We start from the raw sequence: 72,089 nt of genomic DNA on the forward strand, positions 1-72,089 counted from the left end.
GAACAGTTTTAGTTTAAGAAGAAAATTCCAGTTATCTTAAGTGGAAAATAAAAACTTACCACCTGATTTTGTATACCTATTAAACACTCTATCACCTGAATCTCTTTGGGGGAACTTTAGCATTCTGTAAACTGAACCTTGACTCTAGATTTGAGCCATATCTCTAGCCCTTGTTTATATTTTGTTAGACACAAAGTCTTGCTGAGTTGCTCAGGGCCTTGCAAAGTTGCTGAGGTTGGGTTTGAACTCTGAATCCTCCTGCCTTAGCCTCCTGAGTCGCACATGATTACACTCATGTGCCACTGCAGTGGGCTTGACTCCAGGATTTTTGAGCATGCAGTGAATTTTGACTTATACATGTTGCTTTTAGAGCTCTTAAATCCATCATTAATTAATGTTAATATTTAAAGCATAAAATGATGGGCTTTGGAAGGTGTGTTGTAGATAGAATATGGATCTTTATTCTGTCAATTTGCTAATCTACAAGTTCCTTTTTTACTTATACAATTGAATTTAAACAATATGCTGATCTGATTTCATTTAACACTTCAAAGAAGATTATATTGGAAAACAGTTGTTTAGATTTCCAAAGAGCATATTTTTTTTTTCTAATTTAAAACCTCAATGTGGCAAAGATTCCCTGCCACATTCCTAACACTTAGTTATATTACCTGTTGCTAATTCACTCAGTAGAAAGAAGCGATAGTACAGCCAAATAGCCTCAGCAAATTTATAGTTTTGGAAATAAATTTCAGGAATGCTACTGAAGACTACATGGAAGCTGAAGTGTGGTTGTCAAGCCAAATGTGAGTTTACAAGATTGCTAGAAAGGACAGTCTTAAAGATGTAGATTAAACCCAGATCCTCACACATGCTAGTCAAGCACTCTACCTCTGAGCTGCATTACCAGCCTTAGATTATTGTGATTATTTTTGTTCTCTGTCAACAACAAATGTACTTATGGAATCTGTTGTATATATCTTAAAAGAAGTCTACTTGACACTTATTCAAAGGTACAATACTTTCACTTTTTAGACATTTAAGATAGGTTTAAGAATGATCATTTTATGTTTATAAAATATCAAGTAATTTAAATTAAAAAATTTTATTAAAATAATTTTATTGTAAATTTTTTGCAAACTCTTTTTCAACTTTTTATTATGATGAAATGCATATAATATTTACCATTTATTTTTTAAATATACAGTTTTATGATGTTAAATACATTCATAATTATTATACATACATCACCACCACCCATCTCCAGAATTCGTTTCATCTTATAAAATGGAATTCTATATTCAGTAAACAACTCTCCATTCTGTTCCCCTAGTCCCTAGCAATCACCATTCTACTCTCTATCTCTAAGAACCAGTCTAAGTAAAATCACAGTATTTATCTTTCACTTTCTGCCTTAATTTACTTAGCGTGTTGTAGCTTGTGTCAGAATTCCCTTCCTTTATAGAGTTGAATAATATTCCACATTATATACCACATTTTGCTTATCTGTTCATCACTCAATAGACATTGGATTGCTTCTGTTTCAGTTATTATGAATAAGGTGCTGTGAACATTAATAAACGAATGTTTCTGAAGCCCTGTTGAGTCATTCTTACAAGTTAATTGAACCCAAGGAGGGAGTTATAAGAACAATAATTTATAGCAGGTTGCTCAATAGCACAGATTATGATGTGTGCTTGTGATTGACATCTGGAATGAGGGGCAATCATGTGTGACTGAGCCATCAACCTAGGGGATCTGACTCCATCTCAGGTAGATAGTTGCAAATTTGAGTTCAATTATCAGTCACCCTGTTGGTGTCTGCTGCAGAATTGATTGCTTGCTTGATGTGTGGAGAGAAATTTCCACATATCTTGGTGAACAGATGTGAAGTATTCTGTGTTCTATTGAGTTATGAGCAAAAACTACATTTTTTGATCTTATACTGGTATAGTCTCCTTAGCAGTTACATATCTATTCAGATTTTCTTTTTTATCATGGTTTAATCTGCATAGGTTTTATTTCTCTTCCTAGACATAATCCACTAAATCCACTTCCTCTAGGTTATCCAATTTGTTGACATACAGTTATTAATAATACCCCCTTATGATTCTTTTTATTTCTATAAAAACAATACTAATGTTCCAATTTTCATTTCTCACTTAGTAATTTGAGTGTTCTTTTTATTTTATGTTCATCATGTTTGAGTTTTCTCAATTTTGTTGATCTTCAAAGAATCAACTGTGGTTTTCTCTATTATTTTCTCTATTATTTTTCTTTTCTCTATTTGTTGATCTGTATTCTAATCTTTATTATTTCCTTTTATTGTTAGCTTTGAATAGTTTGTTTCAGTTTCTTAATTTGCAAAGCAAGTTGTTGAATTAAGATCTTTCTTGTTTTTTCATGTAAGCATTTATACATATAAATTTCCTTATAAAGGTTTGTTTTCACTGTATCCCAAGAGTTTTATAATGTATTTTCCTTTTCACTTGTCCTTAAGTTTTTCTAATTTCCGTTGTGATTTCTTGGAGTCTTTGATTTTTTAAGAGTATATTTAATTTCCAAGTATTTGTAAATTTTCCCATTTTAATTCTGTTCTTGATTTCTAACTTCATCCTGTTGTTGTTGGAGAAGGTATTTTGTCCTACCTTATCTTTTAAAGTCCATTGACAATTTGTGTCCTAATATATGATTTTACCTAAAGAACTATTCCATGTGCACTTGAAAAGAGAGTGTATTCTGGTGTTGCTGGATGGAGTGTTATGTACCTGCCTTTTAGATCAGTTTGTAATGCTAAGTCTCCATTCCCTTATGCCATGAAGTTGTACTATCTATTATGGAGAGTTGGGGTATTAAAGTCTCCAACTCTTATTGTAGAACTGTTTCTCCCTTCAATTCTGTTATTTTTTGCTCTATTTGCTAATCTTTTTTGGTGTGTAAATGTTTGTCACTGTCATATCTTATTATATTTAACTTTTAATATATAATGTACTTCTTTGTCTTTTAAGCATATTTGGCTAAAGTCCGTCTTGTCTAGTATTAGTAGAGCCACCTTGCTCTCTTTTGGTTTCCATGAAAGACTTTTTTCTCTTTTCATTTTTATTCTTTAGGTATGCACTGTTCAAAGGCAGAGACTCTGAAAAAAAAACATATATTGTTAAGTGATTTATCATTATGCAAATGTTATAGAGTATACTTATATACTTATGTAAATTAAGATTGCTATGGCATCATCGCTCATATCAGCTTATGAGATCACTGTCACACATGTGATTCATCACTCACCAAAATATTGTTATCACATGCTTGACTGCATTTGTGTCTTTGTATCTAAAATGGGTCTCTGGTAGACAACATATAGGTGGATTGTTGTTGTTGTTTTTTTTTAATCCGTTCTGTCAATCTTTGTCTTTAGATTGCAGAGCTTAATTTCATTTAAATTTAAAATAATTAGGAATAGTTTCTGACTGTTTACTATTTGTTTTCTATATTGCCTTATATATTTTTGGGTGGGAGGGTTGTACTGGGAATTGAAGACCAAAGTGGTTTACCACTGAGCTACATCCTTGGTTTTTTAATTTATTTTTTATTCTGAGACAGAGATTGATTACATCACTGAGACTGGCCTCAAACTTGGGTCCTCCTACCTCAGCCTCTCAAATGGCTGACATTACAAGGTATGTGCCACCATTCCCAGCTGCCTCAGAGATCTGTTGTCTTTCACTTTCAGCAGTACTGTCTTTGTGTTTATTTGACTTCTTGTAGTGAAACATTTAAATCCCTATCACATTCCTTTTTGTATATATTCAATCATTAATTTCTTTGTGGCTATAATGAGGATTACATTTACCATTCTAAAATTATAACACTATCATTTATAAGAGCTTAACTTCAATAGCCTATACTTTACAACTTCAAAACTTGGTTCCCACATTATTTTGTTGTTGATGTCACAAAATTACATTTTTATCCATGGTATGACCAAAATATCCAAAAAAAATGTAAAAAAGGAAAAGTCGGAAGGTTGTTTTAAAATTGTTGATATCACAAAATTACACTTTAATACAAGACATGACCAAAATATCTACAAAAAGAAAAAGTTGGAAATTTATTTTAAAATTGATGATGATGGTCTCCTGTCATAATTCCAAATGACTAAATGAAGTTCACTAGTAATTCCTGCTTGAAGAGCCTCGCATGTTGGCGCTTGCTTATAACCCCAGCAACTGGACTGAGGCAAGAGGATGGCAAGTTGGAGGCCAGCCTCAGCAGCTCAGCAAGACCCTGTATCAAAATAAAAATAGAAAGGACTGGGGAGGTAGCTTAGTTATAATGTGACCCTGAGACAATCTCCAGCACCCCCTTCCCCCCAACAAAAAACAGAAGAAGAAAAACAGAATTTCTGCTTGGAAACTAATACATGGATTCTGTCTGTTTTGACTTTAAAAATACAATAGTATTTGAAAATAGCAGAGAATATTTCACTGATATCTCACACATAGATTATATTCAGTTTAGATTTAAAAGTTCCAAAAACTAGATAAATTCATGCATAAATTACAGTGTATTGTACTAATAAATTGCCCAGAATTTCTACAATTCACTGGTTTTGCTGAAAAAAATTCATGGCAGCAAGTGTTAATATTTTAATTCTATAATAACTAAAAGAAAATAATTCTTATATTAAATTACCTTTCAAGTACAGGCTGTAATTATTAGCTATGTGAAGTTCCCCCCTAGTTCCAATGCTTTTTGGGAAATTAATGGCCTCAGTGTGAGGGATCTAGTGGGGGAAAAACAAATATATTAGAATGACTATGCTTGCCAAGTATTTTGAATTTTTGCAAAAATGTATTTGTTTAAAGAAATTACTTAGCTGAGCAAGTGGTATCCAGGAGGTGTTGAAAATGTGTATATGACTTCCTGAAAATTAAGTAGCATGGCAGAAACTATAAATCTCAATAATACCTGTGTATCCCATACATTTCTCAGCCTTCTTTGCAGTTATGTTAGTTATATGACTAGGTTCTCGTGAGGGGAATATGGACAAATGTATGCAATCCTCACTGATTGGTTGAAGAAATTCCCACAGAGGCCCTAAATACTATATCTCTCAGCACTAAATCAGGAAAAATAACCATGCATTTTAGTCCAAGAGAGAGAATTTAATATCAGGACACTAATTACACAGATGTATAATCTTTGAAGCTGAGGAAGCAAAAAGTGAATTTAGTTATTAAATGATAATTGTAGGAAATAGCTATTACTCCTAGGGCCAGGTATAGTAGAGAGTTTACTAAATGGCCTCTAAAACCCTTACCTCCAGGTATTCACGTCCTGTGCAATACCCTACTGTTGAGTATGGACTAGACCTAATGAAGCTTCTAGTGATTAAAACCAAGAAGATATAATTAGATGTCAGTTTCCATATTATGATATTAAAAAACCTGTGGCTTCTCTTGTGGCACGTTCTCTTTCATTCTCTATTGGATTACTCAGCCTGGGGAAAGTTGGTTGTGTTAAGAAGCAGTCTGGTATGAAGAAATGGTCACATCAAAAGGAACTAAAGACTACTAACAAGCATATGAGAAAACTTGGAAGCTAATTTCTCTTTCCTCCTGTCAGGACTTCAGATTACACCACAGTCCCCATCAACAGTTTGTATGCAACCTCACAAAAGACTTAAGTCAGAGGCACTCAGCTGACTGACACTCAGAAACTGAAATAATAAATTTGACTTTAAGGTATCAAGTTTGGGGTCATTTGGTTTGCAGCAATAATAGCAAATGTGCTAGGGAAACAAAAAGGAAAAAATGGGTTACAAAACCAAGGAACTCAAATAATAACCATATATAATTTGATCAGCCTTTTGAGAAAGGGCTATATGTTATAGTTATTCATAAAGGTGCCATGGACTTTCTCTCAATTATAGGTAATATGTACAAACTTACGAACATACCAGAACAACTTGAGAAAAGTGTGTTACTCATGAAGGGACACCTGGGGCAGAAAGAACAGGAGTAAGCAGGCCTTTACTGACTTGAGTGAGGTATAGGGAGTTGACTAGGCCCTCAGAGTGGCTAGGGAGTGGAACTGAGGGACAGTTCCTTAAGCATGGGTTGGGAGTTTGCAAAATTTGAATTTTCTAATGATTTGGAGGGAGGAGGCATACATGCACTTTCTTTTTCTTTTGGGGTGTGTGTGTGTGTGTGTGTGTGTGTGTGTATGCATGCAGGCATGCTAGGAATTGAACCCAGGGGAGTCTTACCACCAAGCTACAAACCCAGTCCTTTTCATTTATTTGTTTTGAGACACGGTCTTGCTAAATTGCTGAATGTCTTGGCTAAATTGCTGAAGCTGGCCTCAAACTTGAGATTTTCCTACGTCAGCCTCCCAAGTCATTAGGATTTCAGGCATGTGCCTTTGCATCCAGTCACACATGGGATATCTTATCAACATAATCAGATGTGTAGCCAAATGGGAAGGAAGAAGCGAAGCTAAAAAGAAGACAGACGTCACATCAAAAACTGAAGCCAAACTCTTCTTCTACTTGTAACTCAGGAGCTCAGAGGAGAAAAACAAAAGACAAATGAATATCTAAATGTTGCTGCTCAAACTGTACTGACAGGAAAACGGAAGTCCTCTGTGTCTTCCAACTGCTGAGATACCTTTAGTGATACCTATTATCAGAAATTAACAAGTTTCTCAGAAATGCTCTCCTGTCCTACAGATGTTCACCTAGCATTACAAAAGACATTATGGAAGGGTAGATTTGAAACAGTCAATGGACATATAACAAGCATATCCCTTGCCTTTGTTATTTAAGCACCTGTACATATATCTATTCATATTATGAACTTCTATAGCAATAGTCTCTTACTTGTGTATTTATTCAAGCAACAACAACAATAAAAAGAAAAAATACTCTCACATTGCTAGTTAGGATCTGGAATGTTTCCCATAGACCTTTATGTTAAAGGCTTAGTCCCCAGCTTGACCTCAGTAGAAAGTGGTGAAACTTTAAGAGGTGGGGCCATCAGGAAATATTTAGGTCACTGGGAGCACATCTTCAAAGAGAATTGTGGGATTCCAGTCTCTGTCTCCATATCTTTTTTTCTTTTACTTTCCCATCATGAGGTCTGGCTCTCTCCCATGTTCTGCCATGATGTGCTGCCATGGGCTCAAAGCAATAGAGTCAACCAATCATAGACTGAAACCTCTTTTTAGTCTCAACTCCCTTATCTAAACCATAACAAGGATAGAAGGGAAACACTATGAGTAAAGTTTCGAAGATCATTGTTTCTATTACTAGTCAAAAGAAAATTTTTAAATTTTTTTTTAGTTGTAGTAGGACACAATACCTTTATTTTATTTATTTTTTTAATGTGGTGCTGAGGATCAAACCCAGCGCCTCACACATGCTAGGCAAGCTCTCTACTGCTGAGCCCCAACCCCACCCCCCAAAAGAAAATTGATTATAATTTCTTCCATTGTCTATTGTATGTTTTTTGATCTCAGTCATTGCTTCTGCTGGTCAGTTATTGAAGATGATTTAAATCTTTATTCCTGAAGGACCTGATGACTCAGTCATTCTATCTTGTTTGGGCTTCTGTAGTTATCCATTAATTTTTAATATTAAATATTTACATGTTAAAGGTAACCCAGAGAATCCACTGATTTCCAAACATAGTCCTCAACATGTTTATAGTATAGCAATAACCTAATTTCTCCCTGATAACCAAGATCTCTTCAACCAATAAACTATCTACTTCCCTGACAGTTAATTTATGAAACATTAACAAAAAGCTCAAAATGGCTGGGTGGCAATCTCAAATTCCAATTCAAAGGGATAGCAATTTTGTCACCTGGTGAGAATTTGCCCTGGTTCCTTGGGAACTGAGATCACTAAATCAGCAGAGTCCAAAGTTTCAGTGATGGACAAGAAACTTTTTAAAATGGACAATTAGATGTAATAGTAACAGAAACCACTCATGTTTCTGTCATTTGATTCTCACAGTCATAAATTCTGGCTTTGGGAAAAATGGCATGCTATGTGTTCAAAACGTACTTTAAGCTATAAAAGAATATCCCAGTCACTGACATATGTTGGAAGACCAGTGAATGCCCTTCTGCCACACTTCTTTTGCTGTTAAAGTGTTGGATGATTTAGCTATTCTGGGTCTCTTATTTTTCCAGATGAATTTCATGATTGCTTTTTCTATCTCTATTGAGGAATGTCATTGGAATTTTTATCAAAATTGCATTGAATCTGTATAGTGCTTTTGGAAGTATGGTCCTTTTGATAATATTAATTCTTCCTATCTAAGAGCAAAGCAGATCTTTCTGTCTTCTAAGGTCTTCTTTGTTTCTTTAGGGTTCTGTAATTTTCATTATATAAATCTTTCACCTCTTTTGTTGATTCCCAAGTGTTTAAGCAGGTAGCATCACTATACCAGACCTTCAACTGTACTACATAGCAATAGTAACAAAAACATCATGGTATTGGCACCAAAACAGACTGGCAAAACAATGGTACACAATAGAGGACACAGAGACTAACCCACAAAACTACAATTATATTAGACAAAGGTGCCAAGAACATACATCGGAGAAAAGATAGCCTCTTCAACAAATGGTGCTGGAAAAACTGGAAATGCATATGCAACAAAATGAAATTAAACCCCTATCTCTCACCATGCACAAAACTCAACTAAAAGTGGATCAAGGACTTAGGACTATAACCAGAGACCCTGCATCTAGTAGAAGAAAAAGTAGGCCCTAATCTCCATCATGTGGGATTAGGCCCCAACTTCCTTGATAAGACACCTGTTGCACAAGAATTAGAATCAATAAATGGAATGGACTCAAACTAAAAAATTTCTTCTCAGCAAAAGAAACAATCTGTGAGGTGAATAGAGAGCTTACATCTTGGGAGCAAATCTTTACCCCTCACACATCAGAGCACTAATCACTAGGGTATATAAAGAACTCAAAAAGCTAGACACCAAAAAAACAAATAACCCAATCAATAAATGGGCCAAGGACCTAAAGAGACACTTCTCAAAAGATGATATACAAACACATGAAAAAATGTTCATCATCACTAGCAATTAGAGAAATGCAAATCAAAACCACTCTAAGATTTCATCTCACTGCAGTCACAATGGCAGTAATTATGCATACAAATAACAATAAGTGTTGGCGAGGATGTGGGGGAAAAGGTACATTCATACACTGCTGGTGGGACTGCAAATTGGTGCAGCCAATATGGAAAGCAGTATGGAGATTTCTTGGAAAATTGAGAATGGAACCACCATTTGACCCAGCTATCGCTCTCTTTGGTCTATACCCAAAAGACTTAAAAACAGCATACTATAGGGACACAGCTACATCAATATTTATAGAAGCATAATTCACAATAGCTAAATTGTAGAACCAACCTAGATGCCCTTCAGTAGATGAATGGATAAAGAAAATGTGGTATATATACATAATGGACTATTATTCTGCAATAAGAAAGAATAAAATCATGGCATTTACAGGTAAATGGATGGAGTTAGAGAAGATAATACTAAGCGAAGTTAGCCAATCCCAAAAAAACAAATGCCAAATGTTTTCTTTGATATAAGGAGGCTGATTCATAGTGGAGTAGGGAGAGGGAGCATGGGAGGACCAGACGAACTCTAGACAGGGCAAAGGGGTGGGAGAGGAAGGGAGGGAGCATGGGATTATAAATGATGGTTGAATGTGATGATCATTACTATCCAAAGTACATGGATGAAGACACAAATTGGTGTGAATATACTATGTATACAACCAGAGGTATGAAAAATTGTGCTCTATATATGTAATAATAATTGTAATGCATTCTGCTGTTATATATAAATTATAAATAAATAGATAGATAGATAGATAGATAGATAGATAAATAAAAAAATAAATAAAGTGTTGAATGAGACTTCAAATGGCAAAGTGAAGTTTTGAATAGGAGCATCAGTGGTGGTGTTGGACAAAACATTGTTGGCAGGTAAAGCAAATCCAAATCTAGAATAAATATGCATTCCTGTGAGATCAAATCTGAGGCTCCTTCATCGACAAGCCTCTAAGTGAAGAAGCTCTCTGTCCATGAGTTCTTAGCAGAGAGGCACTAGGACAGCTGCTGAATCTACAAAATTTGCTTTGGACTCTGTGTTTGGGGAATAAACATTTACTGCAATAAGCCATGGAGATTTGGGGTTGTTTGTGTTAGTAGTTTCTTCAACTATTCTGTTGAATCCAAGCAAGAAATTTTTCTTCAACAAGAAAATTTTAAAGATCTATAAAAAATCTTACTTAACAATCATGCATAACTATTTTCCTTTAACATATCATATTTAAAAATGCATATTTCTATATATGATATACTAATTGAACTATCTTGATTTATTTATCTTTTGTTTTTTATTTTATTCTCTTTTATTTTTTATTTATCTTGATTTATAAATTATTTTCTATGTCTGAAATAATGAGGATGAATTTCAAATTTTCTTACTACCATTATTGCCAGTAACACTTATATATTTAAATTTTTTAACAGTTAAAGTGTTTCTCCTTTTCTGTCTAAAATTCATGTTTTATTTTTTAAATTAGAAAACTATAAGTGAAATCAAGATTTTATTTATTCAAAAAATTAAGACAAGTGTTCTTGCCTCCAATTTCTCCTTTTATGCATAGTATAATTTTCTTCTTTCCATGTCATTTTCTCATCTTCCTAAGTTGTTTATTTACAAAAAGGATGAATGTATGATTGCCAGTTTTCTTATTCATCATGTTATGAAATCTTTAAAATATGATAACATTTCAAAAATGCATTTTTTACAAGAATTACAGATAGATGACTAGATATAAGGTGGAAAAATACTTAAAATTTATTTTCCCTCTGCATTAATATACCAAATCAACCAGAAAAAACATATTAAGTAGTATGTGAAGCCAAGTCCTATTTTGGATGGATGGCTTAACGTGAGTATCCATAAGGAGTTTTTCATACTAAAATGTGTCTCGAATCACAATAGCAAAACATTCCTAATTATGATTTAAATTCCATTGAGACATAGAAATAAGACAGCTGTCTAATGATTAAGAAAAAAGATTACTACTTGTGTTTGCTTGCCATCATTATAACAAAATACCTGAGAAAATCAATTTAGAGAAGAAAAGATTGATCTTGGCTCAAGGTTTCAAAGCTTTCAGACATGGTTAGTTGGTTTCATTGATTCTGGGCACATGGTAAGGCAAAACTTCATGAGATAAAGGAGGAAGAAAAAGAGAGAGAGAGAGAGATAAGAATATACCCTTCAAGGGCATGTGCCAATGACCTACTCCTGACACTGGGCCACACCTCCTAAAGTTTTCATGCCTCTCAGTAGTGCCACAACCTGGGGACTAAATCTTTAAGATATTGGCCCTTTGGAGATATTTCAGATCTTGTCTCTTATATTATTAGGGTATAGAATGGTTTCAATGACAAGAAGTCTAATACAAAGACAAAATAACTCTTATCAGACATTAAATAAATTTTCTTCTTTCTTCATTTAGTATATATATTTGAGGTTTTCTCAACTTGTCACCTTTAGGATTTTCTCTAAGATTTCACCTATTGATATAACTTTCATCTGTTCCATCCTAGCATTACATTCTGTGCAATGGACATCTGTTAACATTTATTTTCCTCTGCCATGCCTTCTCGCCTTTAGGGAAATGGTCTTCCACATTTCATATCAATCTGATCATATTATCACCAGAGGAGTTCCCAGAGAAGTGATCTCCACTCAGGATAGGTGGAGTATGCCATGGTGGAAAAGAAATTCAGCATGTGTCAGTCAGAGACATAGACAAATTTATTTAAGAAAGCAGATAATTAAGATATTTAAGAAAGACAGGTGTCTTTTGGAGTCCAGTAAAAAATATACATTCAAGGGGAAAATTCAGTTTATATCAAGGGAGAGAGATGTCTTTTGGGATAAAATGGGAAATACACATTCAAGGGAGAATGCTAGTTATCTTGAAAGTGAGAAGTTTTTGAGGTAAAACAAGTAATACACAAAGGTGAATGTGGACCACCTCCAGAGGACAGACAGTGACTCCTTGGTGTGGGGTGTTACTATTCATAGAGGGACAGCAGACTAGAGGAGGAGTCAGAGTAGAGTTACACAATTTGACACCAACTTTTCCAAGACCTAGCACATTGCCTTCATGTTACATTTTTCAGGCGAGGGGCAAGGTTGCAGGTCAAGGTCATAGGCTAAGAACATGGGTTGGGTTGTTCACCAATGGTTGCTTTGCCTTTCAAAGGTTCATATACCATGAACATTTCCTGCATTCCAAAGAATCATGGGAGCTTTTCTTTGGAGATTCAGTCTAACTTTTTCTGTATCTCCAATTCCTATCTCAAGACCATCTAAAAAAGGGTTTTACTTCTAGTACCATTCTTAGGGCAGAGAGTTTCAAGTATCTGTAAAGCTGTACAAGTTCTAGACCCAGAAAGCTGACTGCCAGCTTTCTCATTTTATGGAGTGATTTCTGTGGAGAACTGTTGGTCCATCTTTTGTCACTCTGATTAAAATACCTGACAAGAATGACTTAAAGGAGGAAATATTTATTTTGACTCAAGGTTTCAGAGGTTCAGTCCATAATCAGCCAGCTCCATTGCTCTGGGCCCAAGGTAAGGCAGACTACCATTGTGAAAGGGCCTAGTGGAGGGAAGCTAATCAACTCCTGACACCCAGGAGGCAGAGAGAGAGAGAGAGAGAGAGAGAGAGAGAGAGAGAGAGAGAGAGAGAGGCCAGGAAGATTCCCAAGGGCACACCCACAGTGACCCACTTTTCTAGCCATTGCACATCCATCTTCAGTTACCACCCAGTATAGTAGATCCTTCAAATTATCAATTCATCAAATGTATTAATCTACTGATTAGGTTACAGCTCTCATTTTGCCTCTAAACATACCTGCATTGACAAAGGGGTTTTTCAGGGAGACCTCATATCGAAATCATTATAGGAGCTGAGTCATGGCATAGTGTTCTGATGACATCTTATTAGCCCTCATTGGGCCCACTATCTTAACCTCCTACACAGGTGAGTCATATGTGTCCTATTTTTCTTTAGCTAAAAAAAAAATGAGAAATTCAGAAGAATCTCTCTTGCAACCAAGTCTTAAAATTAAAACCTTCAGTTGTCTCTGACTACTTATGTCACCATGTCTTTTAAATTATATCTTAGAATATTTTAAAATAAAATGGAGGCAAACCAAAAATCAATGTAGCAATCAACAAAAGAAAAAGTTTTTCACAGCATTGTCAAAAAAAAAAAAAAAAGAAGGAAAGAAAGAAAAGAAACCTAGATGAAGAAGTACTTTCATTAGTTCCAGAATGTGAAAAGGTGGGGTCAAATCATTGTTAGGTATAAGAGACCAATGTTGAGTATATTCACTACTACTGGGCTCTCATCACTTCTAGGCCTTCATATTGTCCACAGCTCTGATTCTAATTCAGTGCCACATAGTTTAGTCTATAGCCTTTCTCTCTGTCCATCCACTCTAGCATGCCTATCTGGTTTGGGTGCAACATTCCTAGCCTATTTCCTCTTAGCCCTCTACCCTGTTGACTATGGCTCTACCAACCCCTTAGATGAAATTAAAAGGCCAAATAGGACTGGATTGGGGAGGAGTTGTCCTTGTTATGGAGAAAAGTCTGCGAGGGCTTCACAGTGGATTCTCTTTCTTTCTCATTAGCAATTCCATGTGGAATCTTACTCAGATTCGTCCTGCACCATGCTGGTGCTGATGGTGTTACAGAGTCCTAGACCAGAGACCTATTTTGGAGGATACAATAAATCTGGTCTGGCTACTCATCCCAAAAACCAAACAGGAAAGGAACATTCATCAGTTTAACCAGCATAACTACACGGGAAGACAAGGGGACCCATGCCTTTAGCCTTGACATTGAGGGGCTAAAAATGAGGTTTGGTAGAAAGAGGACTAAATAAGGGCAGGGGTGGTGGTGGGGTGGGGTGGAGTCTGCATAATCAGAAGGATTGAACAGCTGTCAAAGCAGGTGGTTTAGGTCAGGGGTGGACTGGTGGATCTTTATCTTAGATTTTGTTGGGTGGGTGCTGGTCAGGATAAGAAAGTTCCTCTTGCCTAGACTATAGTTTTGACTCTTATCACAGGATATTTATCAGGTCTCTTATCACTGGAATTCCATAGATTACAGAGGAAAATGACTCAAAACAAAGTCAGAAAGGCAAGACAGAGTCAAAATGGAGTTAGGTCAATCACTGGGTCCTCCTTCTTAAGTCCTTGTTACAATGGGTTTCCTGAGTAAGAGACCTAAGAATGTGTGCGGCTTCTCCTATAACAGCAACTCTTGGAAGCTCTTCATTCTCATTCCAGTATGCACTAAAGCCTACAACAATTCATCAGAAATATTGTTTAGTTCTGGGGGTGTAGCTTGGTGGTAGAGTACTTCCCTAGTATGTGCAAGGCCTTGAGTTAGAACCTCAAAACCACAAAAGAAGGAAAGAGAGGAAAGAAAGAAGGAAGAAAGAGAGAAAGGAAAGAAAGAAGGAAGAAAGAAAGGGTATACCCCCCTCCCCACACACACACACATTCTGGCTCCTGCTCCAGGGAAAATGATGATAGTTGTATTATCTCTCAGAATATACTTCACTGAATGGATTACAGTGTGGTCATTTGCCCTGTTTCTTCTTCCAGTTTCTCAGATGGGTCTAAACTCCCAAATCACTTTTTTTTTTATTTGCTATTGGTGTTTGTTTCTTCCTAATTAAAAAAAAAATCCTAAAATTAAAGATATGATTATAAAACTAAAGCATTTTTATTGAAGGTATTTTAAAATACATAAACAAAAAGAAAAATCAAAACCAGCTACAAATCTGATATGGGCATAAAACAATAGACACATTTTTATGTCTGCCCTTTCAGAAGTTTTTCAAAATATTAGTTCACTTACCAATGTCATGGGAGAAGGTGTGTCTCTGGAGAAATGTCTGAATAATTCTGGAGAGAAGGGGGAATAGGACTAGCAGGATCCTTGGTTTATGTGACAGAAAAGAATTTCTACATTCAGGCCATTCAGAGGCATAAATGGAGTTTTATTTAGGAAAACAGATACACATTCAAGGAAGAATGAGAACAATTCAAGAGAGATGCCTTTTGGGGAAAAGCAGGGAATACACATTTAAGAGAGAATAGAGGACATCTCCAAAGTGCGAGATGCGATTTGGGGATTTCTGGCTTTTCTTTTAAAAGAAACTTAGTGAGTAGTGGAAATGGGAACTGTGTAGGAATAATATCAATCTGATAATATCAAGATGGTTTATGGCAGTCTGCTCAGCATCAAAATAATTTTCTCATTATATTATATCTCACTTTACCTAAACTATTTATTGGGGGTTAAATCTACAGTGCATAGGTAGATTTAGAGATTTACCAGGAATCAGGAGTAATAGGCATGGGAATGAGACTGGTTTGCAGTGACATACCTGGAAAAACTTACAGAACTTCTGAATTTAAATTTTATTTGCTCATCCTTTCTACCAATTTCTATTTCTTCTATCCTTCCTCATAGAGTATAGAGTGATGCTTCCAGCTTTCCATTGGCCTGGGAAAATGCAAAAAAAGTCTACTTGGAGCAGATGCTTATGACCCCTGCCCATTCAGTTGCACGTATTGGTCCTACAGGCTGAGCCTGAGAGCATTACCCTGAGATCTTGGGCATGGTGCTCTCTGAAACTATGTGTTGGAAACTATGTCAAGAGGGCAACAGCACAGGGCAGATATGCTTCATTATGAGAAGGACAATGTTTGTAGAACCAGTTTAAGTGTAGCAATGGGGACAATGGCAAACATGCTATGGAGTCTCTTAGGTGAATGGTCACACTTTCCATTTCTTTTTCTTTCTGGATCCTTTGGAGAGTACATGAAGGGAGGGAAGCTTTAAAGGAGCTCCTAAACTTTGTGATAATGCATGAGTACTGGAACCCTCAGCAACTAATTAAAATGAAAAGTTTTGCTGTCAGTTGTTCTAAGATTAAATGGGCCACATTTCTGGCTGGATGCTTTTCTGTTTTTGATATTTGTAAAGGCTTCTAAAAAGTAAATCCATGCCTAGATTAATAAAAGAAAACTTTTATAATAAATTATTGAAAAAGCTTAAAAATTATAAATAGTGGAGAAGATCTCATAGCCTAGAATTTCAGTTTTTGTTTCTATATTTAGGGCAAAGAGAAGTGATAAAAGGGGAGGGCACAGACACAAATATGCTTATGAGTTACTTCACTGGTCAACTCCCAAAGGGGACCTTTATGAGATAGTGTACGGCATACCTCATACTTGATGGATGAGGAAGCTGCAGTATTTTTCATCAACACCTGTCTGTGATTGGTTGAAAGCTACTTCTGTGGGAGGTCACTCCCTGGTCCTTCTAGACTACCGTATGCATAGGTTAAGAACATGCCTGTGGAACTTGGGATGAAGCTCAGTGATATAATACTTGCCTAGCATGTCCAAGTCCCTAGGTTCAACCCCTAGCACTGCAAAACATGTCTATAACTAGAGAAAACCAGATATTTCAAGAACTTGATGCAAGAATCATCAAGGTAAAATGAAAAGCTGAATATCTGCAGAGGAGATATAACTGGGGAACCAATAGCATCTGCTGAACATGAGATATACAGTTTTCCAGCCCAAGTTCTACTACACAGGTCTGAATGGGAGGTTGGACATTGGCTTATTTATAAATAAAGTGCTTCCATTTGGTTTTGTTACTTTGTTTATAAGTGTCTTGCTTGGAAAGGCTTATTGCCAGCTCTGTGCCTGGATAAAGACTGTTTTCAAGTACATGGGTAGACAGCAAGATTTCCCCAGATAATTGCCTTAATAAGGAGAACTTCACTCTGAAAGTGAAAGTTTTTAGTTTAATTTGTTCCTGGGCAGCATGTCCTTGTTCCCTCTTTCAATCCTAAACATCTCTGAGTCTGTTGTAGAGGTCTTGAATTACCTCAGGTTGCTGTATGCATTTCTCTTAGGACCCAACATTGTAACTGGTTGTCCATCATTCACAATTTTCCCTTTCAGAGAGCCTATTTTCTGGCTTTATCTTGGAGGCCAAAGTTCAGCTGCTTTAATTAAATTAAATTAACTATGTAGTGTGTCAGGTAATGATCAGTTATATAAAGAAAGTAAAGCAGGGTAAGAAGGAATGTGAGTCTCACTAATTCAGAAACCCAACACACTCATGTATGGCCAACATCAACATTTTCCTCATGGTTCCACTTGTTTCTGAAAGCCAATCTCAACAGGAGCTAAGATTTCTGGTCCTCATTGCCAGGTTCTGTTTCAGAAATGCCTGCCAACAGAAAGAGGAAGATGGGAAAAAGGAAAAAAGGCACCACTTTGGTGTTCTCCCCCGGAACCCTGAATTATTTAGATTGCAAGTCAGGCTACTATAGCAAAAGGCCTAAGAAGCTTCAACAAGATAGAAGTTTATTCCTTACCCATGTAAGTAGGCAGTCTTTGTTATGCAATCACCTCTGTCATGTTCAATTTATGGCTTGGTTGTCTACATATTACTTAGGGAAGATACTGCAATGATGGATTCTTATTTGGAGGAGGCAATAGCCCCTTACTAGCCAGGTTTGCCCCAGTCAGTTCTATTTAGCCCCCTTAGTTCCTCATACACATATGCAGGACAGACAAAGAAGGCACATTGCCAACAGTTACATAAGTGGGCACATGCTCACAAGCAAATAAGCTTTATGAATACATAAGCCAAATTAGGGTGTTCATGACCATGGCTACAGGCTAAAAGTACAGCCCACAGGAAGCCTTGGTAAGGGAGCTGAACTATAGTAATTTGGGCCTGCCCAACCATCCATCCCTTTAAATTCCTTGCCATCCACCCATTTGAAGTCTTCAACAATGATCACTCAGTAAGGAAGGCAGAGCCTTGCATCCACAGCCATAACAACAATATAAGCTGCAACAACATACAACCAAAAGACAAATCCCATCACCTAAGATTACTAAAAACCATTGCCAGTTTCACTCCATATTGAGGTGGGCAATAAAATTCTTTTGTAGCCATGTACAATTATCCAAGGACATAGTCTGGCTTTACTATGATAGTCCTGCAGCAGAACTCACAAGCACTTCAGTACATATCCAGCAGGCAGAGGTGTTTGCTACTCTGGTGTAGGTGTGTGTCCAGTCCCAATGGTATGAGTGAGGACAGACCTATGAACCAAAGAATTGAGAAATTACAGCACTACAATAGGTAAATCACATCTGTTCAGGAGAATACATGCCAGTTTTTAGTCCTAGGAAAGTACAGTGGTCCTGGATGGTGATACCAAATTTGTACAGCTTGGTTTTGTACTTCAACAGGCGTGGTGTGCACCAACACTGGGCTTACTCATTCTTGGTCAAAGGGAAATAACAAATGCTCTGTAAAATCTGTGTCCCATCTGCAGGAGCCCAGCCTTGGACTCACATGTACTCAGGGGGCCATTCATTAATCACCCATGTGTCACAAGGAAATCAATTCTAAACATATTCCCCCATGGGGATAATGGAGCTACTCAAAATTCAGGGGCCTTTACTGTTTAGGGCCATATCCAATCCATAATTTGCCCCCAATTCAGTGCAGTAGAAGCAGGTAAAAGGACATCCCCTTACCTCCCAAACCCAGATTTAAGTATAACATTCTCTGTCGTCACCTGAACCTGTACTGGTGCTGTTGTATGTTACAATAAAGCCTCCACAGGAGCTGGTCCCCCTTGTCAAGGACACTCATTCAGAGCCCTGGAAAATGCCCAACCTTCCATAGAAGGTGAGTTGACTGCAGTCCCAAGTCCTTGCTTAAGCAGGCCATTATTTATCTGTACCATGACTGCAGCCTGTGGGTGGTATGGGATGTGCAGCTTCCATTAAATCTGTAACTGAGCTGCCTATTGCTGCATGTCTTGACTGTGAAATGGGTACCTTGATCACTTTAAATTGCAATGGGCTGGCTATACCAGGCCATCAACTCCATTAGGACATGAATCATAGTACACCAATTCCCTTGACAACCTGGCTAGGCAAACAATAAGCCTTTAGCCATATTCACTGCCATCAAAGCAAACATGGTCCCTTCTGACCTTGGTAAAGGGCCAATGTAGTCAACCTGCCATCCTGTCAAGGGGAAGCACCCATGAATCCATTACCTGGCCATCTGTGGCTCCAAGGTGTCAGGGGTACGGATACTTCTGAGTGCAAACCACACGTGCCTGGCAGGGCTCTACCAGGGCATGCTACATTAATGAGAGACTTCATTTTTTGGCTACGTTTCACATAGTTTTTTCATCTGTATGTCATAGAGAGCAGTGCAGTTAAGCCACCAGGTCAGTGGGAGGCATCTGCTCTAACCACAGCACCTTCGCCAAAGCATCTGGTTCTTCATTTCTGAGGATAGTCAGGGGGCATGGCCAGTAACATGTCCCAAAATCACCTGTTCCTGGTGGCTTAGCTCCCAGAGCTCTTGTCACAGAATTTCCCCCCAATACACTGGACAACTCTTGTACATATCACTATGGAGAATACTTTATTTGCTATCACTATTTAGCTTAGCTTACTGGCTATTTTGTCTTATATTGGTATCAAACCAGACAGTGCCTATCTCGGATGCCATACCCACCACCATCAACACAGGCTGGAGTCACTAGTGTAATGAGCACTGTACAGTAAAGGTGCCTTACCTCCAAAGTTTTGGCTTGTTTCTTGTTCATCTATATAGGTAACAGGCCCTAGCACCTCCTGAAGTCTCTTGGCCCTGCTGGCACGCAGTGCACTTGGGCTCTCTTGGCCCCTGTTGGCTCCTAGTACATTTGGGCTCTTTCTTGGTACCTGAAGACTCTTACCACACTTGATCTCTCTTGGCCCCTGCTAACTGTTAGCACATCTAAGTCATAGATTTTCAGGATAAATAACATGTCGTACATGGGATGTTTTGTCTCTGTTGGTTCTCGACACCCCTAAATACCACAGGCATAGCAACAAAGTGGTCAGGGACTCTCTTGGTCTCTGTCCAAATTATTTTCCCAAGTCCACCAACTCTACTTGACAAGTGGAATGTGGTGAGCTTGGTTACCTGGTCCAGCCCTGCCAGGGCTGTCCACCAAAGCCATCAGTTGCTGCTATTTCATTTTGTGCATTATGACTAGGCAGGTTTGCTGGTGTTAATCTTTCTCCTCTTCTTTGAACTCCATCAGCATGATGGGGGAGGCTGAGGAGTGTTTTCAAGGTATAGAGATCCAGTGACTGTACCCTGAATTTCAAGTCCTCTTACTTATCTTGCAACTCTCTCATCTTGGTAGCTTCTCATACATCTGCATCCGTTTCTGCTCTCAGAACTATAAGGAGCACCCTTTCCATGGCCCCAGCAGCTGAGTGTGCAATTCCTCAGATCCTTTCTCCATCTGGTTTGCACCACCACGGCAATCTTTGTCCTTGGCCACAGGCTGGCACCTGGGATCTGCCACTGTGTTCCCAGTCCACCCCAGCAGGTCTATTCTGTTCATAGTCTTCTCTATGCTCATGAGAATGCATCCATTTTATCCCAACTCTCCACAGGAGTCCATGCTAATAGGACTATTGAAACAAATGCACTACATGCTGCTTGGTGGTCACAGGTCTCCCCTGTCAGCTGGGGTTGAGGCACCTCTCACCCACTTGAGATCCTGTTGACTATGCCAATTGTCAGAATAGAGGCTCAGACCCTAGAAAACAGATTCAGGATCCTGGCAGGTGAATGAAGATGCGAGGTGAAATTGGGATAGTATATATTCTTTATTCGGAGGTGGCAATAGCCCCTAGCCAGCCCCAGTTTATTTATGACTTTGAGTACATACCCTGAATCAGGGTGTTCATGACCTTGGCTATATACAAAAAATGTAGCTTGCAAGAAGCCTCAGTGAGAGAGCCTAACTACAGTCATTTGGGGCCTGCCCAACAAGAACTTATGCCCCACTTTAAATTTTAAACTCAATGCTCATAATAGTTCATGGTCCTTGTGGGGTTTTGTTTGTTTGTTTGTTTTTTTATTTAACCCAGGAACACCTTACCACTGAGCTATATCCCCACCCCTTTTTGTTTTGAGACAGGATCTTGCTAAGTTGCTGAGGGCCTTGCTATGCGGCCAAGACTGGCCTTGAACTTGGAATCCCCCTGTCTCAGCCTCCTAAATTGTTGGGATTATGGGTGTACAGAACTATGCCTGGATAGTTTTTTGTTTTGTTTTGTTTTTTTTACATTAGCCAAAGTCTTGTGATGTGGCTACCCTTAATTATAATTCAGAGACTGTAATTTTTATTACTGGAATACATGTGGCTACTTTTCACTATATTACATTTAAAAATAAAATGGATAGAAACAGACAACTAGAAATCAGTTATAGATGTCAACAGAGCCAGAGGCTTTACCACTGAATTATTTGAAATAATTGTTTAAGACTTGGAGTGTAAAGTACAGGAATGTGTAAAATATGTACAATGGCAGGTAGGCCACTATGTTCCTTATGTTATCTCTTTATATCTGTGGTGGACATTAGGAGAAATAATACATAAAAATATCTTGATGATTTCAAAAGTGGCAATCTTCCATATTGTAGCTCTTTGAAATTTAGGAAATTTCTACTAACAATCATACATGTCCACATATTTGCAGGAGGCTTTGCATATAATCATGGATACCAAAAAGAATAATTTCTTTTTGCTTTCTTTCTGTCTTTCAAATCTTGAGCAAGTTTGCCTTGTTAGAATATAATCACTTCAGAAAGTGATTAAAAGGGAATTTGGGAAATATTGTTTGTGGTGTTTCTAGCTCTAGCAATGGGAGAAAGAGAATAGAGAAGAGGTGCAAATGTTTGTTGACTAAGAAATAAAAAAAAAGAAAGCAAATAAAAAACGATAACTAGCACATTGCCAATGAACAAAGGGATTTAGGAAAAGGAAGAAAAGTGCCTACAACATCAAATAATATAGAGGTAAAATATGAACTAGAAGGTGGTCACTAAAATTATGAACTAGAGGGGTTACTGGAAATAATATTTCCCCAAATTATTATATTTAAAAATTACATATGGACTCTTATTTCAATGTTAACATGAAAATGAGAAATGCAAAAGCAGAGGTCACTCTTTCAAGATAAGGATAGAAATAAGTATAAAAAGAGAAAGAAAAGGAGTGGGAAGAAAAAGGAAGACATGATGAAGGATCAAGATAAGAAATTTTAAGACGATAGAGACTCATTCATGTTTCAGGCATAGAGGAAATATAAGTAGGAATAGAAAACCTGATGTTATCAGTGAAAGGACACAATTAGTGTAGCAAATTGTAGGAGAAAATGCATATATGTAATAATCAGCTTACAAGCAGCAGGATAACCTGGAAGAGTAGGAATGTCAAATCCTTAGAAAATTAGAAGCTTGGAGGAAAGAGATGAACATGAGAGAAATTGTAGATAACCTTGTAGCTCTGGAAAGGAAATAGTATTTAAGGAATTTACATACAAATGTATGTTTTACTCAATGAAAATAAGACCAAATTATCTGCTTATCAAATTATCACAGAACAAAATGAATGATTCTTAGCACTGGTAAGCGTATTTTATTTTTATTATTTTTATTTTTTTTAATAATTTTTTATTGTTGGTTGTTCAAAACATTACAAATTTCTTGATATATCATATTTCACACTTTGATTCAAGTGGGTTATGAACTCCCATTTTTACCCCATATACAGATTGCAGAATCACATCAGTTACACATCCATTGATTTACATATTGCCATACTAGTGTCTATTGTGTTCTGCTGCCTTTCCTATCCTCTACTATCCCCCCTCCCCTCCCCTCCCCTCCCCTCTTCTCTCTCTACCCCCTCTACTGTCATTCATTTCTCCCCCTTGTATTATTTTTCCCTTTCCCCTCACTTCCTCTTGTATGTACTTTTGTATAACCCTGAGGGTCTCCTTCCATTTCCATGCAATTTCCCTTCTCTCTCCCTTTCCCTCCCACCTCTCATCCCTGTTTAATGTTAATCTTCTTCTCATGCTCTTCGTCCCTACTCTGTTCTTAGTTACTCTCCTTATATCAAAGAAGACATTTGGCATTTGTTTTTTAGGGATTGGCTAGCTTCACTTAGCATAATCTGCTCTAATGCCATCCATTTCCCTGTAAATTCTATGATTTTGTCATTTTTTAATGCAGAGTAATACTCCATTGTGTATAAATGCCACATTTTTTTTATCCATTCGTCTATTGAAGGGCATCTAGGTTGGTTCCACAGTCTTGCTATTGTGAATTGTGCTGCTATGAACATCGATGTAGCAGTGTCCCTGTAGCATGCTCTTTTTAGGTCTTTAGGGAATAGACCAAGAAGGGGAATAGCTGGGTCAAATGGTGGCTCCATTCCCAGCTTTCCAAGAAATCTCCATACTGCTTTCCAAATTGGCTGCACCAATTTGCAGTCCCACCAGCAATGTACAAGTGTACCCTTTTCCCCACATCCTCGCCAGCACTTGTTGTTGTTTGACTTCATAATGGCTGTCAGTCTTACTGGAGTGAGATGGTATCTTAGGGTGGTTTTGATTTGCATTTCTCTGACTGCTAGAGATGGTGAGCATTTTTTTCATGTACTTGTTGATTGACTGTATGTCCTCCTCTGAGAAGTGTGTGTTCAGGTCCTTGGCCCATTTGTTGATTGGGTTGTTTGTTCTCTTATTGTCTAATTTTTTGAGTTCTTTGTATACTCTGGATATTAGGGCTCTATCTGAGGTGTGAGGAGTAAAGATTTGTTCCCAGGATGTAGGCTCCCTATTTACCTCTCTCATTGTTTCTTTTGCTGAGAAAAAACTTTTTAGTTTGAGTAAGTCCCATTTGTTGATTCTAGTTATTAACTTTTGTGCTATGGGTGTCCTATTGAGGAATTTGGAGCCCGACCCCACCGTATGTAGATCGTAACCAACTTTTTCTTCTATCAGACGGCGTGTCTCTGATTTGATATCAAGCTCCTTGATCCATTTTGAATTAACTTTTGTGCATGGTGAGAGAAAGGGATTCAGTTTCATTTTGTTGCATATGGATTTCCAGTTTTCCCAGCACCATTTGTTGAAGATGCTATCCTTCCTCCACTGCATGCTTTTAGCCCGGTAAGGGTATTTTAAAAACTGGAATCTTAACATACTATTGTTGGGAATATACATTATTTATTTATTTTTTCTGATAATAATACAGCAATTTGGATCAAGAATCTTATGTAACTTCTCTACAACTGGGCCTCTCTCAGTCTCTACTCTTGCTCTGAACCTACACTGAAGGTATTTGTAGCATAATCTTGCTAAGCCCAAACCCAAGGAATCTAATTACAAAAGCATTGGATGAATCCATAAGTAACAAAGTAAGTACTAATGAGGATTTGAGAATCACAGTTTAAAAACTTCCTAAAAATTTTCTGGTTTGGAGAAGGCATGAGGAGATCCTATACGAATCTTTTAATGCTCTTTGGTTTTGTTACATATCTTATGAATATATAAATATGAATGAAAGGAAAGTCTGAGTGGTCATATACTGTTTATTTATACTTCCTCATAAAATTCTTGAAGACTTTAGCACTACCAACTTCAAAATATAATCATCAGCCTAGGTCACAGTCTTCTGTCTAGGTTAGCAGGCAGGTTTTCCAGACCATTATGATTTCTGGAAATACCTGGATGACATACATTGTAGATACAGGAACTGATCTGAGAATTTCTCCATGACTACCAGACCATCTATAGCTCCACTCATAGGACAAATGTGGGTAAGGGAGACTTAAAACAACAACAACAAACATCATTAATAACATTGAATGTTTTGTGCTCATTAAGAACTATTCTAACACTTTACATGTGTTAGTTCTCTTATTTTTAAAAATAGCCCCATATTTATTAATATCATCTGTACTTTACAGATGACAAAAACTGATCCACAGAGAAATTAATTAACTTGCCCAAAGCTATGCTCTTAGGAAACACTGGAGAATGCTTTAAAAGAAAAGGGAAATTTTATTATGGAAATTAAAACACACAAAAGAAAGTGTATATTGAAGCCCTACATATCATTTACTCTACTTCAAAGACTGTCAAATTCCCACTGCTTTGTTTTATGCATGTCCTTCTACCATTAGCTTTTTCCTTTCTTTCCTTCACTTCTTTACCCTTTCTTTTCCTTTTTCCTTTTTTTTAATCTTTTTCCTTTATGCTTTCCCTCCCTCCCTTCTTTTTCCTTGTCTAGGTATTTCAAAGACAATCTCAAGAATTACATTCTTTCCCAGTTGGAATTCAGCACAGATCATTTGTCACTGGTGCATTCACCTTTTATGAGCTGTGAGCATTGGCTAACTTAGTTCCATCCTCCTTTAAAGAATTGCCATTGGCAAAATGGGAGTTGCCTCCTTTAGGAGTCTGTGTCTTTCATTAACATCCACCTACCCACCAATATGGGAGAAAGTCCTTGAAAGACCTAATGACTGCCTGGCAAATAAATTAAAAACTTTCTCCAGAACTTCCTTGGGCATCAGATGGAAGCTAGTTCTCATCCAGGAGCACATTTTTACTTCGCCATTTCCCAGTGGTTTATCTTGCTCTCTTCCAAGTACTTACTCAATAAAGATTTGGACGCAGATCTTTGCTCCAGGCTCTGCTTCTAACATGAGCTATGACAATTAGTGAAAACAGTTGTCCTGAGAAGCAGATGCTGTGTCTGATTTTCTGCAACTGGAGTGCTCACAGCTGAATAGCAAAGGGAACCCCATCGGGGATGGGAGATTAAGTATTTTTATAGTAATGTTATTGTTAATACTTTCACCTGTGATAAACTGGGATGATAGAATGAGATGTACCAGCTGGTATACTATCTCAGGAATTTTAGAAGTATGGGATAAATAACTTGCCTGGACACTAGAATTGGATGGCTATTATGGAGTGCCATTTATGTATTGAAGAGAGAGAACGTGACAGACTGAAATCTATTAATCAACAACTGAAAACTAATTACAGGAGTCTCAGTGTTTTCTTGGTGGCTTTTAAAGAAACCACTCATAGGCAGCCAGAGGATGGACAAAACTGAAAATTAAACCTAAGGCTTAATTTTAAGAACTTCAGAGAAGGCTGATTCATGTCTTATGTGGATTTCCTACATCAAATTCAGGATTTTGACAAAGAAGTAGGACCCTGATAGTTGTCATCTAGATAGATGCAGTAGAAATATTTGAATGACCCAAATTTCCTTGAGCTCTCTTGGTTGCCTAAGTGCTTAGTGCTTATTGCATGATAGAGATTTTGGTATGCTTAAAGGTTGTACAGAGGCGTAAAATGAGACCTAATTGCGTCTACTGTGCCAGCTGTGGTATCATCCTACAGAAGATTAAAAGAGTTCCTAACTTACATAATTTCCAATCCCATAAGGAGAGGAGGATCAGGTACAACAGGCATTCATTGAATGGACAACAATCTATATTGGTGGTCAGTGTTATGGTGATTCTCCTCTCTGTCTTGTGTTTCTCCTGTTCTCAATACAAATTTGGATAATGTGGACATATCACAATACAATAAATTGGTTCATTCGATTTATTGCATAATGTAATTTGTACTTGATAAGGAAGAAATGGTAAGTACTTCAGATGCCTTGCTAAGACATGCACTCTCAACAGATGAGAGATAAGCCCTATAATGTTTCAGGGACCAGATACTTCATTGAAGTTTTTAGCATAGTATGGGGTGGGCTAGGGAATCTGTTCCAAAATAAAGAATAAGCTATCATATGGCTTACCAATAAGAAAGAAATGCAAAGCTTTATCAATTCATTTGAGCTTTAGAAGTTAACATATTCTTTACCTATACTATTTCACCCACATGGTTAGTTGGATGCTGGGAAGGCTATTAACTTTGAGTGTAAACTCAGAGAAAGAAAGAGCTTATAGCATGTCTTAGCTATGGTATAAGAATAGATCTACTTGGACCAGCATACCCAAAAGTATTAGAGAAAGACATTCTTTGTAAACTGTGTCAGACATAAAAAGAAGGGTCAAAGTGTAGACTTCTGGAGCTGGCAGTTTATTTGCTCTTAGTTCAAGATTCGTGTATTTGCCTGCCCTGCAGTAATGGATCTGAGCCCTTTAAATATCATCTTTTGGAAGTCAGCACTGAAGTGCTATCAGTTGAAAGCATTGGTGAGACACTGCAAAGACCAAATGTGCTCCTGTTTCCATGCCTGTTGGGTTTCCATGCACTCCTGTAGTGCACCTAGCTTCCCCTGTGCTACTGTAGTATGTGAGGCTTTCTCTAGCTCCAAGTTCTTGTAGCACGTTGCTTCGTCAGTACCCAGCTTCTTCTGGGAACATTGGTTATCATCACTCAGTGGCCAACAGCTTCCCTAGTTCCCTTGTTTAGAGGGTTTGTAATGAATTACCTCCAAAAAAGACACCTTTCCATTCTGTGTATTTAGTAACTAAGTCCTCTGACTTTGACTCCTGTGTCTCATGTTGGCTGCCAGCATTTAAAAATCTTTTTTGGGCTAACTTGTTAACTTGTAAAGAAGAAAAAAATGTCACAACCTCATTACTTCCTGGCATAAGGCATAGATCTCATCTCTGGGTGGAAAGTGAGAGTTCCCTGGGTGCTTGATCTCAACCCTAGTGATAATTAAGGATGCTTCTTCTATATATTTGTCATTCTTAAAGTATTATAACAAATTACTTATTAATAGCCAATCTCTTGTTACTCTAATCCCCTATGTTGTTAATTCTTTATATTAAACATTTTTTATTCAAATTATTCTATTATTTTTCTTTTGATAGATACAAATTAGCAAATAAAAGTAGTACACCATTCAAAAAATAGCTCCTAGCATATTAATTGTAATCAGCTTTTCATCACTGTGACCAGAAGACCTGACAAGAACAATTTTAGAGAAAGAAAATTTTATTTGGGACTCATGGTTTCAGAGACCTCTGCTTCTAGACAGTTGACTCTATTGCTCTAACCTAAGGTGTGGTAGAACATCATGGTGGAAGAGTGTGATAAAAGAAAGCAGCTCAGAACGTGGCAGCAGAAAGCAGAAAGCTCTGCTTAACAAGGACAAAATGTATAGCTGAAAGGCAGGCCCCCAGGGACCCACCTCCTCTAGTCACTTAAGGTTACCATCTAGTTAATCCCTATCAGGAAACTAATGCACTGATTAGGTTAAGACTCATATAACCCAATCATTTCATCTCTAAACTTTCTTGCTTTATCCTGCACATGAGTTTTGAGGGACACCAAGTATCTATCTAAACCATAAAATTACTGAACTCAGAAACTGAACTTCTGACCTGAGAATACCAATGGCCATGTAGTAAAAATTGTCTATCCTAAGCTGTGTCAGATCCATCAAGTCATAAAATTGGACATGTCCAGTAGTGTTCAAATATGTCCAGAGAGCATAACTAAATTATAAGAAAGATGGATTAGTCCTTCATCTCAATGCAACTGTTACATTGACAATTCTCCTCTGGCTTCTTGGGAAGGGATTCTTCATTACCAGTTGAAGGAAGAAGAAAATTTGAACTTGATCCAAGCTTGGATTGGCTTGATATACAGTTTAAAGGGAAAATGAACTGCTGTTTTTACTACATTCCCTGTTTAGCCATTGCCCTCATGGACACTGGTGAGAAAAATCCTCCCAGTGAGCAAAGCATTAGAAAGTTCATCTGGTCATATGCTTTGTGTAGAGAAAATAAATGGGTCTACGTTAAGCCTCCTTATGGACTCTCATGCGGTGGTGAGTGGTCCAGCTATTAGGTCAGAAATCTAGAAGAGGTTAAGATTGGAAAGTTGGGACCCAGTAGGTCTCGGAGAGATGCATGTGTTTAAACCTAAGGGAGGGAGCACTCAGTGTACGAATATTTGTATTGCACACTAGCAGGTGCATTTATATGCCATTTCTCATTAAAGCCCACCAGATCATTGATACTGTAGAATCTCTAACATTTTTGAATGCACTGATTTTGTAAGCATGTTATTAATAAATAAACTCCTCTACACCAACATTTTTGCAAAAACTATGTATGACATTTGCAATAATCTGGCAGTAAATGCAGGCTTCATTAGATTCAGCTTTGTTTTTTCTCTTTTTTGTAGAAATAATGAACCAAAGGAAGTATATGATATGTGCCTTCTATTGCACTCAACAGGAAGAAAATAGTATGATTGTCACATTTTATTTAGGTTAAGACTGATTGAGTATTATCATCCACCCATTAAATATTTTTTCATCAATCTTTCATGTAATAGTTTTAGCATTTATCATTTCATTATGTGTTATAAAGTGATAATGTTCCAGTTTTAATATTCTTCCTGAATTTTCTATTCATCATGTCTATAAAGAAGAAATGTCATCATTTCTTTGAGTATTCTGACATATAGTGTGAACAAGAAAAGCAAAACAAATATTTGCTTTTTTATTATTGTAGTAATGAGTTCCTATCTTAGCAACTATCAAAGCTGACCATTTTTTAAAATCATATATATAAGTGTATATATATATATATATATACATATCTTGATCTATGACAGTTGTTATTTATTATTTATTAATTTATTTATTACTTTGTTCCATGTTTGGAAAATGTACTGTTAGAAACAAGCAAATCATAAATTTGTGAATTATTTTACTAAATTATTTAAATCTATTGCTTTGAAAAAATTTGTTTTCTAATGATATAATTATTTATTTGCTTTATTCAGTTATAGGTATGTACATATATAACATGTGAGAGTTTTAAAATAACAATATGAATATACCAAATACCTACACAATGATAGTAACGCCAGTACTAACAACAGTACCACTGAATTTCAGCCTTTTGTTTTTTTTGAATTTGTTTCCCTTAGGATCCAAGTACATAGAGTTAAAATATTGTGTTTTAAAATTATTTGAAATAACTGTTGTACTGGCAGTTATAACAACTGAATATATACTGAAATTAATTTATTTCAACTCATTTTAATTTTTGTCATGATTTGTTCTGATATCTTATTGTTGAAAACTATGTATGGCATTTACATGATTCCGAAATTAAAAACAGCTTCCACCCCTGGGCTATCTTGGTGGTTCTCTCCTTTGTTATAAAGAAAAATTTGTATTTTTTTCCTCATTCTGGATCTTCCATTCTTTTGGATTTAAACCCAGATAGTTGAATCTATGATCTTAACAAAATGTTACACTGAAACCTTCCTTAAGAATTACCAAACCTTTTTTTTTAATTGAGGAAGGGTGTAGTTGAAAATTACATGTATTTATAGTTATATCTTTAAGATATAAACTTAGAACATATTTCAAGGCTCTCCACAAGTCCCACCCCACCTCCATCCCTGCACCCTCCAAATTCAAAGCCACCAGGCAACAGCTAAAAGCCTCTTTTAGGGATTTTTTGTGTTCCAAAAGCTTATAGCCTTAACTGAGATGCCTGCTTTATAGTTTCATAGCACTCAAGCTTTGCAGAAATTCTTTTGAAGTTTGCATTTATAAGCTTTGTGTACTAGCCTCTGTAAATTTCCATGTGACCTGCCTGAACTTCTTGGAGACAGAGTATGAACAAACATTACAAGCTTTTTGTGAAAAAGAATGTAGGTTCCATATAAAAGGTTTCCCCTAAATCCTATTATATCCCTCTAACCATTCCTGTTCATCCTCACCATGTTTCACTACCCCTGGTTCTATCCTCTTTCTCCCCTTTCCCACTTTTTTTTCCTACTTCTCCCAGGGTCTCTAACTCTAGGTTTCTCTAAAAGTCGCCTAAATTCACATGGCCTACTCTGCATAATAAAAGCCTGAGAACTGGTGGGATAGCTTTAGATAACAAAAGCACCACAGCCAGGGTTTTTAGCCACAGTCTGACCAACTTTTGTTATTTATAAATGCTGGTGGGGAGTCCTTAGTTTATTGGTTACACTTCAAGTTTTTCATGACCTTTGACCTAAAAACTCCTCTCTGGGGAATCCAGCCTAATGGAATAATTCAAACTGATAGGATGAATTATGCTAAAAACCATACATTGGAATAATAATCATAAAAGTTTATTATTACCCAAGGGTCTAACAATAGGAAGCTGGTTAAATGATGATACATATTTATATTACACCATTAGGAATTAGTTACATTATGCCATAAAGATGGCATAGCATCTGAAATATTTTAAGATATGCTGTTAAGTGATTAAGTATTTAAAAAAACTGAAAATAACAAAGGCATTAATAGTGTTAACAATGGCAATCTATGTATTTTTCTACTTTTTACAAATAAGAATATATTACTTTTAACAATACACAGGCACACATACACTAACCAAAGGAATGTGACATTGAGCTAGATGCTCAAGGTCTCTGTGACTGTAAAGAGATTGAATGGAAGGACATAATCTACAGCAGAAAAAAAATGAGGCTTGTGGAGTGTTACGGTTTGAAGATGTAAGCTTCAGAGAATAAAAGGCAGACAAACTCAAGATCTGGACCCGATAATGAGAGAATTCAGCTTACACCTTGACACCTCCTGGCCCTGTGGTAGCTGGAACATAAAAGAAAACAGAGCACAAACTGGAGAAAGTGGCAGTGAAATTAGAGTTTTCGATGGAAAATCAAATTTACATTAATGTTGCTCTAAAATTTTATTCATCCAAGAATTTTGCCATTTCTACTTTCTGCATATATTATTGTTTCCTGTTTTTTTTTAATTAGGCTTTACCATCTTCTTCTCTTTGTTTTCTTCAAAACACTTCTTTCAAGTTTAACCTATATGACAATATGTGTGCAAACATGACTGTGATGCTTAAAATATTACTATAAAAATTTAATACTTATCAATAAATACCCTGAAATCATCTTTGAGAAACATTATTTTAAACAAGAACAAAGAGAAATTTTCTATGAAGGGATTGAATATGCAGGGGGGAAAAATCTATTTCACAGTGGAATAAGGCCCCAGAGAGAAAAGAAGAAAGGGTTTAGAGGATGGTCAACATCAAGAAGATGGAAGATAGCTTGGAATAGATGAAGTAAACTGTCAAATGAGAGAAAATGCCAGAAGAGTCTGCACTTCAGGTAGATAAGAAGCACAAATTCAATTAGATCATCTCTAAGCATTCAACTTTGCTTATCTTGAACACTCATAGGTCTGATATAGGGATCTGGGACCCTGCAGAAATTAAGTCCTTAGAGCACATTGGGAAATGACTTTGTGGCCCAATTGTATGTTGAGTCCAGGAGGTAACTGAGCCCTAAGTGAGGTAAAATTCCACCCTGGTTCAGAAGGCACAGACTCCTTCAAATTTTCTCCTTAGATATCAGCAAAACTCTCCATTATTTCATAACATAGCTAGTGTCAATTTTTACTTGTCTTCAAAAAACATGCAGCTAATTTTGAAAGGGAGAGAAGAAGAAGGTCACAACTACCTCCATGATTCACCAAAGGTGGTGAAGGTTTTTGGATTTCTCTATCCTGAGGTGCTATTTTACACAGGTACATGAAAGATAGGAGGAAGGAGGAGGAAGAAAATGAAGGAAACTCTCTATATTAGGTAAAAATGGTTTCTAAAATCATTAATAAGATTTGTAGATCCCCTATCATAAGGGAACAAGCAATTTAATTGGCATACCCCCATAGTCCCTCAGCTTGAAAGGATTAAAAAACATCATGAATGTTGATAACTCACTGAAAAAAAAAAAGAGGAATGTGAAATTGTCTCTGTCTAAAGCTCTCAATAAATATTTTCAGGAATGCCAGTACTGTTCAAATCACTTCCATACCTGTCAGGGTACCATTTTGTTTTTTACTATAACTTCAACATGAATTTCTCAGTGTGAGTGACTCAAATATTCTCATGTCTCTGGTCATCACCACTTGGGCTCCTTCTAATATAGATTTTTCTCTCTTAAATGGCTCACATTTATCCCTGAATATTGCACTGAGTCCCTGTGTGCTTTGGGCTCAGGACACAGTCATTCTCCTCTGATTGGCAAATTGGCCCAAGCCACTGTATTGTAACTGGGCCACATAATTTCTTGACTTTTCTCAAGGCTGTGAAATTTTTATCACCCATCTGCATCTCAATGTCTTGGAAAGGGTGAGTCAGCCTATCCTCACTTTAACAGGCTTTGGAACATTACTACTTTTCTCTTATGTTTTAACACCCTCTCCTTTGACTTTCCTCCTGCAAGGCTCAGGACTAATTCCTGGAACACTTGTTTTCCATTCGTTCAATCGTTAGGTCGACTAACAAATAATTATTTATTGAACCTCCTTTTTTTTCTCTGAGTCAATTTGTCTTTTAGGCACTGAACAGACACCAGTCAACAAGATAGACAAGTTCCTTGCTTTGATGGTTCTTACATTTCTTTAAGCAAATAAATAATAAACAAAAGATACTAGGACCTGTAAATTGTTAATAAAGCAGCTATTATAATAATCTCATTGCCTTTTTATCTATTTGATTTTAATTTAAAAGTTAGTAATAATTTTTAGATATAGATGGACACCATACTTTTATTTTATTCATTTATTTTTATGTGGTGCTGAGGATCCAACCAAGTGACTCACATGTGCGAGGCAAGCTCTCTACCACTGAATCACAACCCCAGCCCCAAATACTCATCTTAATATGTATGAGAGACTGAAATAGGTGAGAATAGACGTGTCCCTCCACTTTGACCATGTTGGGACTGGGCTTTTCTTCTTCATGTTTCTATTTATGGCCAAACAGGCCCTTTTCTTGGCAATGGAGGTCTACTTCCCCAAAAAGTTATTCTGAAGACAATGTTTTCAAGATCTTTCTTTTTTAGCTCTCTGTGTTGTGACATTATCCACAGGTCCTAGTATTTCCACTGCTGACCCATACAATATATTTATAAATTTAATTTGCACAGTTCTGTTAATGTTATTTGGCCCTCCTGTCTGAGGCCGAGCTTCTCCCCTCTCTGCAGCTCCTCTTTTTGTTTCTGGTTTAAAATTTCTTCTTTTGAATGGAGATCCATTGAGATGCTTTTCCTGACCAGCACCTTTTGAAAGCATATTCTAAAACCAGAAAGGAGTATTATGGCCCAATTATTGTTATAGTGTCTCCATTTTCCACTGAAGCAATTATATCCTTATTGAATATTTATCTCTGTGAAGAATATCTGTTATCTGCATCAAATAATTTTAAGGTACATACTAAGCAGCACTGGTTATTGTGCTAGACCGACTAGGTTCAAATCTCATTTCTACCATTTACCAAATGTATAAATTTGGATGGAAAAAAAAAAAACAACAAGGTGATTTTTCAACCTTACTTCCCTCACCTATAAAATGAGATATACAAGCCCTGAGAAATAATGAGCTTTCTTCCTGTTCCCATTCCAAGTAGAGAAGAATTCCTGGGTAAGATGAAAGAGAAGCAAAGGAGTTGAGAATAGGCAGGAGAATAGACATGCCCTGCTTTCTGGGCAAAAACCCACAAGAGAGTATTCATGTTGTATGTCTGAGCATTTGTGCCCCTGACTTTACATAGGTAGTAAACTTCACCCATAGTAACAAAGACAAGTGCATACTATCCGGGACCCTTGGCAAGGCAGAGAAACAGGAGGGTATGATTTGACCTGAGAAGTCAAGTAGATAGCATTGAGACCTGGTGGCGACATCTGGATGAATACTGTCCTGAATATTTGATTGAAGATGACTTTGGCTTTCCTCACACCCTTCTTGCTTTAACCAACACTTGAGTATCCATCTTTGAAAGGAAGACTGCCTCATTTTGGGTTTAGGATTTGTCACTTACTGGTTCTGTGATCTTAGGCAAGTGATGGATTCCTTTTGTGCCTCATTTAAAATAGGAATACAGCCAGGCGTAGTGTGGCACACACCTGTAATCCCAGTGGCTCTGGAAGCGGAGGCAGGAGGATCCAAGGAAGTTCAAAATCAGCCTCAGCAATTTAGTGATCTGCTAAGTGACTCAGTGAGACCCTGTCTCCAAATAAAATACAAAATAGGGCTGGGGATGTGGTTCAGAGGTTGAGTGCCCCCTGAAAATCAACCTCCTCTACTCCCACCCCCCATAGGAATACAAATGTTTCTCAATTTACAATGGGGTCATGTCCTGATAAATTCTGTGTTAGCTGATGGTGCATTTAATACATCTAACCTATGGAACATCGTAGCTCAGCTTAGCCTACCTTAAATATGCTCAAAGGACTTAACATTAATTAGCCTGTAGGCAAAATCATCTGACATAAATCCTATTTTATAATAAAGTGTTGGATATCTTAAAATTTATTGAACATAGAGTACTATATCAGTTAGTTACCCTTGTGACTGCATAGCTGGTATTGATTTTTTTTTTTTTTTTTTTTTTTTTTTTTTTTTTTTGCTGCTGCTGCCCAGGCTCTCAAGAGAGCATCATGATAGCACATATTGATATCGGGAAAAGTTCAAAATACAAATATTTGAGGTATAATTTCTACTGAATGCATATCATTTTTGTACCACTATGAAGTTGAAAATTCATAAGCCAAATGATGGTATGTCAAGAACCATCTGTTATCATATTCCCTACTTCAAATAGTGGCTATGTGGCTTAAAAGTTAATATACCTGAAGTGCTTAGATGTGGCTGGAATAAAATAAACAACACATACATGTTAAGTACTGTGTTGGGGGCTCCTGAGGTCATTCTCAGGACTCAAAGGAGTTGTTCCTCTTACCGTTATAATTTATTAAGTAAAAGGCAAGAGATAAAAATCATCAAAGGGAAATGTTCATAGAGTGAAATCTGGGAGAAACTAAGGGCAATCTTCGACAGATCCTCTCCCAGGAGAGTAGGGTGAGAATTATTCTCTTAGAAATAATATATTGCCATACATATCAAATGCTGCAAACTTGGGGAACTCTCCAGAACCTCAGTATCCACTGTTGGGATCAGACATGTAGGCATTCAGTGACTGTGACTCACCTCAGATACTGCAACTCCAATAACCCAGATCGAACATATGTTTTTACCATAAGCTACATTTTTATCATAAACTATCCAAACAGTTAATGTCTTGGCCAGTGTCAGATATATTCATTCATATATATACATGAAATCATATATGTCAACTTGTTGCTGAAAGCTTGGTTCTTATGATACCGCCGGTTATCAGCGATGAATTCAGTTTCCTCAAATGTTGAAGTTTGAACATTAGAGAAGTGGCCAAGGCAAGCATAGAAAGCAGGTTTTATTTAAAAAAAATAGTAAAACAGACTTCTTCCAGGAAGGAGAAGGTGGTTATAGCTTGGTATCCCAAGAAGTGAGAGCATCCTGCCCCTTTTATATATTTTAGACTTTCTTTGTTCTCCTGCCCTCTTGCCTCTTATCTCTCTCCTTCCTGCTTATGTGACTAGGCCCAGGAGGTGCCAGTGGAATGGCCAAAAGATGTGAAGCAGATGGGCTGGAAGGGTCAAGGTGCAGTGATCAGTGCAGGAAGAGAGCAGCAGCCCAGGAGGCATTAATTAGCAGCTCCCTGTCTGTTCAGGGGGTGCCTTATTAACAACCTTCCGGGAGGGGCAATAAAGGCAGGTAATCTTGGTAATCAAAGGGCTCTGGAGGTATTAACATTCCCAGTTTCAAACTTCCTAGACCCAAATCAGCCTCCATTTTCTGCATCTGAGCCAATTACCTATATACACTGACTGCCTGGCTTTAATTTTTGCTTCACTTGTTCCTGATGACAGTCCAATAATAAGGACACGGTTTTTGAGAAAAATGAAAAAGAAGGTATTGCTTTGCTAGCAAAGGAGAAACGCAGGGGATTCCTGTCCCAAAGGCTGTGATTCTGTCCATCAGCTGGAACAGGGGGCTTTTAAAGAGGTGACTCAAAGGCTACATACATTCCATGTGTGTTCTCTGTAATTCACTTGTCAATTTGGGGGAGAGGCATTTCTGAGATCTTCTCGTACATCCCCTAAATCTGGATTACTTTGTTCCTATGGTGGGTGTATACACAGGGATAGATAGCTTTGCTTAGGATGGGGAAGAAAAGTAATCCTGTTTCTCCTGAGATTAGGGAGGCGGAGAGTTTAGGGAGGAACAGAGAGAAAGGAGAAGAAAGAAACACATCCATTTTAAAAATAAGTAGCAGTGGCAGAGCAGCAAGGGTTATATTCAAAACATAAAGTGGACCTCTGTTACACACAAGAAAACGAAGAGGAATCTCTCAAGGGGTCAGAGCTCATCTATCAGGAGTTGACCAGGGGTCAGTCCTGGAGATGTTTTTGGGTTAAGAACATTGCAGAGCTACAAATTTCATTCATGCATCCGATTTCCTGCTCAGTTATTGTTATTAATATCATTATTGTTGCCACAGTGCTAGCTGGGACTTAGTCCATACCTTGAGGAAAGGGGAAGTCTCCAAGTAGTTATTATAAAATTCTTGTCACTCAAGTGGCAGAAATTATAAAACATATATACAATTAGAAAAAAAAAATACTTACAGGTTGATGAATAATTAACTGCTATATAAAGTATTATAGTTTTTTAAATGTGAGCTGTTACAAAAACCATTATTAATGATATTCAGAACACATTACTCTGCTTTTTAAAAACATCTAAGATACAGAATCTTCAGGAAAACTTCCAGTAACAGGGTTTATATATTCCAAATTACTCCATCTCATACTGGGAAAAGGGACAAGAGAATTTTCCTTTGTGGATGCTCAGCTTTCTCTGGCCTGAGGGTTTTTGGGTATAATATTTCATCTCTTTCAGTTCTTTCTTTGCCTTATTCTGTTAGAATGGTAGATTGTTCCTTGAATTTCAGATCTTGGCTTTAGGGAAAATTTCCTTGACCATCCTCATCATAATCCTCTCTTCCTCTATCCTGTGTGATACCATTTATCATCATTTGTACTTGTATACTTATTTGATTGTCATCCCTCTTCCAACAGAGTTAAGATCCATGAGGCCAGAGAGTCCATTCTTTTTCTCCTCTCTCAATACTCAGTGCTTAGCACAGTACCAGGTAAGATACTCAATAACTCTGTTCATATTTATAAAATAGGATAGAAGGAGTAGTTCCAGGCCATTGCATTAATGTGAATTTGTATATCTGTCCACTTTTTAAAATCATAGACAAGAAAGACTAGTTTAGCAAATTCACCTACTCTACATTATCAATACATTCAAGAGAGAAGTAACAGAAAACAAAATAGGATGACAGTTGGAGTTTAGAAATTCTGTTAAACTGCAATTGAACAGATATAAAAGGTAGAGTTTTCCTACATAAAATATAGCAATTTAATTGCCAATGATGTAGGAGCAATGCCTGAATTTGAAATACAATAAATAAAGTCTTAAGGTTATTGTGTTGCTTGAAAGTGTAATATATTTGTATAAGGAGGAATTTTCAAGCTAGCATAATTTTACTATCAACTGGGATATCTATTAGAATGTTTAAATTAACAATTTTCATCAAGGTATTACATATTAAGTAAGGATTAAAGAAAAAATTAGTCTATGGATAGAAAATTAGGTAAATTATTGGTGTTTTTTCCTCTTTAGCTCTTAGATTTGTTTATTTTATTTTATTGTAGTTATAGATGGACAAAATGCCTTTATTTTATTTGATTATTTTTATGTGGTGCTGAGGATTGAACCCAGAGCCTCACACATGCAAGGCAAGCACTCTGCCACTGAGTTACAGTTGCAGCCCTCATTGTTTATTTTTATTAGCAAATATTGGTGAAAACTATTAGTGGTATATTAATTTGTACTTAAAATTTCTATTTATTCTTTCTTTGATGTGTTAAATTACTGCTTGTGATATAATCACGATATAAAGCACAAGACATTACCAGGAGTTCCTGTGATTTTTAGATAATAAGAAAGAAACTTTTCAATTGAAATGTATTTACAGTGAGGCCTTTTTTCATTCTCTGTTCTCTTTATGAGAACAAAGCACTGAACAGCAATTGCAGCCCCAGGTCACATCAGCAACACCTACCTTAGATTGGAGCTCTGTAGTCACAATCCTGGGAAAATAAGAAAGAAGCAATCTGAGCTTATCTTTAGAAGTCAAGGATAAATACATCTTTTGCATAACAATTTTATTTTACTTGAAAATTGTAACATGAAAACTCTGAAATGATTTTTTAATGGGAAAAAATATGATGTGTTAGATCTCAATTTAAGAGAATCAAAGAATGTATTTAGGGGAAAAACATGTTAACTAAGCAACCAAGGCACATTAATATAAACAACACTAAAACGTTTAAAGGTAAATACAGTTTTTATCTAAATTCAATAAACTGAGGTTTATTGTACCTACCAAAGGAGGGAAAGAAAACTTGATAAGATTTTAAAGAAGAGTGTAAAGGAATCATTCTTTTGTAGATGAATACTTCTATATTTGTTGTGTTTTTGTAATTGTTAAAAACCATTTCTTTGTTTTTTAAAGGGTTATAGCTATTGCATAAAACTCCACTTAAGAGTAAAATTATTGATCAATCAAACAATTTTAGGACCAAGAGATTTAAGAAAGAGAGAGTCAAAATGTGAATGTTAAAAATGTGAAAATAACCCAAGTGTTCAATAGACTAAAAAGCCAAGGAAGATATTACTTTATTCCTTTTGGGTATATCCAAACATAGCACACAATGCAAATTTATCTATATAGTATTCTCTCACTAAAAATTTTGTGAAAAATTAGTGTCTTTGCCTGAAATCATAGTTGAAATATCACTTTGTGGAGAAATTCATTTATTTTTTTTTTGTGTGTGTGTGTGTTGAAAAATGTGATATTGAAAAAAAGACATTATCTAAAAAGTGGTATGAATTTTCAAAGATCTTGATGAAAGTGGTCAACTGCACAGCCACTATGTATGTCTAAGTTTGCAATTTAATACTAGTCTCTTTTATAAATTTCTATCTGGAGAAAAAATACAGACCTTGTCTTTTTTATCCCCATGATTCTGGGGATCAAACCAAGGGCAGTAGGAAGAGAGGCACTTTCTGAAGCTACTGCCAGGATTAAGGATGTACCTCTGCTCAGATTCTTTACTTCTAGAAATATAAACATACATGCTCCAAATCTGACTGTTGAACAAAATTCTGCAAAGAAAAAACTCAACAGTCAAAAAAGGGAAGCCAGATTTGATACCAGCTATTTTTTATGTCCTCATTCCATGTGACAATAGACTCAGTCACATCTCTTGGTATTGAAACATGATTTCAGTAGACATACCCTACATTAATTTTCTGTTTATATTAGATTTCTACATAATATTTACTCGTATAGAAAAGCAATTTTTTCCTAGACATAGTAGGATATTGGGAATTTGTACTTACAATGCTTTTTCATTTGAGTTATCTACTTGCAAGTTATTTGACTTCTCTATGCCTAATTTTTCTTATCTGTAAAATGGAGATGATAATATGTATTTTGTTCATATAAGGGATCAAGTGAACAAATGCATCAAACTTTTAAATTTGTTCCTGGTGTGGATAATGATTTTCACAAACTGTCCATCATTAAGCAAAAATTTTATTTGATTTACTTATTCGTAACAAAACTTACTGCTTTTATTACTTATTGGACAATTAACTGCTTAAATTAAATTGAGCTTGGCTTCTACTAAGAGCGTGGTGGTTATTAATAACCAAGGGATGAGGACAAGAGATCAACATTTTGTAGACTGTTGCAAATATCCTTGTAGGACATACCTTAGGCATTCAGGAGAAAAGGCAAATGGGTACTGAAGAGTCTTTACAGCTTTAAAATGAGAGTCTTTTACAAGTTAATCTCTCTTTTTCCCTTTGGCCCTCATTATAGATTATTTGTAAAAATGTAAGATAGCATTGGTCAGCCAGGGATCTCCAGTGGGCCTTCCCTAAGTACGACTGACTCATCTACAAATTACGCTTGTGGTTTTCAACTCTATTATATCCTTTGGCTACCCACTTAGCAATATTTTGTAATAGTGTCCTTATCACATGAAAATTAAAGTCACATTTAATATAATCTATCTACACAATAATTAAAATCAATCAATATATTTTAAGCAAATTTAAAGGAGGGTTAAAATAATTTGATAAGACATAGTATGGACTTCAATATGTAAATGTTCTATCACTATAGTTACTAGAACACATAATAAAGTGGACAAATGTTGTGCCTGTGTATGCAATCATTATGAATGCATTAACTGTAAATGTGAACTGATGAAAAATGGTAAAATGCCAAGCCAAATGGTGCAAGTAGTATTGATACTGAAAATTTCATCAAAGGTGAACACTCAATGTTTTGAACAACCAATAAAAAAAAAAAAAAAAAAAAAAAACTACTGTAAAATAAAAATTACATAAAATTTTTCACTTTTAACCATAAAAAAAAAAAAAAAAAGGTGAACACTCTCGGAAAATGTCTCAATTTACAGTCATTGCTTTCAGGAAAAATTCAGTGTATGTTACACCTTCCAATAAATATACATTTTAAACATGTGAAATCCAGTTAGGTTTCAGGTGCAAATTGTTCTAAAGATATTTTTTCATCCACAGAAATATGTGGTAGGACATGTTAGATAATTCTTGGTAGCATCTAACAGACTGACTAACTGTATACCGGTGACACCTAATATTGGTGACAAACAATACTACTTTCTCTGCTCTCCTCCCACTCATCTTCAAAACAGCTCCTAAAACACAGTACTGACCTCATGGAAAATGATTTCAAACATTAGGGAAATCATAATCTGATAGGCAAGATATCCTATAGAAAGAAAGAAAGTATTTATAAACTATACACCTGAAAAGAGATTAATATACAAAATATATAAGTAACTCCAAAACCAAAAGAGCAAAAACCCAAATAAACCAATTGAAAAAGTGGGCAATAGATCTAAATAGACGTTTCTCAAAAGGAGACACATGAAAGGCCAGCATATATATGAAAAAAAATGTTCAACATCACTAAACATTAGATCAAAGCCACCATTAAATACCATCTCACCCCAGGAAAAATGGTTATTTTCAAAAAGAAAATAACAAGTGACTTGGAGGCTATGGAGTAAAAGAACCCACATACACTGTTGGTAGAAATGCAAACTATTATGAAAAACAGTATGGATTTAGTTTTTAAAAAATTAAAAACTAACTAACATATAGCCCAGCTATTTCACCATGGATATATAGCCAAAGAAAATGAATTTAGTATGTTGTGTGGAAGAACATTTGGCACCCTCTTCTCTTAACTTCACATCTTTTTAAATTAAAATATATTGATACTAATAAAAAATATATTGATACATACAACAAAAATTCTTGTATGTATTTGTGCAGTGTTATATAGCCTTTTGAAATACACAGTACATTATCTGTACTCTATTCTCAATAACCAAGAAATGGACACAACTGTAGGGTCCATCAACTGATGAATAATTAAAGAAAATGTGGTGCATATACACATGGTATGTTACTTCACCATTAGAAAAGATGAAATCCTGTCATTTGCAACCAATGAATGGAATTGGCTATCACTATGTTAATAAAATAAACCAGGTACAGAAAGACAAGAAACACATGATATCACTCAAGATGTGGAATCTGAAAAGCTGATTTCAGAAAGTGAGAGATGAGCAAAAAGCTAGAAGAAAGGATTTTTAATATTTTCATCATAAAAAATAATGTTTGAGGGGATAGATATGTTTAGACGAATTTAAATATTATTGATGTACCAAAACATATAACACTGCATAAATACATACAAGAATTTTAGTTTTATGTAAGTTATCAATATATTTTAATTTAAAAAGATGTACAATTAAGAGAAGAAAGTGCCAGATGTTCTTCACACAAGAACAACATGGGGACTAATGGATCTCTACTTGTCATTTTTCCTCACTGTGAAGAAAAAACTATGAAACACATCACATGACACCTAGAGGTCACCTTGAAGAAGTGATAGAAATGGGAACAAATATCTTAGAAACTATTTTTTTTAACCTAAAGAACCAATTATATTGTTTAAATTATTACATAGGCTAAAGTTACTATGTTGGACTTATTTTTACCTATTTGATTTACAATATTCCAAACGGCTTTTCTCTTCCCAAGGAGTAGTTAGGGTAGTTTGAAATGTCTCAGGGAATAACACCAAGGCTAGTTATGATATTGAGACTTCTTCTGACCAGAGGAAAAGCAATCTTCATGGAGTAGTGTGATGTCTTGAGAGATGTGCTTAGACATGAGGATGTGGAGCCAAGGAAACCTGGCTCTCAAGAAGAAATATGAGAGCATACTAGCTGATGGGCACTAAGAGGTAGAGAAAGATACTTTGATTTTGAATATGGAACAAAAAATGTATTGATATATTAAGAAGAAAAGGTCATCAGAGAGAAAATGGTTGATGTAATGGAGAATAGGAATGATAATTAAAGGATGCAAGCATTCCTTGGAAATATCCCAGTTGGATAAACTGAGAGTCATGGTGAAGAAATTTTACTTAAACCACAAGAAGGAGTAGCCATGGGGATCAAATCAAAATATCCAGGATTTTGAAATGAAATAAAAGAGAAATCTTGGGAATTTCTGCCTTTTATCTAAAATATTTAATCATTGAATTTTAATTATATTTTAAATAGATCTTCCAGGCATCTATTAACTTAGTTTTAACTAATTCTTCATAGTTGAATTGATTAAACTTTTAAATATAACACACATATACAAAATTGAATAAACAAAAAAGCACATCTCAATCAAGTTTTATAAATCAACAAACCCAGGTAACTACCAATCAACCCAGTAATAGAATATTACCAGCACCCCAGAGATGCTCTTTTGACTTCTCCCAACCACAACCTCCCCCAAAGGTAAGCACTAATCTGGCTTTATACCACACATTCATTTTGCATGTTTCTGAACTTTGTAAAACTTAAGGACTCCTAAAATGCATACATTTTTCTGATTTCCATAAAACATATTTTTGAGATTTGTTTTGTGTGGCTATAATTTTTTCATTGGCTGCATATTATGTTGTTGTATGTGTATATACCCAATGTATTTATTCATTTTACCCTTGATTTGAATTTGGTAGTTTTTAGTTTGGGATGTTAAGAATAGTGCCATTGTGAACATTTTTGCTCTTATTTTTTGTTTTGCACATCTGTACATTTCTGTTGGGTACAACACTTAAGACTAGAAATATAGGGTAAATTGGGTTTTTTTTAACTGCCAAAATTTGTTGGGCCATTTTACTAGCATAGAGAAACAGTGACATCTGGTGCATAAAATAATGAGTTTCAGGTCTTATTGTATATTTTAAAAATTTAAAGCAATCCATTCTTAAAGCAAATCTGAGGTGTTACAAGAATCTAAATGTAGAGCAAGTTTACAGCTCCTATCTTTATGGCTAAAATTAAAGTTTGTTCCCTTTAGAAATGAAGGAATGGTACAATTCTTGAAATAACAATATGGATTCAAGTAATTAAACAAGATCAATATTAACAAAAAATGCCATTTTGATGTGTAGTAATGATACTAACTTTAAATGCAAATCACTAGCTTTAAAGTTGCCAATAGTGAAAGACTTTAAGAATTTGCAAACTACAAAATTTGTTTTCTACACTAAACTTATGAAACCAAATGGAATCTGAAAAAAAAATAAAATACAAATGTACACAACCAGAATGTTTATAAGGTAAAAATAAAGTAAAACAAATTCACATGCTGGAGATTTTTTAGAATTCAACTAAGGGAGTTCTTTTTGACTTTTCCTTCTGATGTGTCTAGACTTTTGAAAAATATAGTATTATATAATTAAGAAACATGTACGTGTGTGCATCCTACTTTGCCATGTTTGTACGTGATCTTCGCTGTCAAAACATGGGTGGATGGGTTAGGTTAAGTATGTCCTTTGAGACATTATCAAAATTCATGCCTACAGGTCTAGAAGAATAGCACAATGTTCTTCTTTTACATTATGAAGCTCCCAAATCAAGGTCTGTCACATTCAATAACTGTTCGAACATTCAATCCACAAATGGTAATTGAACGTTTAATCTGCCACGCTTATTAGCTAGTGAAATTCTGGATAAAGTCCCCTTTTTCCTTTGTCCTCTCTTATCTTCTTCCCTTGCTTAGCTCTTTCTCTCCTTTGTCTCCCTTTAATATGGAATTAAACTGAGTACAGTTAAATGCTGACAAAATACTTGATCACAGATGTTGAAGACACATGAGAGAACTGGAGGGGTTGAGGGAGCAGAAACAGAAGAAAAGCAAAGGAGGGAGCCATTGACTTTATTAAGGTTTGGATATATGTTGTCCCCTAAAAGCTCATGTGTGAAGCAATGCAAGAACATTCATAGGTGAAATGATCACATTATGAGAGTTGTAACCTAATCAGTGGATCAATCCACTGATATGAATTAGCTGAAGGCAGGTAGGCTTATGGTTGGAAAAGGTAGGCCACTGAGAGCATGAATCTGAAGTATATATTTTGTCACGGATGAGCACAGCTTTATGCATCCTGTTGATATGCCCTGGGCTGCTTTCCTCTTCTACATCCTTCCTCCATGATGTGCTGCCTTATCTCCAGCGCAGAACAAGGAGTTGGCCAACTATAGATTGAAACCTCTGAATTGTGAGACCCAAATAAACATTTACTCCTCTAAGTTGTTCTTGTCAGTTCTTTTGGACACAATTATTAAAAAAAAATGATTAAAACAACCCCTTTCTAATTGTGTCAGGAAAAAAGGAAGAAAGAACAAGGGAGTATAAAAATGAAAGTAGAATGAAGGGAAATTGGGGAAGATTTGGTTAATGTCTTTTATGAGATCATGTTCTGAAAGTGACATTGGAAATGGTATCTGGGTAATGTGAAGAAAGTTTGTGGTAGGAATTATTGATAATTAGAGAAAGTGGATACAACGAGAAGAAATATAGATTTTCAGTGCTCTGAGGATGATTATGGAAATATTTTATGCAGCTATGTGGCCCTGGAGATGAGGTGTTTTAAAGAGAGATTGCAGATAGACTTTTGTTTAGAATACTGATGATTGGCAATTAGGAGAAGACAAGATTATGGTAGCAATGAAGCAGAAGACCTGGGAAAATGAGAAAAGTTAAGGTTAGAGGGGAATGAGGAATGTAAGACTTCAAAGTCTTACATCTTGCAATGATGTAAGGCAGAAGGAGAGTGGTAAAAATGAAGTGAACGTGAATGTAATTGAAAGTGAGGCATTCAGTAAAATCAGAGGCAAATACATAAGATGAGCATTGAGAGATAATCAGAATAATTTCAAAATCTAAGTAAGACCAAATTATTTTACAAACTCTTTAATAAATGAAAGACCATGATCAGAATGTTAATAGATGAGAGTAGTAGTGGTGAGAACCAAAAGTAAATGGTTGAAAGACAATAATAATATTCAAAAGGAAAATAATTGATTAATGAAACTATAAAATATTGTCTGACTTTCACATTAATAAAATAACTAAATTGAAAAAAATGAGAAACTATTTGTCTATGAAATTAGCAGAGATATAAAAAAATATTTGTCAAAGTGGTAATGATGCATATACTTTAATAGTGATCAAATATTTTTATCATTTTCTTTTCTCCTTGAGATGGGGTTTCACTAGGTTTCTCAGGCTGGCTTCAAATTCCTGGACTCATGGTGTCCCCCTATCTCAGTCACCCAACTAGCTGGAACTATAGGCCTGGCTCATCTCTTCCTACTTCTCTATGCAGTGGTATGGTATCAAGAATCCACCACTGAGGTACACCTTCAGTCTCTCAAGCATTTTTTAAGACAATTTAATAACATTTTGAGTTGTATTATAATAGAACTTAGAAGTGAAATTTGATAAACAATTCTAAAGTTATTTTTGAGGAGTAACCACAACAGGAAAATACATACTGTAAAGTATGGTAAAGGCTATTGGTAAAAATCTATTAAAATTGTAGGGGATTAGAGGTGTAGCTCAATGGTAAAATATATGCTTAGCATGTGGGATGCCCTGGCATCAATCCCCAGCATAAAACAGATTGTATGTTTAAACCTTTTGACAGAGGAGTTCTACTTCTGGAACTCTAATCTACAATATCCATAGAAAAAATACAAAAGGTATATTTATAAGACTATTTATCATAACATCATAATAGTAAAATCCTGCAAGTCACTGGTCCTGAGGAAAACTGTGTAACGAAACACTATGCAAACACTTAAAAGAATGATATGTGATATGTAACATTGATGCAAAAGTTCCATAAGGCATATTGCAGCTTAAAAAAATAGTAATTCTGATGTATTAGTGAAAGAGTATTAGATTCACTCTCTGATAATAGCAATTATTAAGTCTTGGGGGAAATGTTAAAAACAGCATTTGTGGAAAGCAACCCAAATCAGACAGAAAATGGAGGCAACCTTGTGCAGATTGCAAAATCTGTATGGCTCTTTCTCTGAATTCTTAAAATTTTAGGTGTATGGGTGTACAGTCTATATCTGTTAACTCCCTGATTGTTGAGCTCTTTTTGGGTTTGCGGTCCTTGCCAAAATCTAGGAATAAGTTCCAATTGGAAAGCCAAGGCAATAAGATTTACCTTCTTTGACTTTTTGCATTTTGTTTTGTTTTCTTTATGGCTGACTCCTGTGCTGCTTATTGTTCACTGTTTGGAAACAGTTGTTTTCTGTAAATTTTACATTTTCTTTGATAGCAAGAGGTAATTCTAGACCATCTTATTCCCTCATGGATATCACTGGAAATCTCACCTGAAATTCTAGATCCAGCAAAAGTATTTTTTGAAAATGAAAGGAAAATAATATGTCTTCAGAAAAATGAAAGCCAAGAGAATTTGTTGCCAGAAGAATATGCCTTTGTAAAGAAATGCTAAAGAAATGTCTTCAGACTGAGAAAATTGATACCAAATGATAATTCAGATATACTGGAAGGAAGGGAGAATACTGGAAATATTACATACATGGACAAATATATTATCTTTTTTTTCTTAAAACAAAAGTAAAAAGAATATATCATGAAGTCTGTAATGTCTACAAATATAATATGTGATGGTCCAATAGAGTATAGAAAAAGAAATTGAATTTTACTCCAGTTTTTAAAATTATTATTTTAAGATAGGATCTTGCTGGGTGCTCAGGCTGACCTGAACTCCTGGGTTCAAGTGATACTCCTGCCTCCTCCTCTTGAGTAGCAAGGACTACAGGTGAATCCCACTGTGCTTGATTCATAGAGTTTTATATTATTCAACAAGTGGCATGCTAATTTAAGAAGACTTTGAATAATTCAGGGTGCATATTATAACCCACAGAGGAAACATGTTAAAAATCTCCCCCAACCTGCATTAACTGAACAGGCAGTAGAGGAGATAGTATGGGATATTAAACATTTTATTAACCCAAAGGGAGATAGAAGAACAAGAATAAAGGAACTAAAAGCAAATAGATATCAAAAAGCATTATGGTAGATTAAATTTTTGTTATATCAATGATTAAAATTCAAAGTTTATCAGACTGTGCAAACCTCAACTATTTGCCTTCTGCAAAAGATCCACTGTAAGGATATAATGACAAAGACTGATTGAACATTAAAAGATGGAAAAGATGCACCAGGCAAACACTAAGCAAATGAAAGCCGGTATGTTCTGTCAATGTCAGACAAAACTGACTTCAAGACCAGAGCATCACCAGACATAAAGAGGGTCATTTCGTAATTGCAAAAGGGTCAATTCATCAAGAAGACACTGAAATCCTAATGTGAATATACTTAATAACCATACTTTAAACTACATGAAGCAAAAGGTACAGAATTTAAAGGAAAAATAGATAAATCCACAAAGTTGGAGCTTTAAATATTTCTGAGTAGTTGATAAAACAAGTAGTCAAAATATCAGTACACATTACCATAGACAATTTAAACAACACTATCAATCAAATTGATATAATTTACATTTACCCAATTCCATATCCAACAACTGTAGAATTCCTTGTAAGAGTACATGAGACATGTATGAAGATATATCACAGGGTGAATCATGAAACAAAATGTCAACAAATTTCAAAGCTCTGATGTCATATTCTCTGTCTACAAACAAATTAAACTAGAAATTGAAAAGTAGCAGAACAAACTGTACGGTATGATCCTGTGTAGGTTAAATGATATTAATCCAGCAAATCAACCACTATTCACTGAACATTTTTAACTCCCCAAATTCATTTAGTGGAAGCTCTAATCTCCAAGAATCAGGAATGGGGCCTTTGGGAGGTGAGTAAGTCATGAGGGCAGAGCCTCATAAATTAACATCTTTATTAAAGATGCCCAAGAGAGACTCTCACTGCTCCCATCAGGCAAAGATCTCCATCTAGGAACAAGGAAGAGGGCTCTATCCAGAAACCAAATCTTCTGGTCCCTTGATATTGAATTTCTCAGTTTCCCAGAACTGAGAATCATATTTTCTGTTTATTATAAGCCAGTTAATATATGGTATTTTGTTGTTGAAGTCTGAATAGACTAAGACACCACATTTTGCAGATACACTTGTTTCTCAATATCTGTAGGGGATTGGTTCCAGGGCCAACTCCCAAGGATCCCCAAATCTTTGCATGCTCAAATCCCTTATATAGAATTGGTATACTATTTGCATATAGCCTCTGCACATTCTCCCATATGTTTTAAATCATCTCTACATTATAATACCTAAAACAATATACTGCTGTGTAAATAACTAAACTATATTGTTTAGGAAAAATTTATAAGAAAATTTTGTACATTTTTAGTACAGATGCATTTTTTAAAAATATTTTCAATCTGCAGTTTGCTGAATCCACAGATGTGAAATCTTCAGATATGGAAGATTTACTGTATCCAAAAACATGTGTACCTACATAGAAAAAGAGCTGGAAGATTATAAATCAAAGATTACTTCTTAACAGTCAAATGGGCATGGAAAAGGGTACTAAAGAGAGACTTTCATGTTTTATATGTATGCAATTATTGTTCACTTATTTTTATTCAAACACTACTTATGTGTTTAGGGTAAATAAAATAAACCTTATAGAATAGATTTGTGAAGTGTCATGAAAATTTTTAAGTGAAAGAGTCATAAAGAAGGACTTGCCCTTGCCCCTATCAAAAAAATTTTAAGAATATATTGTTTTTTTAGATGTTGATGGACTTTCATTTTATTCATTTATTTATATGCGGTGTTGAGAATTGAACCCAGTGCCTCACATATGGTAGGTAAGTGGTCTACCACTGTGCTACAACCTCAGCCCCTCAAAAATTTTATATAACTGTGGTAATTAAAAACTTGTGGCAAAATTACAGGAAACAACAGATAGCTAAATAGAATAGAATACAGTCTAGTAATAGAGTCATTACATGTGAAGAAAGTTTAGGAGATAATAAAGGGAACATTTAAAATTGATGAGCAAAGGGTATAATATTTAATGAATGTTTTTTGAAAACTTGACCAAGTGCTTGGGAAAAATTAGACCCTGAGGTAGTCATGAGTGCTATCATATACTTTTAGCTCCAAGTTTTGAGGCACATATAGAGCTATATTTCAACACCATCTTTGAATTTAGTGTGGCCTGTGACTTGCTTTGGCCAATGAGATGCAAGCATAAGTGACAGGGGTTACTTTCAGTTAGAAATAAAATATATCTGCTCTAGGTCACTGATGTGCAACACATCTTCTTTACTGCTGTTGCAGTGATAACAGAAATGGATATCGAGTTAAAGCCTGCATCAGAATGGCTTTTTGAGTAGCACAATAAACAGGACACTTCCTTCCCTCCTGCACTAGACAGAATTCTCAAGAAAAAAAAACAGATTTTCCTTGGGGTTAAGCTACTAGATTTTTCCAGCACAGCATAACCTGATTAATACAAAATTTGGTATCTGGTGTTTTGGAGATATTCTAAAACAAACAAATCTTACTTTAGGAGAGAGGGTGAAAATGAGGTGAAAAGATAATTATTATTGGAGGTTAACTTTGTCTATGCTTGGCAGTTGAAAAACTGTTGTAAAATTGTCCCTAATCATGTGATGGCTATGTGTCTAATTAACTTTTTATCCTGGGGGAAATGATTTCAAAACAGAATCAGAGTAACATTCTTTGGTTGTCATAGTCTTGCTGTGTCAAAACATTTCAAGGAGGTTAGTCCAGATAGAAATTACCACTTAATAAACCGGATTGAAAGATGCTATAAGAGAGAAAATTTATAAATTCATGGCTTTGTTGGATGGAAGAGGCAACTGTTTCTGCACCTCACATAGTTCAAAATAATCTTGACAAGGAATTTGAAAAACAGAGGCAGTTTTTTAAAAACTCCTGTTTATTTGAAATTACCAAAGACTGGAAATAACTCAAATGCTCCTCAGTTGGAGACTAGTTACACATACATGATCAAATGATTGATACATTAAACAACATGAAAGAATTTAGTCTCAAAAGTCTATCGACTGTGTTATTCCACTTATATGTATTATTTGCAAAGACAAAAGTATAGGGACAGAAAACAAATCAGAGATTGTTGGGAGCTGGGCATAAATGCAGAAATGTTTGAGCAGTGATTAAATTGTTATTTATTTTTATTGTGGTGGTTTACATGACAGTATACATTTGTCTAAACCCCTGGTACTACACACTAAAATAAAAGTAAATATGGACATGTTTGTGAGCCCAGGAGGAGTCCTGTTTTAATGATTAAACAATTGAGCAAAAATGAAAGGTATTTGATGGTAGTAGAGAAGGTGGGAGAAATCAGCTTTGCTAAGGAGACAATTTTTTCCTCAGAGATAAAAATAAAAGTGAGCAATTATTGGGTACCTATGATACAGCAACTAGAACCAATCTATTAGGCATACATAAAGTATATCTTTTGAAAGAGAGATAGTGATAATTCTTATAGCATCCTGTGGGAGAAACATTATTATTTCCATTATAATGAAACTGAGGATGGAAGAGATGAAATCATTTGTACAAGTTTGCTTAGCTAGTAAGAAAGAGAGTTGACTAGATCTGTGTGACTGTCAAGCCAAGGCTTCTGCTTCTATGTAATGCAGAAAATAGATTCTGATGTTAAAGACTGTTAGGTAGAAAAGGAATGGAGGGAATTATATAATCAGGAGACTGTGTTATGGCAAGGTTATAAGATCGGACTGTGGAGGGAAAAATGGTGGACCATAGGATTCCAGAACATTGTAGTAGCTTCTCAAGAATAAATTGAAACAGTAGTTTTGTAGGGGCAAACTGAGATAGAAAGATGGTAGAAAAAGGCCAGAGAAAGGGCACTGAGAAAGATACAATGAATTGACAAAATGTATAAACTAGAGAGAACTCTGAGCAAACATATACTGTTGAAAATATAAGCCAGTAGCAAACTCTATAAACTAGCAATCAGGAGAAAAGTAACATAAGGTTGCAGCAATGGCTGTGTTGTCACTCAGTGGAGAAGGGTAAACTCCCCTTCAACATGCCAAAAGACATCATCGCACCAACTTTAAGAAAAGCAGATGCTGACCAACAAATTTGCAATCTGTGCAGAAGATAAACTCAGAAGCATGAGCTAAGCCTGCTCAGAAGGAAGTCCTGGTGTTCTCTAGAGGGAAAGAGCCCTTGTATACCCCAGCAAAGGTGGTTGGAGCAGGGAAGCAGTGATAATTTAGAGACTCTTTGGATTTCCCAGTGGCAGACCAGGATCCTTTCAGTTTCCCTTTATTCTTAAGATTTTGCTAGTTTTTTATTTTTGTCTATTTTTTTTAATTCTTATTTTCTTGCCCTGTTTATAGTACACTTGCCATTTGAAAACCAAAATCTAAACAGACAATTAGACTCTGTTTTAATTTATTCTTGAGAAGTACTACTTTTTACTTGTCAGTAGAAGACCATACTGTGAGAACCCTGTGCATAGAAGTGACTCTATAACATAGACTAAAAACACAGACTAAGGAGAAGCACAAGGTGATTTGGTTGATCAATCTGCAGAGAAAGGAAGAACAAAGATCATTTTCATTTAAAATTGATGGTCTGATCTTTGGGATAAGGAGCCTGGCTGCCAGGGGGGTAGGTGACTAGGACAGATCAAGGAGAGGCAGAAATTGGAGACCCCTTGTGCACACACCTACACACCTCCCCCAAGCACCACCAGAGGAGGCCAGGTAAGGAGGGGAAGGAGTTCAGTATCAAACTCCCTTAAAAAGTTTGGTCAGTTTGGATCAGAGCTAAGAACAATAAGCAACATGATATTTTTATCACCCAAACTTTTTCATAGTTGGGAGATTCCAAAGTTGAGACCATAGAAAGAAAGTTCTCTGGGCTGGGGTTGTAGCTCAGTTGGTAGAGTGTTTACCTTACATGTGTGAGGCACTGGGTTCAATCCTTAGCACCAAATTAAAATTAAAAAAAAAAAAAGAAAATTCTCTATTTCAAAAACCTCAGCAAGCAGAAAGCCAAATAGTTATTGCATTAACTGATTGACATTAAGTGATAGCTAGTGTTTTCAAGAATATGTGTTTGCTCACAGTTCTCTATACTTTTATATATTTTGTCAATTAGTTGTATTCTTTTCAGAGCCCTTTCTCTCCCTTTCATCTTCATTATCTCCCTTTCATACTCTTTCATCTATTTATTCTCCTGAATTTAACTTCTATCTCCCTTCCCTTCCAAACTATTTTTATTTTACTTTTTTTCTGATTTCTTTTATTTACTTTTTTATTTACTTATTTATTTTTAATCTTGTCTTCCAACTCAATTTAGTATATTATCATTACTGGTTATTTTTTCAGCCTATTCTAAACTAATTCTTACTCACATTTATCCTTGGTTAATAGAGTTGTAGACACCATTAGTAGTAATATTTGTAGCATATCTTGATATATAGTTTGCCTTAAGTTGCCATTGCTACTTGAGGTTAAGCTCTCCTTTGAAAAAGATATTAGGCATTGAAATTAACCCTTTATTATGCTGGTGGAATGTGTTGAAGCTCATACCCTCAGCACAGGACTTACTGAAAAGATATAACTTACTCACTAGGAATACATTAGATGCAAAATAGGAACTCAGGAAACGTGAGGAAAAGGTCAACAAGATACCTACAAAAATTTATAATCCCCCAATAACAGAAAATAGATATTGATAGATATTAATATGGATAACATCTCAGAAAAAGAATAAAAATCTGATTGTTAAAATGAACAACAATGGGGCTGGGGTGTAGCTCAGCGGTAGAGCATTTGCCTTGTAAGCATGAGGCACTGGGTTCAATTCTTAGCGCCACATAAAAAATAAACAAAAATAAAGATTTTTTTAAAAAAATGAACAACGAACTAAAGAAGATTTATGGTGTGAATTAAGAGGGAAAACACAGAATGTGAAAGGACATTTCAACAAAGAGTTAGAGTTCTAAAAAACAACCAAACAGAACCCCAGAAAATGAGAGACACAAAACATCATATAACAAATTCAGCTGAAGGTCTCAAATTAGATCATGTAAGGGACAAAATTTTTGGTCTTGAAGACAAAGTTTATGAACTTGAACATTTAGTCAGCAATAAAGAAAAAAAAACAGCAATCATGATCAGAGTAGACAAGAATTCTGGGAAAACATTAGGTGACCAAACTTAAGAAGCATTGCAATCAAAGAGGAAATTGAGGTACAAGCTAATGCTATTTATAGTCTTTTAAGAAACATAATAGCAGAAACATTTTTGAACCATAGTTTCGAAATTAACATCCACATACAGGATCTTATAGAACCCCTATAGAAAAAAATCAAAAAAGAACCTTCCCATGACACATTATAAATAAAATGTGTACACAGAGAATGAAGATAGACTTTTATGACCTCAAGAGAAAAACATGAGGTCACATTTAGAGGTAAAACGTTAGGATTGACTTCTGATTTCTTAGCAAAAACTCTAAAATCCAGGAGGGCTTTGAAGGAGATATTCTAAATTCTGAGAAATGACTACCAAGAAAGTTGTTATAAAAAGTATAGCTTTTAATGGGTGTGGTGGTACATGCATGTAATCACAGTGGCTTGGGAGGCTGGGGCAAAAAGATTGTGATTTCAAAGCCAGCCTCAGCAACAGTGGGGTGCTAAGCAGTGAGTGCCCCTGAGTTCAATCCCCAGTACCCTCTCCATCACAAAAAGAACAGTTCTAGCTCCTCTCTGGTGTCTTATATGCAATGTGATCTCTCCTTACTTCTTGCACATACTTGCATCCACCCTATTGTGATGCACATGGAAAGTTATCACCAGATGCTGAATAGAAAGGGCTACCCAATCTTGAATTTTCAACTTCCAAAACTACTTGAATTTGTTCTGTGTGCAATGATGTAGAGGACGAAATGGGGATCTGGCCTCAGGCATGCCTGAATTTGCACTCTAGCTTCTTAAAAATAACCCCAATATGCTAATTCTAGAGTCTCAGAAGTCTAAAATCAAGGTATGAATTGATTGGATGTCCGCCTAAAATGAAGATATGATGGCTAGAACTTTAGCAACTACATTGCACGGAAACTACATATTATAGTGGCAGGGCAGAAAGTTTAAAGGATCCTTGGTTCCCTGATGACTGAAGTATAAAGCTGTCATATCAGACTTAGACTTCCTACCTTTTGCATTTGTCTTAAGTGGAGAGAAATAATACTCGTTTTATTTATTTCCTAAAAAAAAAAAAAAGGAAAACAACTACCACTGAACATTGCAAAGCTGTCCTTCAGAATCAAATAAAAAATAAAACCTCTCCAAGATAAGCATAAACTAAAAGAATTCATTATTATCAAATCAGTATTACAGAAAGTATTTTAAAAAATACTACACAAATAAAAACTTAAACAGAAATGCCTGAGCTCAAGAAAGGATAAATCTAATTAGAAGAGTGTTTAGGCAAATGATAATTAGGACTAAATTGAACATTAGAAATAAATCAAAATGCAGGAAATAAAAGACAACTCTCTACAACAATACTGAATGTGAATGCTCTCACCTTTTAAATTAAAGGATACAGATTAGTGGAGTGAATTTTAAAAAAAATCAAAGCCCTACTGTGCATTGTTTGCAATACACACACATGGAGATTGAAAAATACACATTTTAAGGCAGAATGGATCATACAAGAAATGAGCACAAAAGTTTAAAAATGTCTCCTAGAGTCAAATGAGAATAGAGATGAAGTAAAGTCTCTGGGACACTATAAAAGTGGTTTGAGAAGAAAAGTTGATAGCGTTGAGTGCCCATATAAAAATAAATTCAGAAAGATTTAAATAAAAAACCTAATAATGCATATCAAGGACCTAGAAAAAAGGAACAAACTGATTTCCAAAACAATAAATAATTAAAATCAGAGCCCAAGATGATGAAATAAAAAATAAAAAATACAAAGGATTAAGGAAACAAAGAATTGGCTCTTCAAAATATTAAACAAGACTGATAAACCCTCAGCCTAACTAACCAAAAGAAAGAGATGACCCAAACAACAGTAAGTGTTGGTGAAGATGTGGGGAAAGAGGTATACTCATACACTGCTGGTGGGGCTGCAAATTGGTACAGCCAATATCAAAAGCATTATGGAGATTTCTTGGAAAATTGGGAATAGAACCACCATTTGACCCAGCTATCCCTCTCCTTGGTCTATACCCAAAGGACTTAAAAACAGCATACTACAGGGACACAGCCACATCAATGTTTATAGCAGCACAATTCACAATAGCTAAACAGTGGGACCTTCAATAGATTAATGGATAAAAAAATGTGGCATATATACACAATGGAATATTATTCAGCAATAAAAGAGAACAAAATCATGGCATTTGCAGGTAAATGGATGGAGTGAGAGAAGATAATGCTAAGTGAAGTTATCCAATCCCCAAAACCCAAATGCCGAATATTTTCTCTGACATAAAGAGGCTGATTCATAGTGGGGTAGGAAGGGGGAGCATGGGAGGAATAGATGGACTCTAGGTAGGGAAGAGTAGAGGAAGGGTAAGGGAGTGGGTATGGGGTTAGAAATGATGGTGGAAAGGGATGGACATTATTATCCAAAGTACATGTATAAAGATATGAATTGGTGTGAATATACTTTGTATACAGAGAGATGAAAAATTGTGCTCTATATGTGTAATAAGAATTACAATGAATTCCACTATCATATATAAATTAAAAGAGAGATGACTAAGATTAATAAAATTAGAGATGAAAAAGGAGATCGCAGGAATCTTTGAAATCTAAAGAATCATTATGGACTTTTTTTTTTGAAAACTTTTATTCTAATAAATTGGAAAATCCAGAACAAATGGTCAAATTTCTAGACACATACAACCTACCAAAGTTGAACCAAGAGCATATAGCAAACCTAAACAGATTATTAAAAACTGATGAGATTGAAGCAGTAGTAACAAGCTTTCCAACAAAGAAAAGACCATATCCAGTTGGATTCTCAACTGAGTTTTACCAGACCTTTAAAGAAGTATTAATTTCAGTGGTCTTCAACTTATTCCAGAAAAAAGAAAGAGGGGGAACACCAAAAAGTGCTGAAAAAATTTTATAGTTTCACAAGTGTGAAAATCCTCACAGAAGTATAATTAAAGAGTTTGCCCAAGGTTAAGGGCAACGATATAGGATTGCAAAATAATAATGAACAGGCCACAATGTGAAGCCGAATCTGCTTTTTCCTTTAGAGACAAGAAGAAGGAACATGACCCAGAAATGAGTAAGCGCTGTAGCAATGGAGGAATTCCTGCCCCACGGGAGCCGTGGCCACAAGTAGAAGTAAAAGCAAAGATTAAAACTTCTTTTAAGTACTAGAGATGTTGCTTAGTGATCAAATAATTGACTAGCATATGATACTGAGCTTGATCTCCAGGGCAAGGCAAGGCTTCAGTAGAAAAGGAAAAATGAAGAAAGTTGTGATGATTTTGACATTGTGTGTTCTAGTCTTATCTTTACTGTATTTATTTGACTACTATTCAAAAATTCTTCTAAAGATGCAAGAGACCCATGATAGTATTCATTGAGAGTGGATTACTGGAAGAATGTACAATTTGAGAATCTCATTTGTTTTGGATATATTTTTTCTGCATTTGAAACAATAATTCTACTTTGTATCACATCGAGGGATAGCTGGGTATAACCCAAAAATATCATGCAAGAAAACTGATCTGTTCAAATTAGAAGTACACAGGTCCCTTCAGGTATTTTAAGCACTTAAAATATACTGCTAGACATAAAATCTGATGATATATAGGGGAATATGATTGTGCTATTCATAATGTACAGATAGTAAGTATGCTACTTAATATTAAGAAAATCATATAGAGAATCTCAGAAAGATTTTTTTTTTTTATTTTTCTGGCTGTTACAATACACATTTTCCTCTCAGGGATACAAATATGTAGCATTGTATAGTTCACAAAATAAACATATTCTGCCATTTAATTGAAATTGAGTATTTTTTAAGAATTTCTAAGTATTGATTCTTTTTTAAAAAAAATTTGTTCTAATTAGTTATACATGACAGTAAAATGCATTTTGACACATTATTGCCGCAGTCTGGCTGGGCACAAAATAACCGAGCCACCACACCGCCTTGTAGATTCAAACAGCAACTCTTTATTCTTGAACTGTCACTAGCACTCTAAATGCACGTTCTGGGGAAAATCCACCGGTACTTTACATCCCAAATACTCTCTGAATCCTGTGAGAACTCAATGGGAACTCAAGGAGCTGGCGGGTGCCTGAGGCAGCAGGATATGCCCTATTCCCAGCAGGGTCCACCTTAAACCTGGAACCGCCCTAAACCCAAGGAGCAGGCACTTGAGGCAGCAGGATACTCCCTATTCCCAGCAGGATACACCCTAAACCTGGACCCACCCTAATCCAGCAGGATCCTCCCTAAACCCGGATCTACCCTGGTCCTTGAGCAGGGTCACCTTTCTCAAACATTCATGCAATGTCACTGCAAATGACCTGGGTCCAAGGCAAGCCCATTTCCACAATGGAGAGTCCTCCCTCTAAGCAACATGGGGTAGGCTGACAAAGAAATTGCCATGCGTCATTCCTACTTGGCTATGGCTCTCAGCACATTATGAGTATAAATTCTCATTCTTCTGGTGGTACATGATGTAGAATTACACTGGTCACATAGTCATATATGCACACAGGGTAATAATGTCTGATTTATTCTACTATCCTTTCTATACCCATACTCTTTCCCCTCCATCACTCCCCTCTGTCTAATCTAAAGTAACTATTCTTCCCTATTTCCCCACCCCTCTTATTGTTGAATGGGCATGTACATATCAGAGAAAATATTTGCCCTTTGGTTCTTAGGGATTGGCTTATTTTGCTTAGCATGATATTCTCCAGCTCCATCCATTTACCTGCAAAAGCCATAATTTTATTCTTCTTTAAGGTTGAGTAATATTCCATAATCTCTTTATCCATTCATCTGTTGAAGGGCACTTAGGTTGGTTTCATAGCTTAGCTATTGTGAATTGAGCTGCTATAAATATTGAAGTGGCTGAGTCACTGTAGTATGCTGATTTTAAGTCTTTTGCATATAAACCAAGGTGTAGGATAACTGGGTCAAATGTTGGTTCCATTCCAAGTTTTCAGAGAAATCTCGGTGGTGCTTTTCAGAGTGGTTGCACCAATTTACAGTCTCACCAGGAATGTACGAGTGTATCTTTTCCCCCACATCCTCACCAACATTTGTTGTTGCTTGTGTTTTAGATAATTGCCATTCTGACTGGTGTGAGATGCAATCTCAGTGTAGTTTTGATTTGCATTTCTCTAATTACTAGTGATGTTGAACAATTTTTAAGTATTTCTTGATTGATTGTATTTCTTCTTCTGTGAAGTGTTTATTCAGTTCCTTAGCTCATATATTGATTGGATTATTTGTTCTTTTGGTGTTAAGTTTTTTGAGTTCTTTATATATCCTAGAGATTAACTTTCTATCTGAGGTGTTTGTAGTTAAGATTTTCCCCTATTCTGATTCTTTTATTTGCTGAGAAGCAGCTTTTTAATTTGATTCTTGATTTTACTTCTTGTGTTCTCGGAGTCTTGTTAATGAAGTCAGTTCTTAAGCTGACAAGGTAAAGATTTGAGCCTACTTTTTCTTATATTAGGTGCAGAGTCTCTGTTCTAGTGCCTGAATCTTTGATCCACTTTTTAGTTGATTTTTGTGCAGGGTGAGAGATAGGATTTTAATTTGATTTTGCTACATATGGATTTCCAGTTTTCCCAGCACCATCTGTTTAAGAGGCTATCTTTTATCCAATGTACATTTTTGGTATCTTTGTCTAGTATGAGATAACTATTTTTATGTAGGTTTGTCTCTGTTTTCTATTCTGTACTATCTGTACAGATACTGTACATATTTGTTTTGATGCCATACTCTGTTGTTTTTGTTACTATGGCTCTGTAGTATAATTTAAGTTCTGGTATTGTGATGCCTCCTGCTTCACTTTTCTTGCTAAGGATTGCTTTGGCTCTTCTGGGTCTCTTATTTTTCCAGATGAATCTCATGATTGCTTTTTCTATTTCTATGAATAATATCATTGGGACTTTAATAGGAATTGCACTAAATCTGTATAACGTTTTCAGTAGTATGGCCATTTTGACAAGGTTAATTCTGCCTATCCAAGAGCATGAGATATCCTTCCATCTTTTAAGGTCTTCTTCAATTTCTTTCTTTAGTGTTCTGTAGTTTTCTTTGTACAGATTTTTTACCTCTTTTGTTAAATTGATTCCAAAATAGTTTATTTTATTTTTTGAAGCTATTGTGAATGGGATAGTTTTTCTAATTTCTCTTTCAGTGGATTCATCACTGATGTATAGGAACAAATTTAGACACTCTTTTATTTTGCAAAATCCAATTCTTATCCATTTCCAGGGTTCCATTAATTTCTGTGTTCTGTTTATAAAGAATATGTTACTGAAATGATTACAATATATTTCTGTGGGCAGGAGAGTAATTTGAATTACAGAAAAGAATTATAATTTGCAGATGATTGTCATACTTATCTCTAATATATTGATTAACCTTCATTTCACATAGCATCTCTAGGACCTCAGGAAGAAAAGAAAAGGAAAAAAAACCCAAATAGCTAATTTTCTCTTAGTATCTATCATTCTTCTAAAAATATTTGTATTGCATTTACATATTCCTTTATCATTTCTTTCTGATACTGTTCCTTCAAAACAACAAAACTGAAAATATAAAGCCTCTGTGAATAATAATATGAAAAATTGTTTTAAAATACTATTGCATACATTTGATATTTGTTAGCTTTTGAGAAAACATAGTGTACTGAGAAGAATAAGTTAGTAGTTGGAAGATGGAGTTCTGATATTACTATCTTCAGGATTCCACTGACCTACTTTTTTAACCTTGATTTCTCTTAAAAAATAAAAATCTTACATTTTTGAAGTAATATTAAAATAAATGAAATTTTAGATGTGTAAGTAGAAGCCTTAAGTTGTATAAAAAATTCTTGAAAATTATGGGATCTCTAACCTGGAACGTGTTATGGAGAAGACAAACTATCAGTCTTGGATGGTATTGAGAGGTTTTAAGAGAATGTGTAAATCTGGTAGTCTCTAGAGTTTTCTCCAGATCTATAGTATGTATCCCCAATGTAGTAGGTGAAATATAGCTTCATATATGAATGTTTGTTCTTACAGGTTCATGGAATTTTACTGCATTGCTATTACTTTACATGTGTGCCATAACATTGCAAATGTAGAACAAAATCTGTAATCAGATGACCTATTCAACTTTTATAAGAAATTCATCTAAATTGAGCTGAAATGGGTAGCAGAAAATTAGTATTTAATGTATTATAGCTGATGTATATTGGTTAGAAGCAGAGCCCTATGATCATAGTTAAATTTTCCAAACAGAGATAACTAATGAAATGTGTGTGTGGGTAGGGGGGCACCTTTGGACATAAAAGGTTTTTCCTTTACCCAGGAATGATAATGACAACACTACTGCTCTTTTACAGTCTCCCTGGGAGTTTTTCTCACCAAGGCAGTTACAGAAGAATGAAAGCTTCATGATTTGGGAAGGCTGAATTTTTATGTCTGGAGCTGTACCATTAGGTAGCACTGTTAAGGCACAGCTCACTCCTAAGGGAATCTTTTCCCGCTTCGTAGAAACCCTGTTTATTCTGCTTACAGCTGCTCTGCTCTCCTGTACTCCATGCAGACCAACCTCCTTAAAACTGGGTATTAGTGGTTTCAATGGAAAGTGCAGCATTATTGGGTTAACCATTTATTTTTTACTTATTTAAAAAAGAAAATATACTTCTGACTTCTAGAAAAAGGAGTTTATCTGGATATCTCTATGAATGAACTGTCATAAAACAGTACTGATAGGATTTTCACAGCATGAATGTTTAAAATGTATAAATGTGGTGCTTACTTCCTGGAGGCCATAATGTGAAAAGTCCATTGTACAAACTACATTCTCATTTACCTGTATTCCAACAACATCAGGACCCAAAAAGGGCCTAACGCATATGACGATTCTGCACTCTATTCAATTTTCAAGTATGTACTTTTTTTCCCCCTCTTTTCTTTTTTAGTTATTCAGGATCCCAAATATAAAATACCATATTGACTTTCTTCAGTGAAATGTCAAAGGGAATTTCATTTAATGGAATGCTAGTTCTTTTCCTTTATGGTTTGGTAAGGCAATTGCACCTGATCTTTTTCTGCCCCAAATCTGAGCTTTTTATGGAAGCCCAGGCTCATAGATACTAAAAATATGTATGCATCTCTTATTATCATGAAAATGATTTCTTAGTTAAATATATATTCTAGATGCTTTTTAAATTAATGGGATAGTTCAAACATGTCCCATAAATCCACATTAGCACCAAACTACTTTTGTTGAGCCAACCAGCTGTTGGACAAACTCACAAGGGGATCTGAATGGTATAAGCCACGCCATGATTCTCTCTTGAGTAAATAGAGAGAGATAGAAGAAAATTTCCCTTCTTTAGTAGAATAGTTATGAAGTATTGACTAATCTTATTGTGTAAATCCTGTAGACAGTTTTCCCTACAGAGTTTCACAAATTTCCAGATGGAAAGATGAGTATCCTTGTTGAAATAGTACTAGTCTTCCTCATCTAGGAAGGAAAACAAAATAGGAGATATGGATCTTTTCTAACACTGGACCAAAGTCTGGAAAATGCAAGCTTTTGCACAGAAAAAATACAGGTATAAATAAGTTTTCCAGATACCTTTGAGACTGACAAACTGCTGGAGTGATATGTGCTAATACCTTTCTACACATAGTGTGGTCCTTGATACTAGCAAAAACTACATATCTGTGAGCTTAACAAAAATGCTCAATTCACCCCATCCCATATGTACTGAATTAGAACAGGTGACTCACATGCACATAAAAATTTGAGAGGTCTACAGATGCAGACACAGCTGCATCTCCCTTCAAATGTGATATTATCACCATTAAGGTAGATTAACAGCTGGACCCAAATCCCTCTGAGAAAATAAAATTCTTAGTAATGGTGGCTCTTCACCAAATACTGCTAGGGAAAACTGAGAATGTTAGTGTGTGTATGATATTGAGAAACATGATGTTTGAGCTAAAAATGTTAGTAGATAACTTTGAAACTAGATATGAATGACAACAATGTAATAGAAAATTGTGAGGTAAAAAATGATCAGTTTTAAAAGACTTGAACTAGTATACTCAAAGATTATGGGGAAGAAATGTCTTAAAACAAAAGAAAAAAACACAAAGAAATGGAAATAATGAGAAGAAATCATAAAATATAATAAATTCAGGAATGTGAACTTTCAAATAATGTGGACTCTTGAGGAAGAGAAAGAAATTGAAGGAGACGGGGAAATAATTTCACAAGCAAGAGATGAAAATGTTATATTCTAAAGATAAATTATACTCTATACATTGAAAGGGCTTAGGAAATTCCACCCAGGCCAGAGAACAAAAGATAGATCATACATAGTATTATAAATTCCTCAATTCTAAGAATAAAGAGAACATTTTCTAAACTACAGATGGAAAGAAAAAAATTGTTTACCAAGTAAAATAAATCAGATTGATACTAATCTACTCATTAGCAGGCATCTGGTAGACCTATTGATACAGCCATGTGAAAGCACAGGATTGAAATTCAGCATAGATGTATTCTGACACCTTGTGTGAAGACAATGACTCAAAGAGGACACCATCTGTTATAGTTTGGATCTGGAATGTCCTCCAAAGTCTTATGTATTGACTTATTCTGCAGTGCAGCAATGTTCAGAGGTAAAGGAATTGATTGGATCACGAGGGCTCTGATGTCATTGATGGATTAATACATTGAAGGATTTATTATTCTCTGAATGTATTATTAAGAGATGGTGGACACTGTAGAAGTTGGATCCTAGTAGGAGAATGTAGGTTCTTGGAGGCATGGTCTCAGTTTCTATATATTGTCTCTAGCCCATTCCTCTTTGTGTTTCTCAGCTGCTATGAGGTTACTTTCCTCTGCCATAATCCTTTCAGCCATGATGTTCTGCCTCACTGCAGGCCTAGAAACAACACAGCCAGTCGACCATAGACTGACCTCTAAAAACCTCTTATCTCAGTTGTTTTTCTCAAGTATTTTGTCATTGTGATGAAAAGCTGACTAACACACCATATAAACAAGAATAATCAGAAGAAAACCAATAAAGAAGAAATAGCTGTGAGTCCATGGATGGATAAAAAGATGGATGAATACATAGATAAGATAGATTTTTCTCTAAATAGAATGCATATTTCTAGGAAAACTTCATAACTGTCTGAGAATGAAGGCATCAAACCATTTCAGTAATATCTGGAATTAGTCAGTGAGGGATATGTATTGAGAAGTAAAAGCATTCTAAATTCTCTTGTTATTGATATGGAAGAAGGAAGCACTTGGGGAATATGGTATCTCTTTGAGGGGAATAATTTTTATCTTGTTTTCATATTTTTAGGCAGACATACTGAGAGTATGATTGTTTTAAATAATACAGTGCTGGTAATCAATGAATATAAAAAAGTGAAACAAAAATTTAAATAAACAAAAATATTAAAGAAAAAATTAATGTAAAAACTAGAAAGCATAAGCATAAAGACAAATAATTAGAAAAAATAGTAAAGTACGCAGGAAATAAAGTAAGTAAAAAGGATAAAATTAATTATAGTTATTACCTAAATATGATGTGCTAAATTTTTAAATTTTAAGACAGAAATGGCATTAAAAAAACCCAGAAATTTCTATTAAACAACACAACTCTAGTTATATACTGTTTATCACTTACTGTGGTAAATAAGGATAAAATGTGATTTAAAAAAGTGATAGTTTGAGAGAGATAAAGTATTTTAAAAAGCAAGAGTTGCCATAATGTTAGTCAATTTAGACTTTAATGTTAAAAGCAATAAGACAGGAAACATAATATAGTGACTGAATATAAGTGACTAATATCCAGTAAGCTCTATTCAGCAAACAATGTAGCCACAAATATATGACGCAAAAATATTAAAATGTAATAAAGTCCAAGAAAAGTAAAATTAGAATAAAAATTTTAATATACATTTTATAGAAATCAAAAGTTTCTATAACGACAAAAATTGAAGTGGGTAAGTACAAACTTGATCAGGTAGGTATGTATATGTATAATCTTTAAATTCTGTAAAGGAAAATATATTATTTCATTAGAGAACATTATAAAAATAGATTTCTCCCTGACCACAAAGGAAACTTTAGTACAGTTTTTTTAGAGTTTTTTTTTACTGTATATGCTACAATATAATTATAAAACCATAGAATCAGAAATAAATTAAGTTTATCATGAAGCCCCGATTGCTTAGAATTAAGGAATACACTTCTAAGTAATACTTAATTTAAGGAGAAAAAAATTTAATCACAATCCAGAAATAAAGTTTTCAAAATCTATTGTACACTGCAAAGATGCTAAACAGGAATGTATTTAGACTTAAATGACATTGTGGTTAAAACTACAAATATCTGGGGATATGGCTTAGTGGCAGAGTATTTACTTAACATGAGTGAGGCTTTGAGTTTAATCCCAGCAACACGTGCACACACACACACACACACACACAAAGATATAAAGAAGGACACAATATTCCTTTGAAGCATTTTCAAAAATAAGTACAAAAGCAACAGAAAATAAGAGAAAGAGTGGATAAAGCTAATGACTAAAATTAATGAAATTGAAAAAATTAATTAAATAGAAAACCAATGACAATTTTAGACAGCATAATTAACTACAAAAGTTTACTCTAAAAATGTCCAATAGAACAAACTTCCTAGAAACTTGATGAATACAATCCTGTTGGATATACTTAATGGTACTAAAAGAGATTAAATTATATGAATTTGGCAGAAGAATTTTGAGATGATATATATTGTATACTCTTGCCCGCATCCTGAGCAGGTGACGGAAATGGGGTTCCCCTCAGTGGATTGGAATGGGGACATCAAAGGCAGGGATAATGTTTCAAGGGTGGAGTCTTGCTTCATGGTGTCTTGCAGTCAGCAGGTCACACCCATCTCAGGTTCTGTGTGGACAACAACAGAGCAGGAAAGAGATTCACATAGTCCCTGGGCAATTAACCAGAGGAAATGTCCACTGGCCATCCCCATATACCAGCTGTCTCTATCCACAATGCTTCCATGTGCGGTGACTCACATGCATCCCGTGGACGGCTTGTGACAGTATACCTTGGAGAATTTTTTAAAACCAAGATGAGAAACCTATAAACATGTTGAAGGAAAAAAAAAATCCATGTTTAACTATATAATTTTGAGGCAAATTTCCTAGAAAATTAAGCCACAAATAATGTTGGTGAGCAAACTATGTAGAGTAACATATGTGGAACAAAAATATAGAAAAATCAAAGAATTCCTATAGATTAATAATAAGAAAACAATGATTTCAGTAAAAAATAGGAATATTAGAGTATATCTAAATGACTGTTAAAATCAAACATTTGCTGAACATTTCAGCCATAAAAAAAGAATGAATGACTTTATGACTTTTGCCTGTAAATGGATGGATTTGGAGACTATCATGTTACTAGAAATAAGTCAATCCCCCAAAAACCAAAGGTCAAATGTTCTCTCTGATATGTGGATGCTAACTCACAACAAGGGTGGGGGCAGGGAATAGAAGTTCACTGGATTGGACAAAGGGGAATGAAGGGAAGGGAGGAAGGATAGGAATAGAAAAGATAGTAGAATGAATTGGACATAACTCTCCCAGATTCATATATGAATCTCCACATCACATACAACCACAAGAATGGGATCTGAATTAGAATAAGATATACTCCATGTATGTATAATATGTTAAAATATACTCAATTATCATGTATATCTAAAAAGAACAAGAAAAAGAATGAAAATGCAAAGAAAAAAAACCAATGATCTATATCATTGTTTAACACAAATTGGTAAACTTCAAAAGTGCTTTTAACCCCTAAAATTGTTGAACATGAGAGGCAAAAGCAATATTCATTGCCATTGGAAAAGGGTTTTGGTCTTTTGGGAAACCAAAGTAGAAATAGATTTTAAATAAAAAACGTGATCTAACATTTTTGTTTCTCTTGGAAATTTATACTATGAACATTTGTTTTTAACACTATATATACACTATATATTATTATAGCATATTTCTTAATTTAAAAAAATGGGAACAAGTAAATGTCCCTAATAGGAAAAACTTCAAATTTTAACAGAAAATATTTAATTATAGAAAGTTTCAAGCACAAATTAAAGTAGATAGCTTAGTATAATGAACCCATCCATTACATTAATATTATCAACATTTTTTCTGATCTAATTTATGTATCTACCTTTGACTTTTTGCCTCTGACACAGTTCAAAAACATACCCTATCATTGATAGCATTCCATTTGTAAATATTTTAGATAAGGATTCTTTGAAATGTGCCAATTTCATCATTATAGAAAAATCATCAGTAATGTTTAATACCTATAAATATTTGGTGTCCAAATTTTATGTTTGATCCAAAAATGCGCTTTTTACAGTTGATTTATTGAATCAGAATACAAATAAGATCTCTACATTGTATTTTGTTGGTATATTTCTCAAATCTCTTAGTCTATAATGGTCTCTTTTCTCCCTTTTTTTCTGCCATATATTGTTTAATAAATTTGGTCATTCCAGATTTAGCTGTTATATACTATGGTTTTATTTAGCATTCTTTTTGGTACATCATGTTTTTACTACATACTGGTAAAATATTGGATACTAAGTGTCTACTAAATTTTAGGTAAAATATATAGTTAAAATGTTTAATGAGTGGTACTAAATACTTCATTACACCTGTAAGCATATAATGTCATGTTATTCCACTTTTCACAGTTAGTTTTGATTAATGGGTTCAGGTGTTGTCTGATTACTTGTATATTGATCACCCAAAGGGTTTAACATCTACTGAAGATCATTGCCTAGATTTATTATCTTATTAGGGTCTTAGGGTGGAATACATTTTTATACATCTATACCATTAAGTAATATTCTATAGATATTATAATAGCAATAACTAATGTTTTATAGAGCTTACTTTGAGTAAGATACGATTCTAGGTACTCTGTATATATTAATATATTGTGCCTAATAACAATCCAATGAATTAAGTACTATAAGTATCACCACTTTACAGATAAATACTTAAGATACAGAATGGCGTGTCTGAAGTTATAGCTACTAAGTATTGAGTTGGAACTCAAAAGAATAAGTGAGATCTTTACCAATTGGAAAAATAAAGACAAGAGTTGTATGTAAGATGGTTGTGCTTTTAAATAATAAGCACTGGTAAATTGACGTGTGCACTTGTATGAAAAGGATAGGTACCACATTATGAATTGATTATACATGGTCGGGGAAGGAGATGCAATATTGGAGATGTATAAAGACAAATTGGGGGATTAAAGAGAGAACCAAGTCACTCTTTGAAAGTCAGTGTTTAAAAATTTCAAGATAAAATATCATACATGATATGAGTTACTTTGTATAAAATTATAGCTATATACACATACATATGTATACACACAAACTTACAGATATATGTGTATGGGTTTATGTTCACAGTAAAATGCATGAATGTATGGTCACTGAATAGTTTTTACCTCAGGCTAATGGGATTTTACATGATGTTTAATTTCTTTGCTTTTTAATGTACTACTCAACTGTTTTATAGTGATCATGTATTAATGTAACAGAAAATATGATTAATCTGTTTTCATTGTGGAAAAACATTAAAAAATGTTAGGATGAAAATTACCTTCTTAACTACTAATATATCAGTTTTATAAAGGAGAATTTATTATAATAAATAATTAACAGAGAATTTGAACTAGTAGTAGAACTTCACTAATTAATATTATTTGTCAAGATCTATCTAGATTCATGAAAGCACTGAATTATAGAATGAAAAAAAGAAATATCCTTTTAATAGCTCCAAGCTATTTGAGTTATAAAATAAAGCATCAGTCCAAGTAGAGTAATTACATTTACTCACTGTACTATATAATTTATCAAAAGAGAATAAGACTTTGTGCTGGTGTTTCTCAAAAGGGAGATTTTGCAACCTCCCTGAGATCAAAACAGCAGAACAAATTTCCACAAAGAACTTATGTTAACTAAAGTTTAAGAATCACTGTATTTTTGCATTTTTAAAGATTGCCTAGCACATCTAAATAATTTAATTATTGAAGCCATAGAAATCCAACTTGGAGAGATATATGGCTGATTTGCATCGTTGTTTAAAAACTTTTTATTTTTATTTCATGGTTTTAATTAGATTTTAGCTTCATTAGTCCAAAAGACTGAACTTTCATAGTTATGAACATATCTGGATCTGAAGAAGTTTCTATAAATATTAAGGGCTAATATAGTTCTGGGCACCATTTAAGGACATTGAGTGCATTATCTCTAAAATTTAAGTGATATAATTTTAAGGTAGTTATTTTTACCTTCATTTAACAGAAGAGAAAATGGAGATTCATAGAAGTGAAATAACAATGTTGGGAAGTGATTTACATTCTTCTGTCTTTCATCCCTTAAGGGCCCTTAGATTCTACCTTTCCACAGAAAAAATGTTCCTGAAGCACTTTCTCTATGTCCTCATCTACACTGGACAATATTGTTTAATAACCCTTATGAATTTTATAAATTAAAATGATGTCTGGCTTACTTTAGCTTGTAATCTAATTGTCATAATCTTGCTACCATGTGTATATGCATGCTAAGCACATGAGCATGAGTATGTATGTATGTATATGTACCTATAAGTTCTTTTATGCCACAATTGGGAGATTACATAAATAAAATTACACATTCTGTATTTTTCCCTAGATCTGTGTCTGATTTATTGTTGGCTCTCCAAGCAAAGTGATTGCTTGCTCCCTGGTTTTCTCTTTAGTTTGGTTTCACTTCTTTTCTTGATCCAGAATCTAATTCTGCCTGCCCTTAGGCCTAATGATATTGGGCCATCCGGGTACTGAAGCTACTCAAGTGAGCCTAGATTGTGGAGTTTTATGGACTGCCACCCCTAGCTAGGGTGTATAGTGTTACTCTTCTACACACCAGGATATCAGAGCTATATATCCAACGCTGGTCATACGGGGTTATGACACGTCCAAAGCTCTTGTCAGTTTGTGTACTTAAAGTAAAACTTTAGGAAAAAAGAAAGGATGGGAGTCTTATGCCTTTTCTCTTTTGGAAATGTTATATCTTCTGTCTTTTAAAAATTGATGATTGGCAACCTCAAAAATTTAGGGTCTGAAATTTCCCCGGTGTGCAGAGAAGTAGAGAAATAACAATTATTGTCTTGGGAGCAAGACAGGCCTTGATTTGTATTTGGGTTCTATCATTCACTAGCTATGAATACAACTATTATGTCTTTTTTTTAATCTACAGAATGGGGGGACATAGTTATTCCTATAAAATAGATTTACTGAAGGATTAAATAAATAATGCATATAATGTACAAAGCATGAGTCCTAGAATTTATTAAGATATTAATTCACATTTGCAGTTATTATTCAAGTTAAGATTATCATTCCAGGATTCTCATTGCTCCTATTGTATTTAAATCTTTGTATTTTCTCCTAATTTCTAGAACATAACTTTAAAAACTGTGCCATTAATTTTATGTTAGAAGGCAGACATTTATATTCTTTCATTGTTCTATGCCTTTAAAATAAAGGGTTAGAAGGAGTTCCACCTGAAAAGTGGGAATATTTCCAGATCTTCTTTTAGATACGACAAGTACCTGTAACTGGATTAAGATGAACAAATAATAAATCATGCACACACATGCACACACATACATAAACACATACATGAAGAAAGATTCTTGATAAACCCACAAAGAAGAAAGAACTGGAAAATCATTTGAATGTTTCCCTGAAGTACTCTGCACCGTGATTATTAGTGCTTTTCCAGGTCTATATTGGACTTTTTGTTCACAACTATTCTTTTTGTTTACAACTGTCTTTGTTATTAGCATTTCAAAATATTAATGATATTATTATTATTAAGTGATACTGTTAACAGTGAAGTATCTGTACACTTATTGATTATAGGCTTTATTATTGCATTAATCAATAGACATAAATATACCATTGGTAAAAATTTTTGGAAATATAAAATATACAATGAAGAAAATAAATATCACTATATTTTAACTACTGAAAGACAATAGAACGAATATTAATATTTAAAACATTCACATGCCAGATACCGTCTCTTGGGAAATTATATGCTAGGCACTGGAAAACAATACAGATACATAGCATATCTTGGTAAAATTTCCAAGTTAATATATGCAGATAAACTTTAATATCTATTCAGCATGAGTGCAACTTACTTAACCATTCTTACCTTGTAAGAGATGAAG

This window comes from Marmota marmota, unplaced genomic scaffold, assembly GCF_001458135.2.
Source record: "Marmota marmota marmota unplaced genomic scaffold, marMar, whole genome shotgun sequence".
In the NCBI taxonomy this organism is placed as follows: domain Eukaryota; kingdom Metazoa; phylum Chordata; class Mammalia; order Rodentia; family Sciuridae; genus Marmota; species Marmota marmota.